Here is a 72,089-nt window from a genome sequence, read left to right as displayed (position 1 = left end):
TTTTTTGTTTTTTGAGTTAAATTTAACTTAACTTCTTAACTAAGATTCAGGCACACAGTGTATTTTTGATAGTCAATTGATGTTAATAATTTATATAGATTAATCTCATTTTAATCTTTTTACCTATACTAATTAAGGTGCATTTTTTACTCACTACACTACCTTCTTTTTTTTTTTCCCTAGTCACCAAATTGTATTATTGATCACATTATACCTGTTTATCCTTCTGCTGCTACCATGAAACATAAATTTCATTTTTCTTTTCATTTATTATGTCAGTGAACTATGATTATCGAAGATATGTTATTTTCATCTTGGATTTCGTTTATTGAAAATGGAACTCCTAACTATGATAATAGTATTAATTATTAAATATATTACTTATCAATAAATTAAAAATTATAATTAACTGTTAGGATGTCATTTTTTCGGCTAAAAATACAATTGTCAAAAACGTAATTATTTGATTCTAACTTTGGTTAACTTTTATCATCTGGTAATTGATATTATATGAAAAAAAAAATAGTTAAAAACTCGATGCAAACATCATTTGACACTTCCACAAAAACATCTTGAAAGTGTATTTGATTGTTTTGGTTATTTCTAAATGAAAATTTTGTTGATAGATGTATACTTCAGAAAGTTGCAACAATACACCGAAACTAAACTTAAGATTAAAGAGAATTATTGACCTTTCAAAAAAAGGAGTTGATTTCAGATATGAACTTTGTGGCAGAGGAGTTAATGATACATGTATGTGGTGGCTTTTATAAATGACATCAAATCACAGAAAAATAATGAAAGAAGATTTATGCAGGATCATTGATGATTTTTCGATTTTTCAATCACATATAATTCATTATCAACAAGACAGACACATTTACGTGTAATTATTTACATTCAAAAAAATGTGTATGTTATATGATTTTTTGAGAACTAATACAATCTTTCATCTTAAACTTGTTAGACAATGAAAACAATCATTTTAAATCTATTATAAAAAATTAATTGCTTATAGAATATATTAATTTTACTTGAATTTTATAAGTCAACTTTTATTTTTCCATTCCGTATTTTAAGACTCTTTTTACATTTTTTTTCATGTTTCTAATGTTATTATGAAGCAATTTTTTGTTTATTTTTCTGTCAAATAGTATCGGTATTATAATAATAATAATAATAATAATAATAATAATAATAATAAAAGCCGAGAATTAATTTATTGATTGTATTTATATTTCACAGATATTATGTTTTTCTAGTGAACTCTCACTCTAGAAACCTATCAATTTTGTATAGAAGTTAGTTTGCCGATAAAATACCAAGTTACAATTTTTTTTTAGCTTTTATAAATGGTTTTAACATTCTAAAGAAACATATAATGAAATATTGGATGTGATATATTTTGAAATAGTTGGTATTAGTGATTTATGATATGTATAGACTTAAAACTTTGAATGTTAAGTTTGAATTGGAAAATTTGAGCATTGTGATAATCATATTTTAGATGACTTCACATAAACGTAATCTGGATCATAACTAATTTTATTGTTTAATTTTTCATTTTAATTGTAATTTGTATATGATAGATAGAAAATTATGCTTTAGTTCGAGAAAATAAAATAAAGTAAATATAGAAGTGTAGTTTATTACATTATTTTTTTTCTATGATGTTGGATAACTAGTCTTTTCATACACTGTTTTTTTTTTAGTTTTGGTGTGTGGAGTAGATTATTTTGAAGTGTTACACTTGTAGTTTTAAATGTTTTTTAGAAGGCTAAATTATTAAAATTGTCTATCATACAGATTATTCAGTTTTTTTTTTCTTTTTAAGTTTAATTTAACAGTTTACGTTTTTAAAAGGAAGCCAAAACAGTCCTTTAGTCTTTAGTTAGTTTAAAATTAATTTATTAAAAGATAAAGTTCATTGATATTCAAAAGTCACTACAATATAATTTTTATTACACGATGACTTTTTAATGACTTTTTAAGTGTATTATATAAAAATGTGAAAATAGTTAATACAAAGTATCCCGATTTCAAATTTGTAAAGTAATATTCTTAAGATTAAAGGAAAAAGTAGTATTAAAATTGTTTTAAACTTCAATTTTTAAGCGAGGTAGAACTATCAGGTACAACTAGCATACACAAAAGCGTTATTATAATGTAATGTTATTAGTTAATATATAAAATAAAATAATATTTATTTAAAATAAAGTGATATATATAAAAAAAGATGAGAGAATAATTGTTAATAAATAAAGAAAAAAAGAAGAGTAAATAAACTATTTTATAAAAAAGTTTGTAAAAATAACAGTTAATTTTTAAAAATTTAATAAATAATTATATTTTAAAGGATAAAATTAATATTTTAAATTGTTAACACAGGAAATAAAATCTTCTTAATATATTGTTAGTGATATTCTTTCCTTTCGCTTGTTCTTTGTCTCAAGATTTCTCTCCCTTTCTTTGTCAATCCAGCATCTTCTTATATACTTTTAATTTAATCCTTGTCAATTTATTTTGAAACATACATAAAAATAACGGTAATAAATTCTACTCATAGTATAGAGACCGAAAAACATGTTTTACACGTAGAGAAGAAAATGGAAATTCACTGCAAACTATATTATATACTTAGGCTTTTATTTACAAACATTGATAGGACTTTTATATACACATGGTTGTGTTATATTCTAGTGTATTTACCAGATGCAATGCTTTACCTAAATTTATATCGAAATTAGGTTATGAAAAAACATTGAGACTTTTGATTTTTTGTCTTGACTCAAGACACACCACCTAACTATTAATACCCTCAGACGTTGTTGTTGCTACTTTATCACTTCATATGATATTCATAGCAAAAGACAGAATATCAAATCCCTTTATCATGCTAAAATGGGTCTTGCGTACGCCAATTGCTCTGTCTCAAATTATGCTTATACATTTGTGATCAAACTCATTAAAAAAAAAAAAAACTAACTTTCTTGAAAGGAACAGGAGGGGCCATAAATATTTTAATTTTATGCTTAGCAAAATATCATGTTTTATGAAATACATTTATATTGCTTCTGAGTGATAATCAACAAAAATTATTCATAAAAATTATTCACAATGAATAAGGTTTTCACTTATTGAACAAGTATCGAGTATGAGAAATTGTTCCAGAGTTTTATAAATATAAATTTATAACATTTAATTTTATTGATATTAACATACTTTGTTTATTGTAAATTGTAATTAACTTTTGGAATTTTTCATAATTACATACGGCGACATATTATATATCTAATATAATTGTAAGGAGAAATGTAAAATGAAACTGATTGCAATATACATGATGCTGGGAATATCATAAGATGGGAAATGATTTCTGAAAATCCTTTGGATGCTTATCACATCATCCAAAACATTTATAATAAAAAAGAAGAAGGGCATTTATGACAGATTAACCCAATCCATTTTATGAATCAATAGTTATAATCTCCTAATTCTAATTCTAAATACATGTTGACAATAGAATATTAATAATAAATACCAGAGCCGTCAATCAATCTCGCTCGATTCATAAGGCTTGTTCCTCGTCTATGTAATGTGAGTTGGAATTAAAAAAATTCACGAGTTAAAAAATTTCCAATTAAAAGTAATTATAAGGTTACAAATGGTAGGTTTTAAGGAGGGTATCACTGAGGAGAACACCACCAATGGAATCTGAGTCTAACCACATAAGACACTACATCACTCTCAACACAAAACTTTAAAGCAATGGGTTTATGGGTCTTTATTCTTATATAATGCTTTACTTTCTCATTTCTGATCAATGTGGGACTTAGACTCACACTTGAATTCATACCAACAAAGTCTACAAAAATTCTGTCGATCAGATCAGCCCATGATTTTTTTTAAAAAAAATAAAAAAAATATTATTTTTTTAAATATACTATTAAACTTTCGATTTAAATCAGTTTGAGCTGACGAATATTAGTTGTCGCTAGAGATGGCAAATAAACCCGTGCCCGTGGGTATCACCCGAACCCGTCCCCGTTTTGACGGGGAATCCCCGCTTTGACTGGGTATGGGTATGGGTAATACCCGAAATTTTCAACTGGGGATGGGGATGTGATGGGGATATATATATACCCGCCCAAATACCCGTCCCCGCTTAAATTACTAAACTATTTATAATTTATTAAATAATCTAAAAAATATATATAAATAAATAATATATTTACACATAAAATATAATATAATATAATATAATATAATATAATATAATATAATATAGTATATATACATATAAATAAAATATACTTTTATTTATATATATATATATATATATATATATATATATATATATATATATATTTACACATATACATGTAATATAATATAATATAATATAATATAATATACATATAATATATATACATAATAATATAATATAATATATATAATATATACGCATAAAATAAATTAATCATTTAACTAGTGAGATCTTTTATAAACAAATTTATAACATTACAAATTTATAAAAATTTAAAAGAAATATATATATATATATATATATATATATATATATATATATATATATATATATATATATATATATAAAAGCATAAAATATCTACGCATATACATATAATATATATACATAATAATATAATATATATTATTATATTTATATTATTATATAATATAATATAATATATACTTAAAATAAATATATATCTATAAAATATATATATATATATATATATATATATATATATATATATATATATATATAAACATAAGATATCCACACATATAATATATATACATAGTAATAATAATATAATATATAATATAATATAATATATATAAATAATTATATATATATAAACATAAGATATCCACACATATAATATATATATATACATAGTAATATAATATATAATATAATATAGTATAATATAATATATATATATATATATATATATATATATATATATAACATATTTCTCATTCTCTTTGTTTTTTGTTATATAACATATTGGCAATTGCTTCAGTTTTAGATCCAAGGTACAAGATGGACATGTTAGAATATTATTTTTATAAATTGTATGGTAATGATTTTGATCTGAAACTTAGTAGGATTCGTCAAATGTGCTATGATTTGGTTTTGGAATATCAATCAAAAAAGAATGAAACTTCTTCTTATAGAGCTACATCATTGGAGTTGGGAAAGGAGGTTGATAATGATGCGAATGAATTTTTAGAGTTTATGGCAAAAAAGAAAAAATCTAGAACTACAGTTATGAAAACAGAGTTGGATTATTACTTGGAAGAAGATAATTTGCCGGTTACACAAGAATTTGATATCCTATCATGGTGGAAAACAAATGGGTTAAAGTTTCCAACCCTTCAAGCAATTGCAAGGGATGTTTTAGCTATTCCAATAACAACTGTAGCTTCTGAATCTGCTTTTAGTACTGGTGGTCAGATATTAACTTCTCACCGTAGTCGACTTCATCATATTACTATAGAGGCTTTGATGTGTACAAGAAGTTGGATATGGAACTCAAACCATCTAGGTAAGTTACTCAAATTTATTAATATTTTTTGTTAGTATTTTTTGTGAATTCTCATCTAATATTCTACATTTGGTGTTTGTAGGTGTTAAAAAATTAAAAGGAAAAGATGTTCTCATGAGTGAAAATGAATCTGATGAAGAAGGTACATTATATTCTAGTAATTAAAATTTTCAATTTCAATTATTATATCATATCTAATTTTTCATTTTTTTCTATGTGTAGGTGGATCGAATGCAAATGAAACCACTGATCATTTGTAGAATTAATAAATATTTTGGTTATTATAAAATTTTAGTAATGTGTAATTTTTTAGCTTTTATATAATTATTTGAATTTTATTTAGTTGTTATTTGATACTTTAATTTGAGATTTATACTATTATAATATTTTTCTTAATATTTGACATCATGAAAATCAAAAAGAGTATGTTATTTTAATATTGAATATTTTGATAGTATCATGATTCCGTTGGTGTGATTTTTAAATTTTTTTTATAAAAAATATTTAATTGATATATGGAACAATAAAAAAATGGGTATGGGTATGGGTATAAGAAAATACCCGTTACCCGGTGGGGATGGGGATGGGTCAAAAGTTGTATACCCGTTGGGTTTGGGGATGGGGATGGGGATGAATTTTTATTATGGGGATGGGGATGGGATCATGATACCCGTACCCGCCCCGCCCCGTTGCCATCCCTAGTTGTCGCTCCATCTGAACGATCTCCGTCGTGGGCACGACTTGTCATGACAGATAGGGATGGCAACGGGGCGGGGCGGGTACGGGTATCATGATCCCATCCCCATCCCCATAATAAAAATTCATCCCCATCCCCATCCCCAAACCCAACGGGTATACAACTTTTGACCCATCCCCATCCCCACCGGGTAACGGGTATTTTCTTATACCCATACCCATACCCATTTTTTTATTGTTCCATATATCAATTAAATATTTTTTATAAAAAAAATTTAAAAATCACACCAACGGAATCATGATACTATCAAAATATTCACTATTAAAATAACATACTCTTTTTGATTTTCATGATGTCAAATATTAAGAAAAATATTATAATAGTATAAATCTCAAATTAAAGTATCAAAAAACAACTAAATAAAATTCAAATAATTATATAAAAGCTAAAAAATTACACATTACTAAAATTTTATAATAACCAAAATATTTATTAATTTTACAAATGATCAGTGGTTTCATTTGCATTCGATCCACCTACACATAGAAAAAAAATAAAAAATTAGATATGATATCCATTTGAACATAACATAACGGAAAAAAAAATGTATAATTAAGATTATGATAAAAGGAAAAGTACCTTGAAGATCTGCTTAAACCTTAAAGAACAAGCCAAACAATTAAAAGAGAGTAAAAAAGTGTATAACTAAAGTAACAAAAAGAAGAACTACAAAATAAGAGTCAAACATTTTCATGAAAATAAATAAATAAATAAAGATAATCAAATGTGTAACCTAAAAATTATTTCATAGAGTGAAATTGAGGAACACCTATTTGAACATAACCATGTACAGAGAGTAAAAATTATGTAATAAGAAGAAGAAAAATTACCTTCAAAATTAAATCTTGAAAAACAAACCAGATAATTGAGAGAGTAAACAAAGTGTATAACAAAAAACAAAGAGAATGAGAAATATGTTATATATATATATATATATATATATATATATATATATATTATATTATATTATATTATATTATATTATATATTATATTACTATGTATATATATATTATATGTGTGGATATCTTATGTTTATATATATATATATATAATTATTTATATATATTATATTATATTATATATTATATTATTATTACTATGTATATATATTATATGTGTGGATATCTTATGTTTATATATATATATATATATATATATATATATATATATATATATATATATATATATATTTATAGATATATATTTATTTTAAGTATATATTATATTATATTATATAATAATATAAATATAATAATATATATTATATTATTATGTATATATATTATATGTATATGCGTAGATATTTTATGCTTTTATATATATATATATATATATATATATATATATATATATATATATATTTTTTTTAAATTTTTATAAATTTATAATGTTATAAATTTGTTTATAAAAGATCTCACTGGTTAAATGATTAATTTGTTTTATACGTATATATTATATATATTATATTATATTATTATGTATATATATTATATGTATATTATATTATATTATATTATATTATATTATATTACATGTATATGTGTAAATATATATATATATATATATATATATATATATATATATATATATATATAAAAGTATATTTTATTTATATGTATATATACTATATTATATTATATTATATTATATTATATTTTATGTGTAAATATATTATTTATTTATATATATTTTTTAGATTATTTAATAAATTATAAATAGTTTAGTAATTTAAGCGGGGACGGGTATTTGGGTGGGTATATATATATCCCCATCCCCATCCCCATCACCAGTTGAAAATTTCGGGTATTACCCATACCCATACCCATACCCAGTCAAAGCGGGGATTCCCCGTCAAAACGGGGACGGGTTCGGGTGATACCCACGGGCACGGGTTTATTTGCCATGACAAAGGACTTGGGCCAACCCCTCTCAAAAAATGAAGGGTCTTTCTTCCTACACCTCCAAGCATTTCTTCTGCACCTCCAATTTTTTTTTAAATTCCCCAAATACCCTTTGACCACTTAAGGAAACTCACGGACATCACACCCCTAAAAATACTTTCGGAAGTCAAAATATATGACTTTCGAAAATTAAAATATATCACCGGAAGTCAACTTCTGAAATTCAAAATATATCACCGGAAGTCGACTTCCAAAAATAAAAAATCATTACCGGAAGTCGACTTCCGAAAATAAAAAAATATTACGAAAGTCGACTTCCATAAGTAAAATTAAAACAACTTTAAACATTTTTTATTTTTTTTTAAATTTATATTTTCTAACTTATTTTATTTCAATTTTTAAAAAACACATATTGAAAATTATAAAACATATAAATTAAAAAAAATTAATTCAAAAAATAATAAATAAATAAATAAAAATAATTGAAAAATAATTCAATTAAAAAAAATGAAAAAAGAAAAAGAAAAAAAAATTATATATAAATATATATATATATATATATATGACTTCCATATATATATATATATATATATATAAACGGATGTCAAAATCCGTTTATATATATACGAAAGTCGACTTCTATATATATATATTTCTTTTTTCATTTTTTTAACTTTAAAGTTTTGTTATTTTAAATATTTTAAAACTTTTTCAATTATGTATTTTTGTTTATTTTTAAATTTAAATTTATTTTTATATAATTTATTTAAAATTTAATAAAAATAAAAAATAATTAAAAAATCATATTTAAAATAATATATATAAATAATGAAATTTAAAATAAAAAAAACGAATATATATATATATATATATATATTATATATATATATATATATATATATATATATTTGTATATATATTTTCTTTTCTATTTTTTTTTAATTTAAAGTTTTATTATTTTAAAATGAATTTAAATATTAAATAAAATTAAATGAAGCAGAATTTTTTTATTTTTTTGTTTTTTTAATTTAAAGTTTAATATTATTTTAATTTTACTTATTTTTATTTTTATATTTATATTTATTTTTTATTATATTAAATAAAAATAAAATTATATATATAGATATTAATATTTTTTATATTTTAAAAAATATGAAAACATAAAAAATAAATATAATAATAAACTAAAAAAATCATTAAAAGTTAAAAAATACAAATTCTAAAATAAATTAAAAATATTGAAAAAAACAATTTTTTTACCTTACGGTTGACTTCCCGGAAGTCAAATATTTTTTTGACTTCCGAAAGTTGACTTCCGGAAATTTTTTTTACTTCCGGAAGTCGACTTCCGGTGATACTTTTTGACTTCCGAAAGTCATTTTTGGCTTCCGAAAATCGACTTCCAGTGATATATTTTTACTTCCGGAAGTCGACATAATTTTGGGGGTGTGGTGTTTGCGGATTTTCTTAAATGGTCAAAGGGTTTTTTGGAAATTTAAAAAAGGTTTGGAGGTGTAGAAGAAATTTTGGAGGTGCAGGAAGAAAGACCCAAAAATGAATTAGAGATGATATGTCTCAGCCGGGAACAGATCGTAAACGCAAACTAAATTGTTTCGACCGTCAATTTGGACCGACCCGTCTTAACCGTCGATCCAGACCGTGTCAACTGTTTCCACGGATTAGACCGTCTCTATCCCTTAATTCTAGGACCGGTTGTATTTACTTCCTGTACCGTGTCACAATGCACACCCCATCTTCCTTATTTTATCTTTGGGCCTGTTTATATCTTCTTCGTTGCACCTCCGTGCTCACTACACACACCATACATATATTGCTCACTACACCACTCATTTACTATCGTTCATAACTTTTATGAATTATTGTTTCTGGACTGATTTATTTCATGCACCCATGCACTTACATGTTGCATCCCCATAATTTGTATTCTATTTTTATCCCTATTTTAAATTAAATTATTTTCACATATACACCATTTTCTCTTAAAAATAATAAAATATTTAAAATAAAAAAATTTAAAAATGGTTTTTCATTATTTTAACTTTTACATGCAGTGATTGCTTGCGGTTTTCATGTATCTGTACTTTTAAATGTATTTTAGACTCTAAAATTTTGGAGGCAAAAAACTAATATAAAATGAAATATGCTTGACCAAAATATTTATTTCTAGGAAAAAGGATTGAAATGTAGAATTTGTGTTCAAATAAAGATTAAATAACTAATAAAATATATTATTTTATAGTTTAAACTTGGCTTAATACTAAATTTGGTCCTCTAATCTTATTTAAATTTCTAAAAAGATTTTTAATTTTTTATTTGTTCAATTTCTTAAATATGTTCAATTTAGTCATTGTTAAATTGATGTTAACGCCGTGTCCGTACAGTGTCACATGTCATGTTATTGTCACATGACGGTGTTTGTTTTCAATTTAGTGTCCTTATTTATAATTTTGATCACTTTTTTTTTTAAATGAAACAATTTGGTCCTTCTCCAATTTAAGATTAAATTACTAATTAAACTTAATTACAACTTATATAAACATGTTAAAATATTTTTTAAATATTTATATATCAAAATTTCCACCTAAATATTCAAATTATTTTTTTTACATTTTTACATAAAAAAAAATCTCTATTTAAACTTATATATTTTTTTAAATATTAAAAATGTAAATGTAAAGTGACAATTGTAATTTTTAAACGTTCAATGTGACAAATATTTTTAAAATATTATAAGTTTAAGTAGGGATTATTTTGATGTAAAAATGTAAAAGTAAAATAATTTGAATATTTAGATGGAGTGATTTGATATATAATTTTTTTTTAAATTTAACATGTATATATAAGTTGTAATTAAGTTTATTACTAATTTTGTGTCAAATTTGAGAGGAACCAAATTACTTTATTATAAGAAAAAAGGATGACCAAATTGGATAAAATTATAAATAAGGAGACAAAATTAAAAACAAACATTGTTAGGTGACAATAATATGACACGTGACACTGTATGGACACGACGTTAATGTTAATTTAATAGAAAGAACTAAATTGAACATTTTTTAAAAACTAGAAAACTAAATTGAAGAAATAAAAAAATTAGAGATCTTTCAAACATTCAAATAAAATTAGTGGAGCAATTAAGCCTTTATACTTTTATTTAATTTCTTGTATTTATTGTATTATAGAAACATTTAGGGTCTGTTCGTTTCCCACGATTTGCGAGCAGAGATAGAATTTATACGGAGATTTGCAGAATTTGTCTTTGTTCGTTTTGAAAGATGTAAAATGATATAGAAATATGTGTTTTGGAATGATCATCTCTCCTAAAAAAGAAGATTTGGGGATGGTGATTTAACTTTAACTTTTACATATAATAATAATTATTATTATATATTAAATAAATAATAATATATGAATAATTATATTATTTAAATAATAATATATGAATAATTATATTATTTAAATAATAATATATAATAATTATATTATTTAAATAATAATATATAATAATTACATTATTTAATTAATAATATATAATAATTATTATAATAAATAATGATAATAATAAATAAATATAATACTATATTAATTTTATCTATTATATTAATTAATTTATTTTTAATTTTTTACAAATTTAACTTTTAAATCCATTTTCTTTACCTCCAAATTTATTAAAAGAAATAACTAAAATTAATCGACTCAGATCCATGGACATTCACTCAAATTCATTAGCTTAGTCTCTCTCAATTCGGTATTTCAAGTGAACAAACCCATAAGCTTTGTTATAACTTGTATGATATAAGAGCGCGTTGGGACGTGGACTAGTTGCAGTTCCATGCGTTCAATCTCTCATAACTGGTCTTCTTCTTCTGTTGGTCTTGGTTCAGGCGCGAGCATCACCACCCTTCTTAAGGCGTGCAAGAGCAGTGAACAGCTGAAGCAAGTGCACGCTTCCATCATCTACCGAGGCCTCGAGCAAGACCACTTCCTCATCTCCCTTTTCATTCCCCTCTCACACACCCTCTCCACTCTCTCCTACACCTCCTCCGTCTTCCTCCGTGTCCTCACCCCTTCCACCTTCCTCTGGAACACTCTCATCAAATCCCATTGCCACAACAGCTGCTTCTCCCAAACCCTCTCCTCCTTCACTCGCATGAAGGCGCACGGGGTCCTTCCCGACACCTTCACCTACCCTTCTGTCATTAAGGCCTGTTCCGCCACGTGCAAGCCGCGGGAAGGAAAATCGCTTCATGGGTCCGCGTTCAGGTGTGGAGTCCATCGGGACCTCTACGTGGCCACCAGTTTGGTCGACATGTATGGCAAATGCGGGCTGATTGCTGATGCTCGCAGGGTGTTTGATGGAATGTCTAAGAGGAGTGTCGTTTCCTGGACTGCTATGCTTGTTGGGTACGTTGCCGTTGGGGATGTTATGGAGGCCGAGAAGCTGTTTGGTGAGATGCCGCAGAGAAATGTGGCTTCTTGGAATGCGATGTTGCGGGGTTTTATCAAGGCGGGGGATTTGAGTGGTGCTAGAGACGTGTTTGACGCTATGCCGGAGAAGAATGTTGTTTCTTTCACCACCATGATTGATGGGTATGCTAAAGTGGGTGACATGGTGGCCGCGAGGTTCTTGTTTGATCGTGCTACGGGAAAGGATGTTGTTGCTTGGTCTGCTTTGATATCGGGTTATGTCCAAAATGGGCAGCCTAATCAGGCGTTGAAAGTGTTTTTTGAGATGGAATCGATGAATGTGAAGCCTGATGAGTTCATACTGGTTAGCTTAATGTCCGCCTCGGCGCAGTTGGGACATTTAGAACTCGCTCAATGGGTTGATTCTTACGTAAGCAAGAGCTGTATTGATGTTCAGCAGGACCATGTAATTGCGGCGCTTCTGGATATGAATGCAAAATGTGGAAACATGGATAGAGCTTCGAAATTGTTTGAGGAAAGACCTAAACGAGATCTAGTCTTGTATTGTTCGATGATACAAGGGTTGTCGATTCATGGGCGTGGGGAACAGGCCGTGAATCTGTTTAACAGGATGCTGATGGAAGGGCTGTATCCGGATGAGGTGGCCTTCACAGTCATTCTCACAGCCTGTAGTCATGCTGGGCTTGTTGATGAGGGCTGGAACTACTTCCAATCCATGAAACAAAAATACTACATTAGTCCTTCGCCTGATCACTACGCGTGTATGGTTGATCTTCTAAGCCGGTCAGGACACATAAGGGATGCTTATGAACTTATAAAATTAATGCCTGAGCCTCATGCCGGTGCCTGGGGTGCACTTCTTGGGGCATGTAAACTATATGGTGATTCAAAGCTGGGAGAGATTGTTGCCAATCGACTTTTGCAGATTGATCATCTGAATGCAGCTAACTACGTGCTGTTGTCTGACATCTATGCGACATCAGAGCGATGGATTGATGTTTCCCTTGTGAGAAGTAAGATGAGGGAAAGGAGAGTGCGTAAGATACCTGGTTGCAGTAAAATTTAGTCCAGGGCCGAGTTGTTCTGGTATATGAATTTCTGAAATGGGAAATTTGGTTGCAGAACATGGAAGCCGATATGAATTCATTTTCAGATGATCTGGAAGCTTTAGCTGTTGCCCCATGGTTGTTAAACTGTCAGTGGAGAAATATGAACTGACCCTTCTTTCTTCATACGCTAAACACCAAACCGTATACTGCTTTCTCTCCTCAGTACACTTCACTGCACTATTATTCTAAAGGTTTTCCTCCTTTCTATGCTGTGCATTTTCCGTTTGATGTTTTGCAGTAAATAACACCATTATTTCGTAGATAAGTTTTGTCCTCACTGTAAATTCTGAATTCCTTTGGTAATCTGTTATTTTCTGAACAGAGGGAAGGGTCTATTTATTCATTTATTTTTTCTGATTTTGTACGTATTGTGTTGTGCTTGTAAATTAGTGAAAGTTGATATGTTGGTTGATTAGTGCAATTTCTAATGCAAGTAACTTATGGTTGTCGTTTGGTGATATATTTTTTATGGAATTATCTATTCCTGAAAAAGTTTGGTAATAAACTTCAAATTTTGAAAAAAAGTTTCATTTCATTTGGCCTCCAGTTAGTGCACATTTTAGTTTTTTAAGGCCTAATCTGCATTTTCAATTGCTTAATTAGAGGTTATTGTGCATGGGTACCCAAAGTCTTAAAGCTCAAGAGATTTATTGGTGGCCTGGGAATGGTTTTATGCTTCTCAAGTATCCAGTAGGCATGTGGCTATGTAGGTGTGCTGAATAATACTCCTATATATGTATTATTCAGCAGGTTAAACATCAAATTAATAGGCTGTGCAACAAAATTAATGTATTTGTGTTTAAATCTATGTAGTTTTGATTTCCTACCACTTGAGAAAGTTGTAAATTTTTTCACTAATATGTTAGTATTCGTTATTATTTTGTTTATCTGTTTCCTAGGTAAGTTATGAGACAACTTGCATATAGTTCCTGTCCTTGGTATTCGTGTAGGAGTAGGGGTAGGTAAAGAATGTAAAAATTTAGTTATGTTGTTTGATATATGGTTATATTAGCTGTTTTGTTACACTTTATTCAATATGATTGACAAACACAATTGCAAACTTACAAATAAATGCACGAAGAATCTATTACAGAAAAAAATCTGATGTTAATCCTTTTCAGTTCCCTGGAGCCTCTCAGAAAATGCAAAATATATTCATACAATTTTCTCCTTTAATATTGACTGCCATGAGACTCTTTATATGATCAATTTTCCAGTATCAAATGCAGTCTACTTATGTGCCTCGTTTTGCAATAATTTCACGTATGTTAATTTTCTCGTGCAGTGAGTTATCCTGGTACTAAATGAAGATAGAATGGGTTGGTGATCGATAAAAAAGGTTAGAGAAGCCGCGAAAAGTTTCAACTACAAGGTAATATATACACAGTACCAATATTCACACATTCTTGCAATATGATTGAAAAAATAAGTGTGGGATTGGTGAGTCTCCTTGGACGTGTTGGTTGGAATGAGGAGCTCCATGGAGTGTTTGAGCAGGAGCAAATGAAGGTTGGAGACTTAGATGGTGGCGAATTGATTGGTGATGAAGAAATTCTAAAAATGTGAGACCAACTTTAGAAGAGGAAGGCTAGAGGAGATTCTAAATGAATGTTCTAGCTAGGTGACTCCGAAAGAATATTCGTAGAGTAATCTCAACAGCATATCATTGCACATTCAAGAGTGTCTTACAAGAGGGGAGACCTTCATTTATAGTAGAAAGCAGACTTTCAAATGCAAACGAAATGCTACTTGAAATGAAATGCAAATGTAGCTATGCAATGTGAAACATGTGCGCTTAGATCTAGATCTAAGATCCATGAATTGCGGATCACAATAAGATCCATGAAACATCGGCCTTGGATTTTGGAATTGGGCTTGAGCGAACCCAATTTCAAAAGCTAGGTGAGTTATGATCCAACTACTCTTAGGAATTTTCCAATTTTTTTGGAAAGCATGACCTAAACACTTAACCCTCTTTAAATCTATACTATTGGACCAGGACAAACCCATCATATCTTGGTATCTTCCTTGACCCATGAAAATAACATTTGAAGCCCATGAAGCCCATTGGGCTCATGAAGATCCAGCTCTTCCTGTATCCTTCTGATTGGGCCTATGGTTGGGCTTAGCCATGCATTGCACATTGAACACATGTTGTAGATGAGGGAGGCGTGACCAAACCAGGTGGCATGTGATCCGAAATCCATGGATCTTAGATCTAGATGTTTCACATTGCATAGCCACATTTGCATTCCATTTCAAGTTGCATTTAGCTTGCATTTGGGAGCTTGCTTTCTACTAAAAACAAAGGTTTTTCCTTCCTTGTAAGACACTCTTGAATGTGCAATAGTATGCTGTTGAGATTACTCCGCAAAGTTCACTTAGTTAGAGCATTCTGGTAGAATCTCCTCTATCCTTCCTCTCTAAGTTGGCCTCACCTCTTTAGAGTTTTTTCACCACCACTCAATCTCCCACCACCTAAGCCTCTAATCTTCAATTGTTTCCGCTCAAACACTTCATGGAGCCTCTAATTCCAGCCAACACGTTTAAGGAGGGAGACTCATCAAGTGGTATCAATATGATTGAAAAATAAGTGGGGATGCTTAGTCAATGGTGTAGTTATACTTTTTCCTTCGTTTAGAAGAGAAAAATACTCATTATTTAGTTAGGTTAGACTGGATCATGTAAGTTGTTTATGAAATTAACATAAGTATAGGCGCCAAATAAATATAAGCACATTCAAGATTGCTTTGGACAAATTTATTGAACACCTAGTTTATTCTTCGTATTAAAAAACGAAAGGCTAGTCTTATTGCCGTGTTTTCATTTGCGTGTTATACTCATACATTATGCTAATTATCGGACTCTGTTGCTAGAGGTGCTGTGAATTTTCAATTTCAGTAAGCCTAGATAAATATGGCCAATAAATATGGCCTAGATAAAATGGGAGGTCCAATATCACCTTTATTGTTTATGCCTTTGTAACCCATCCTAAGGATTTTGGAACCATTATCCATTTCATGTTGCCAAACATATCTAAGACATCTTGCAGCATGACAGACTTACGAGGATGTGCTTCTATGTAAAGAACTTTCCAACAACCATAATTTTATTATGAGTATGTTCTTTTAAGATACATTCCTTCCATATCAAATTCCGGGGAATACTTATGGTAAGATGACATGCTGGGTTCTGCATGAGGATTGTAAGTTTTGAAGTTAAAATTTGGCACGAGGAAGGTCTCTATGATTAGAAGGAAGATAATTCTACTTCAATTTTAGTTGAGAATCTCACAGTTTTTTTTTTTTTTATGTCTAGATTCCACGGAATCAAGTTGTTTATCTTAGCAGCAATAGTTTTATTTATGAATGAAAGTATAATTAGTTCTCTTAGCTGCACAAATAAACTTCAATAGCAGTTTATGTCTTCAACACTTAAATTTGTTAGGAATTATATGATTGATCTAGTGGTAAAAGTTGAAAGGGAGAGTGAAAGAGGTTTTGAGTTCAATTTTCTCACTAACATTTGAAGATATAAGATTGATTTGAAAGATTTGGAAGATTGGAAAGGTTATGGGTTCAATCCCTAACAAAACTAACTAACGGCTAACATTTGTGGATAAAAAAAAAAATGTCTTAGATTTGTTGGTCAAATTTTAGCTGCTGCAGCAAACATTCATCCGACGAGTTACATTTAACTATTGGAATGCACATCTCACTCAAATTTGTAATAAATTTGGAAAGAAAACGCATTTGTCTTCGAATTGTTCAACAGCTTTCTCGTGTAGTATTGCGAGTTTGAGAAAAAATCGAACTGAGAGATCATTCTGAACCAAACCATAAACTGAATCATTTGTCAAAAATCAAAACCTAACTGTTCTGTAACCGTTCGATTGGATTTAAACTATTTTATAAAGTGGTCTGGTTTGATTTTGTTTCGTATATATGAAAATGCCTGAATCATAAATGAGCTGCATTCATAGAAACCAAACATGTTTTTTAATGAGAAGGAACTCTGTTAATTGTATGATTTGAAATGTATAACTTGTATTATAGATTGTACAATTTAAAATATATTTTAAAATTTATATTTTGGATTGTATGATTTGGAATGTACTGTAAAATTTATATTTTGGAACGTGCATTTATACTTTAGATCGTACAATTTGAAATATATAAATATAACATGTCGCGTTTTAAGTGGTGTAATTTGAGAGATCTACGAATTGCATCAAGTGAAAAGCAAAAAATAATTCACCCACAATGCACCAAAACCACCTTACACTGTCACCACCATGACCATCATTGAACACCACATCTACCTACAAACCACCACCAACACACTGGCATCTGGCCACAACGTTCACACTAGAGGTATTAAAGTGAGTCAATTTGGTTAATCACAAATTGAACTAAAAAATATCAACTCAACTCGATTCATAATTTGGAAAGTCAAAAATTTTGTAACTTGACTTAACTATAATGAATTAGTGGATTAATGGATTGATTCACTTACAAATATTTTGTCTTTATAATTTATTTTATATTTTTATTATAGTACATTAAAAATAGATTGACTCAATTTATTTTGTTTATAGTAGTGGAATAAAGGTGTTTACTTAATTCTCCAAATACTATTATAAAAATAGTAATTGAAAATTAAAATATCAACATATATATTTTAACAAACAAAAAAATTAAATATCTAAACTATTTAAATATTATGGAACAATATTCTAGTACTTAAAAAGATCAAAATGTGGACTTATATAATTAGAAATAGTAAAAGTACTTATAAAAAATGGTAAAAAAAAATACTAATATAGTTTTGTTTTTGATAGACTATCGGTCAACCCAACTTGAATCCATTTATGGATGGATTAAGTGAGTTAGATTCATTTCAACCCACATTAAGAAAAAAGAAAATATAAAATTTCTCAACCCAATCTAATTCGAACTTGTGGTGAGCTAAATTAACTTAGGGATTATAATTCATTTTGACATCTCTATTTCACACCAAACCAACAAAATATTCAAGAAACTAAACACACTCCATCTTTTTATTTCCAGAAGGGTATAATTATTATTTCAAAGAATATGGGGTGCAGGAAAAAAGCATGGGGCAGGAAGCATTGCCCAAATCTTGACCGTGTCTAACCAACTGCAGTTTTGGGCTTGAGAAAGTCCAAATTGTAAAATTGCAATTTTACTATTCGTAATGGGTCCGAAATGCCCAAAATGACATTGATGTTATGCAATAAGAGTGTGTAAGTAAATCAATCCAACTTACATGAATTCTATTATTTCAGGTTGAGCTAAAAATAATCGGTTCAATCTAATTTATTTTTTACGAATAAAATTTTTTGTAACATAATTCAATTTATCACATGTTAATGGGTTTCATATTATAAAAAATTATATTTTTATTTTCAATTCAATCTAACTAGAACATGTGATTAACTAGGTTGATTCAGCAATTAAAATCCATTTTACCATCTCTATTACACAATTATAACCACTGATGTCTTCTGTTACCACTTACCATTTTCCATTGTCAGGAAAAAGCTACAAAGTCATATTTGAGCTTGCATTTTCGGACTGTCTTTTAGTAACGAAAGAATTTAAGTTTTATTAGGTTTTATTACTTGGATTATTTAAATTAAAATAAAGAAACCAACGAGTTTAGTTTAATACAGATTCTTCCAATATTTTTTTATGTCTCTTTATTTTAGGAGTGTTAAATTAATTCTCGCTTTATCTTTCTCTATATCATAAAAATAATAAGTAATATTTTGTCTCACTTATCACCATTAATTTTTCGTTAATCTTCTAACTTGGACATTCGAATATTGTTTGAGCTTTCACAAATCAACGTAGCAATTTAATTGGTCAAATTGCCGTGTGGAATGTCTCGTTGTTTTCCGTATATTCCACCTTTCTCCCTTTTTCTTGTTTTTGTTTCCCCTTTTCCTTGTGCACCTTTTTTACGACTTGATATAACACTCAAACCTGATTCATTATAATATTTTTCTATTTACCAGGTTGAAAATACTTTTGTTCAACAAAACAAACGAATATGCATATAAGTATATTATGCATGCATTTCCTGTGCATCCGAAAATTGTTCTTAACAGTGTCAAGTAAATTTTACGTAGAAAGAAATTATAAAGCTGTTTTAGGATCAAATAACAGAAAAATATTGATTCTAAATTTTCTACTGATTTTTTGAATACTCATGTTAGAAATATATTGTACTGGTATTTTAAATATTTTTTAATATATTTTAAACATTAAAATTAATCATAATTAATGTGTTATAGTAACACAGCAGATGAACAACATAAAAAAAAATCCATGAGAGAATCTAAATTTAAATATATTAGAAGTTAATACACACAAAATGCGTAAATGTAAGTTATTCATAAAGGAAGAGAAAGAGTATATGAAACAAATGTAATAGTTAATAGTGTTGAGAATATTACTTAATATCTTTTTTATTTAAATTAGTTTTTAGAAAATATTTCAGTTTAGAGATATGTGTCAGTTTTAGAAATTTGTTATTATTTTAGATTAGGAGTGAGATATTATAAATATTTTATACTTGATATTTGTTATATTTTGCTCTATATATAGAGTATATCAATAAAATACAAAAACATGTTCCTCCGTATAACATATCACATATATCTCTCATATATCTCATATCTCTCATATTTTCAAAAGCCCTAAAAATCCCAACAACTGGTATCAAGAGCCATTGTTCTTACTGCCGATAGAATGGAAGGAAATATGTCGCACGTCGCTATTCCACTCTTTGATGGTGAAAGCTATGATCTATGGGCGGTAAGGATGCAAACATATCTAGAGGGGCTAGATCTATGGGAAGTTGTGGAGGAAGATGATGTTCCCTTGTCTGAAAATCCCACCATGGCTCAAATGAAAGCGCATAAAGAAAAGAAAACGAGAAAGGCAAAGGCAAAATCATGCTTGTTCGCAGGTGTTTCACAAATGATTATGACCAGGATCATGACTTTAAAGTCTCCCAAAGAAATATGGGAATACTTGAAAGCAGAATATGAAGGGAACGAGAAGATTCGAGGCATGAAAGTTTTGAACTTGATAAGGGAGTTTGAGATGCAAAGAATGAAAGAGTCAGAGACGATTAAAGAATACTCAAACAAATTGTTGGGTATTGCCAACAAGATAAAATTGTTGGGAAAGGAGTTTTCAGATTCCAGACTCGTTGAGAAAATTCTGGTGACGGTGCCGGAAAGATATGAGGCATCTATTGCTTCCTTAGAAAACACAAAAGATTTGTCTACAATCACCTTTACAGAGGTGATACATGCCTTGCAAACACAAGAACAACGAAGATTGATGAGAGAAGATCATGAGGCGGTTGAAGGTAATTTAAATTACACGGAAGATAATGCTCTCATAGTCAAGAAAAATAGAAGGAGCAAATACAACAACACACAGGTTTTTCCATCTTGTCCCCATTGCAAGAGAAAAGGTCATCAACCCAATTGGTGTTGGTGGAGGCCAGATGTCAAATGTCACAAATGCGGTCAATTGGGACATGTGGAAAAGGTATGCAAATCTAAAGATTCTGAAGAAGATGTTCAAATTGTGGAGAATAAATCAGATGAGGATAAATCAGAGGAAGATCTACTTTTTACAACATCATATGTCACAACCAACCAATCTTCAAAAGATTGGATTATAGATAGTGGTTGCACAAACCATATGACTCATGATAGAGAAATTTTCAAGGAGCTGAATAAATCAAATATTTCCAAGGTAAGAATTGGGAATGGAGAACAACTTGCTGTGAAAGGTACAGGAACAGTTTCAATTAAAACTCATTCAGGTATCAAATTAATTTTTGATGTCTTATATGTTCCTGAGATTACCCAGAATTTGTTAAGTGTTGCTCAATTGTTAGAGAAAGGTTATAAGGTCTCCTTTGAAAATAAAGTATGTGTGATCAAAAATGCAAACAACATAGAGGTATTTAAAGTCCACATGAAAGACAAAAGATTTGCGCTGGATTTTATGAAGGAGGAATTTGATACAAAGAAAGTGAACATGAAAGAAGGATCAAAATTAGAAGATAAATATCTTTGGAAGAAAGTAGATGTCCAAGTGAAGAAAGTAGATGGAGGTTCACATTTTAATATTCACAAAAGGTCCAATGCCACTCCAATGAAATCCACACCGAACAAAGAAAAAGAAGATGATGCTGATATAAGAAGAAATATGAAGGATGATGCCAAATTGAAGAAAGATGTGATGCCATGGAAGAAGGAGAAAAACAAATATTGCAAACACAAAAAGAGGAGAAAATCAAGCATCAAAAGATGGAGAATCAAATCTGAAGATATAAAATAAACAGATATTAAGCAAGGAGGAATGTTGAGAATATTACTTAATATCTTTTTTATTTAAATTAGTTTTTAGAAAATATTTCAGTTTAGAGATATGTGTCAGTTTTAGAAATTTGTTATTATTTTAGATTAGGAGTGAGATATTATAAATATTTTATACTTGATATTTGTTATATTTTGCTCTATATATAGAGTATATCAATAAAATACAAAAACATGTTCCTCCGTATAACATATCACATATATCTCTCATATATCTCATATCTCTCATATTTTCAAAAGCCCTAAAAATCCCAACAAATAGTTTTACTGAACAAATAAGACAATTAATTGAACTATATTTAAGTTATAAAATATGAGTTTACATCAATGAAAGATGTAAACAAACTTAAATTGTTATAATAAGAAAACCACATACATATGTAAGCTACATTAATTGATTAATTTGTTGTTTTCTTACTTCAAACATTCACTTTAATGTATCAAATATTTTACATGGCGTTATCTTATTTTCTTTGCATATATGTTGACATTTTATTTTTTTTGTTATTAATTGCGAATGTTTTTATTATTAACAACGATGAAACGACAACATTCCGTATATTTCCTTACGATATAGAAAGGAATATGCCTGATAATAGTAAGAAAAATAAATAAATAAAATATTTCCATTTTTTTGACTAATACTTACAAATATCTTTCCATATTTCATGATCTTTTCCATGACTTGCTTGATAAGAAAAATATTTGCAAATCTCAGTGGTATAATAGAATATTATCCATAGACACGTTTTTTTTTTTTTACAAAATTCATAGTGATTTGACATTTATAAAAAAATCAAGTACTTGTTTAATTAACACTTATAATTAATTTTGTATCTTTTCTTTCCGTATAAAAGGTGAAAACGTGTAAACTATTCAAACTTCTATTATTAGGTCCAATTTAGACCATTAAATAAATCTTACAAAACAATTATGGGACAATTCATCAACGCCGTTACTAAATTAATTTTATAGATATATAAGAATAAAAATCTCCATCAATAATATAATTTTTCATACTTGTATTTGTTATTGGATTAAATATATTTTTGTCCTCAAATTTAAGTAAATTTTAGAATTAGTTTCTTTTTAAAATTTTTAATCAATTTATTTATTTATTTATAGATGTGAATTTAATCCTTTTAATCAAACTTTGTTAAATTTATGTGATGTTTCAAACGTATTTTATGATAATATTTAAATTTTTTACACCGTTTGACACATTTTATTTCAATGTTAACTCAAATATTATCATAAAATGCGTTTAAAATATCAAATAAACTTAATAAAATTTAGTAAAAAAAATTAAATTCACGTATTTATAAAAATGAAAAACTAAATTTGTATAAAGTTTCAAAAATAAACTAATTTCAAGATTTACGAGAATCGAAGACAAAAACATATTTAACTATTTATTATTTAATTACAAATTAATGTATAGTTGATTCATTTCTAAAATAATTTTCTCCCTGCAGTTTGAAGAAGAAAAAAAACAAAACAAAAAACTTGGGCTTTAATTGGGGAATATCTTTGCTTTTTTCTTTTTGGCAGAAGAGTGTGACTCTGGATCCAGTTCTTGAATTTCGTGGGAGCAGCTACTACTTTTTCCTGCGCTGCGCTGCGCTGAGACAACACAACACACATAGATAAGAAAGAATCCATCCATCGTTGTTTCTGTTTTGTTGTTTTGTTGTATTGAGATTGTGTAGGCTGTTACATCATTCTCACATATCACATAACCAACCAACTAACAGCATTCTGCCAATTCCTCCAAAATATCTCTCATCTCTCACTCCAATCCAACCCTTTTTTGAGAACGCCACAATCGTTCGTTCAATCACTTCTCACCCTTTTCAACTTTCTTCACTCTCGCTCCACCCCTTCTCCAATTCGCTTCAAGGTATCATTTTGACGACAACCCACGTTTGCTTCTCAGAAGACATGTCCATTTTCCTATTTTTTCGGAACCCTTTTGTTCTGATTCAGCTTTGATTGATATTCTCAGGTTTTTCAATATGGAGATCGATAGAGCAATCAGAGAGTGTGACGATCGAAGACTTCAGACCAAGTACAAGAACGCCACCTATGTTGTTCAGAGAGCTTTGACTCTGTATTCGTAAGTTGTTCTTTGTCTCCTCTGAGAAGGGACATGCAATTTGTGGGGTCGATATCTTAAACCTTTGCATGAGATGGGTTTGGATTTTTGTGAAGGATTGGATTCTTTAGTCCCTTTTCTGTTGGTTAGTATGAATCAGAAGAGGAGAAAGTGTTATGTGCTGTTGACTTGATTTTTGTTACTCGGGGCTCATTGCTGAATTGTTGATTTATGTTTGATCTATTTAACGAGAGCATGGGTGTATTGAATTTCCTTCCTTGATTATTATTGTCTTAGGGGCAAACTTTTATAGGTCTGTTCACCTGAAAATGTTGCTGGAAATGTGTTATCTGGAAAGAATGATGTAAAGAGTGACAGTCTGTGGCGATTTGGTCTAAGTTACCCGTGAATACTGAGGATAGAAAACTAGAAATATTGTTTTTTTCTTTTTTCTTTTTATATATATTTGTATCTGAATGAAAGTTTATGAAGAAAGGACGATATGTGGTCGCTGAAATTCGAAACAACTTACTGACTCTTGTAGCTTTATAGGAAGAACATTGCATTGGATGATGTCGGAATTTGGGATTTGAAATTTGATTTTTAAGGATGAGTCATACATTATAGAGTGATGCCCCCTACATTTTTTCTCTTTTTGCTCATCATTTGCTTTAAGTCATACCTGTTTTAAATTTTGAATTAAAAAATATGATTTTCGGTGACTATCTATCTTTTCAATGCTGATTGTCTGATGTCTGTACTTACAATGTTTTTCTTCCTACAGTATTGAAGAGGTTGCATTCAGCTTCAATGGAGGAAAAGATTCAACAGTATGTTCTAATATTTATTATCTTTTATTACTCATCAGAATCTATGGCCTCATTAATGATGACAGTGAGCTTTGGCATGCAGGTTTTGTTGCACATACTCAGGGCTGGCTATTTCTTGCATAAAAAGGGGCAAAATAGTGTCAATGGGGATTTAAAAGATTTTCCAATTCGAACAATATATTTCGAGAGCCCTTGTGCATTCCCAGAAATAAACTCATTTACCTATGATACTGCCGCTACGTGAGTGAAACTTCTTTCTTCGGACTTTATATATATATATATATATATATATATATATATATATATATATATATATATATATATATATATATATATTAATTCGTCACTGCAGTTTAGATATTATGCTGAAGTGATATTGTCCTATATTAATTTTTATAGTTGTTTGTAATTTTCTACGTGGAGACTTGTCCTTTAAAGGTTGAACAATTAATGGTTTTTTCTTGTGCAGATATGGGTTGCAAATTGACACCATTAGCTTAGATTTCAAATCTGGTTTGGAGGCTTTGCTAAAGGAAAAGCCAATTCGGGCTATCTTCCTTGGAGTTCGAATTGGAGACCCTACTGCGGTATCCTTATTTCTTAACCATGAGACAGTTTTTTGTTTTAAATTACATATTCTCTGATCTCCTGTTTGTCCAAAACTCAATGCTGTTTTCTGAATGTGCTTGAGGCTATGTTAAAATCCACTTTTAAAAGCAATACACAATATATGAACATCTTTCTTAAAACTGCACATGTATATAATTATTGATATGTAGATTTTATAAAGTAAAAAGCTAAGCTACATACTCATTACTCAGTAAGTTGCAATCTAGTAAAGATAAAATGGCTTAAACCATCACAAGAATGATGCTTATTATACCATTAAGTTGCACTTGCATTAGCTCATAACTTCCAGTGTTCCTAGAATACCTCAGCATTGTTATTAGTCTCATTATAAATGACCGTTATACATATTATGTATACTTTATGATGTGCCAATACTACAATCATTGAACATTTTTAGCATGCATTAAATATCTAAATGTTAAACCTTCAATTTTCCATGCTATAGCGAGCTCAAAATCACTGGAATTTGCGCATAGAGCAAATTCAACCTAGATTTTGGTTCCTCAATTTCTGTATAATCTTGCTTTTAGTTTGAAAATCACCAGAATTCTACCTACTAGTAATCAGAATATTTATAAAAAGATCACCTCTAAGCTTTTGAGGAAAGGATAATTAGGGCACTTGTGCAAAATCATTTTTTGTTTTGAAGATCTTCTAATGCATGTGAATATTGAAATTAATCAAGAAGTTCGGCAGTGTGCATTGTTTTTTTTATTTTTATTGAGGTTCTCTTAATTATTAGTTCTTACAAAATATATCTTTCATATATTGGGCCAAACCTGAAGATGTTTTCAAAAGCCTAACACTAACACATTCCTTAAAAAATGATTCAAATTTCTATTCAATTCAATATGTAAATATGCGTCAAAGTCAAATTACTTACCAGAATCTTGATTTACCACTTTTAGTTCCTCAAGGCTATTCTCAAACATGTCCATTCAGAGTCAATTTTTAACAAAACGTCAAGTGTATGGCCTAAGTAAAAAGTAAAAGCTTAACATGTATGCTTGATTTCAACGAATTTTTTATTACAATATTTTTACAAAAACTGGAATATTAACGTATTATATTCTTACATGTGTGCTCCTACCTTACAGGTTGGTCAAGAACAATTCTCCCCAAGTTCACCTGGGTGGCCACCTTTCATGAGGGTGAATCCCATTTTAGATTGGTCATACAGGTTTGATTCTTTTTTCTCTGCAGTTTCTTCATGCTTTTAATTAAGTATTAAAACCAGTGCTTATATTTAGTGCTTTTCTTTTAAATTCTTACCTGAATGACCAAGCAATATAAAGATCTGAAGGAATAATATTCTCTTGTAAGCTCATTTTGGTTGGAGTCAACTTTGTTATAAATTATTTCTTTTTGTTGTAAATTCCACACTTACAAGGTGACTGGATCTAGGGTCAAGATCATCCCCATCGTATCCATGCTTTTGTCACACTCTTCATGCTCGGCTCACATTGACCTTGCCTTGTCTTTCATATGGGCAAAGGGCTTTTGTTGGGCATGAATTTTACATCACGCTCCTTGCTTCATTGCAACTATTTGGTTGCATCTCCTCGTTCCATTTTGGCTGGATAGGCCCAAGTACAACCTAGGTTAAAATTACTATTTGCATTTGTTCCATAAAGAAAAATAAAGGAAAAGTCATACAATTAATGAGGCCAAGGAATACAAAATAAAGAAACTAACAAACTATTTTGGTGAGCAAGAATATCTTCTCTTGTTATGCTCCTAGTTATCTTCCTCGAAATGATGTGTTATTGTTCTTTTTCTTTTCTTTATCTCCATTTGTGTACTCATCACAAGGCTGCCATCACATATTTGGTAGGGTTGGATGTTTATGTTTATTTTCCCTTAAACATTAGTGAGAAAAAAAAAATGTGTTTATTAGTTGTGTGAGCAGTTGCACCAAGAGATAGACTACCTCATTACCAAATTGATTTATTCTTTTCCTCAGTTATATATCTAAGCTCTCCCCTTTTGTATACAGTCATATCAGTATTGTCCTTAGTACACCATATCTTAGATTTATAGTCTTTTGGAAATACACAGACTTTCGTATTTGGTTAGCCATGTGGATGAATAGTTAGAGAAAACTAGAAAGCCTCTTGTAAACCCTGAGGGTAGCTTGTTAAAACCAGAAAAAGACTTTACTCTAAATGGATTTTCTTGAAAATTAGTACCCATTTTCTTTGTTTTCATTCTCCGTCTTCACTTTCTAATGAATAAATTGAAAACAATGTGACAATTTTGTACTGAAAAGGTCAAACAGAAGAAAAAAACATGAAACCAACACCCAAGTGAAGAGACCCTTATTTTCTTGATATAACTCAATGACATTGCTTGATCCTTGTAGTCAGTCCCATCTAATGGGACAATAATGGTTGTTGTTATAGTTTATAACTTGAAATATAATTTTATTTTAGTAATCTGAATTTTTTGAAAGCGCAATTTTCTTAGCCAAACAACTTGGATATTATTTGGTTTCCTTCCATCTATTGACATATTAATTTAGGAGCACTATCACTTGGAAAATGTACTGTTCGTTTTTTTCCATGATTATTTATGTTGGCGCTTTTGGAATGTGATAATATTAATTGCTTCATTTACTTATGGTGGCTATATTTCTATACAGAGATGTGTGGGCCTTCCTTTTAACTTGCAAGGTGAACTATTGCAGCCTTTACGATCAAGGGTAATACTCAATAAATATGATGAACCTTATTGTTGGATTTTATTATGTCTGCTTGCCATATTTTTCTTTCTTTTTGTTTAATATTTCCCTCCCAAATAGGGGACAATAGGAATATAATTTGATGAATATCTGATAATTTTTCTTTTACATCATTTGTGAACAATTTAAAAGGCTTCAGTAAACATGGTTGACATTTATTGCTGAACGTAATAATTGGTCCGTGATGGTTGACATTAAGTTGTAGTTGTTTGTGATTATTCAGGGAATTTAGGTGTGCAATTTTTCTTTATTATTTGTGCAGTTATACTTCAATTGGGAGTATACACGATACAGTTCCCAACTCATTATTGTCCGTCAGCAATTCTTCCTACAAATTCAAGCCTGCATATTTACTTGCTGATGGAAGATTAGAGAGAGCTGGGAGGGCTAAAAGGCCATCTTCTACTGGTGGACAACTTCCTGTCGATAGCAATGGTTTGACTAGCCTGGATTCACATAAAAATAGCATGCTCACAGCATCGATCATTGCTGTGGGAGATGAGATTTTGTAAGTACCTCGATGTCACATGGATAATTGGATTTTGTGGAATATATTGGAAACTCTATCCTGTAGGAACTGGTATGACCTGCTTTATAATTTTCCATTGGGAGATTTCTTTATTCTATCAGACTATTTAGCCTGTTTTCAAGCTTTGGTGAAAGGATTTGCAAGCGGTTAACCTACTGTTGAATCTCTTGATTGTGTGCCTGATAGGTTCACGAAAACAGAGACAATAATAACACTCAGAGATAAATTAAAGTAGGGAAGGATTTTATTAGGAGCTGAATTTCTAAAGAAAACGAAAGAAAAACACTAAGGGTGTAGTGAATTTTATTAAATTTTTAAAATATATCATGCTGTGTAGTGAATTTTTTTATGATCCTTTTTGCTGTATTGGTGATGTTCTCTTTCTTTACTCTGTTCCATAGCTCAGGTTTGGCATTGTTGAAGATCAGTTGGGCCCTTATTTGTGTAGGAAGCTGCATTCGATTGGTTGGTCTGTGTTTAAACTTTCTGTTGTGCACAACAATGTGAGTTCATTTCTGCAGAAGTCCTACACGATTTTGTATGAATTTTTCTTTGCAGACATCATCACTTAAAGGTGTTATTATGGGTCTGTTGTTAATGACCCATATGCAAACTCTAAGTCAGGCATTCTTCATCTAATATTATAATTTCATGGTTTGTGACTTGTGTCTTCTGTACCAGATAGATTCTGTAGCTGAAGAAGTTGAGCGACAAAAATCTAAGAGTGATATGGTACTATACGCTCACTTGGGAAGTTATATACGTGAATTTCTTGATGATAAATGATGATGCAGCATATTTACCTGTCCTACTTATTGTAGGTATTTATATATGGAGGTGTAGGTCCACTGCATTCAGATGTTACCATAGCAGGCATTGCAAAAGCTTTTGGTGTTCGTTTGGTGCGTTATTTCCTGCAATTGCTGTATTTTTAAATTTGAGGCTACTATAATCATTCCCTAAATATGCCATGTCCATCAATATCTATTAGAGTTATTAATACTTCTTTTGCTAGAAGTTGTAGAAATTGCCTATCATATTGCTGTAAACAGGATTCGGTTATGGGTACTGTTATATTGTAATTGTCATTATATCAGAAAATGAGCAAATAATAACACAATCAGTTCAGATGGCATCTCAATTTCTTTGTTATCTCATCTTCCAAGAATCTCTATATCATTGTCAATTGATTATTTGCGTTTCATGTAGGCTCCTGATGAAGAATTTGAAGAGTATCTCAGGCATATAATCGGTGACCAGTGTACTGGTGACCGGAATGAGGTATGGGACTAATCCTCATTTTCGAAACTGAGACAATCACTCCCCACAATTTCTCTTTATTGGCTCAAGTGCTACATTGTCAGTTCCCTCAACCACTGGTTAATTATTACTTACCAAAATAAGCTAATTATCTATCACAGGTTTAAGTTTCTAATTCTAATTTATGTTGGTCTGGTTGAATTAAGCGCTTGTTTGATTTCAGTTGTCTGGTAAATGGGAGGCGAGGGTGAGACAAAGTGTTTTTTTTAGTAGTTGTACCGTAAGTTAGCAATGTACCCAACAATTACTTCTTTGGTAGGAACATTTGAACCGTGACTTCGTTAGTATGATTTGCATGCTCATGCGTATACAAATGCCAAGATCGTTAACTTTTTAAGGTCTAATCCGTAACAATGCCTCAGCCTAGATCAAGTCTCTCAGGGCTGTTCATTGTTTCCGGCATGTTTTCTGGAAACTCCTTTATTGTGCTTTGCTTTATATGAGTTGGGTGGGAGGAAACAATGAGAATACACTAAAAGAATCTAAAGGTATAGCCATATATATTTCGATTGCTATATTTCCAACAAGACGTCAATATGCTTTTCATAATGCCCCGCACATTATACTGTCATGATGTTTTTAGTATGTAATTCATTCGTATTGATTTTTCCTTGCCTTTCACCTTTCAGATGGCTCAATTGCCTGAGGGCATAACTGAATTATGGCATCATGACAAATTGTCTGTGCCCTTGGTATGTTTTCAGAACATCGTTAATGAAAATTGTGTCCTTATGTCATTCACCAGAAATTTACTTTCACATTAAGGAAGAACTGAAGGAAAACTTTTGTACTTCTTCTCTTACTTTTGACCACCTCCTATATTGTATATGATGAAAATTTTGAAGTATTACTGGTTTTAATTGTGAGAGATAATTAATGTTTTTTGCAGATCAAGTGCCAAAATGTAATAATTCTTAGTGCAACAAATGTTTCGGAGCTGGAAAAGCAGTGGGACTGTTGGATTGAATTAGCAAAATCTAGTGACCTACTAGCATTGCTGGAACCATATGTATCAAAGAACGCGGCAACCAATTTGTCAGATGTATGTACTCGTACTAACTTTCCTATATAATGATGCATCCGCATGATTTCATTCCCTTGTGCTTTGAAGATTATTTGGAATTTTGTTTTTATTTTCCGTGTGTTGGACACAATTACTACCTTCATTTATATTTCAGTTATAACGTGTTCTGCAGTCTTTGTCTATGCTGCGAGACTCATCATTATGTATAACATCCTTTTTTTTACTTTTTGTGCTGATTGGCCCATGTAAATGCAAGTACGCAACATTCGATTTTGCTTCCTTGCAATAAAAAGATCAGAGATGCATTTGACGTGTACTCATATATCATTGATGAAATTCTTAAAGCATGAGACAATTTATTCTGATGAGTCTTGTTTCTCTGCTACTTTTCTTTCCCGAGCTCATCTGATTTTACGAAACTGCAGGTTGAAATTGCTCAACCTCTGTCAAAGCTTTGCCTTGAATTTCCTGACCTTTATATTGGTATGAAGTTTGTAAGTTGTTGTTGACGTTTACCAGTTATGACTTATTATCTATCTATATTTTTTTATTTTCTTCTTTGTAACATTTAGGTTGTTACCGCAAAGCCAGATATGGATCTCTTATTGTTAGCTTCAAAGGAAAGGTAGAACAAAACTTCCCTATTCTAGTATCTGTTTTAAGAAAACAAGTTTGCCTGCATATTTACCAGTTCTAATTTTATGACAGGACCTAGCTCGCATTGATTCAGCTATAAAAGCATTGCACAAGAAGTTTCAGCCTGGTGCATTCATTGAGATGAACTAAGATGATATTGTAAATGCTATGGTTCATATCTTTTGGATGCCAACAGAATGAAAACCTTTCATGGGATTGAATCTTATCATTCTGATATACTAAGATGCATTGGGATACAGATGGAGCGGGAAGAAAATCAAGGGTGCTGCTGTGTTGGTAGAAGAAAGAACAATGGTACAAGCAGGTGGCTGGAGATTCAATTCTATTGCCATTCACAGCACTTTTAACTTCTTCATGGGGGCATGGACAACCTATTGATTATTGTAGAATTATTATTAAATTATCTCAACTTACAGCACCACCTTTTACAAATATAAAGTTTTCTTCATTGAAAATCCAGCGATTAAACCTTTAAACTAGCAGCTCGAATTGCATGTTAGCTTTGGCTGCTATATACCTGATTTTTATGCTGATTTAAACTACACTTTCTCTATCTGGTGTATGAACCATTTTGATTATTTTAACCATTCAACAGAGGCATAATTTGCCCAATGCTCCAAGGTATATTTAGTGGGAAAGTCAACGTACACTTTTCGTTTTTTGGACATTTTGTTGTGTGCAAGTATACACCTCTCACCAATTCTAGTGTTGTTCAACAGTTAAAATCCCAAGGAGTCGATTTAGATCCTCTCACTGTGGAGGAACATAATATCATTATATTTGATAAACAAAATTGTTGTTTGGTTCATGGGTAATGAGTAATTTAATCCTAATATTTGTAGAGTTTATTTAACCTGGTCACTTAATTTATTTTGTCCTGAATTTAGTTCTAATTTTATTTAAGGATTCGATGTGGTAGTTAAATTGACATTGTTTGCAAATTACAAAAATCAAAACCGAGGAAGATTATAATTTACTATCTTTTGCAAACCATCCGTCACTAATGATTAAAATTTTTTTGGTTTGTCATAAATATTCATATAAATATTTATAATAAGGCAATGTTTTAGCAAGATCTTGATTATTCACCATATACCAAATAATTTAACTAAGAATGATATGGCATTTTTATGTAAATTTTTTGAACATAACCAAGTTAATTTATTCCAACTGACGTGTTTGAGAAAACATTATCCAATAATTGAGAATATTATTTTTTGAAACTAGAAAAAAAAATCCATATTTCAAATTTCTAGAAATTGGTTACTTCGACTTTTTCGTACGCCTCCTCCTAGTTACCAAAATTAACATATTGTTAAATTTCTTGACCATTAACTTCCATCTTTAAAATATGAGTTTGCGTGATTGTGAAACACATATTTCGTTGGATTGGAAAAGAACCAACAATGGAGGGAAGCTCAAGCATGGTGAGCAACCAGCATGATAAGGCAAAGAAAGGGTTGGAAGGCACTGCCTTAGATATACCCATCAACCGTTATGCCAATTTGAAAAGCGCTACCAGCGACGACGACTTCACCAATGTTCTCGCACACATCAAATCCTCCAAAACCCCCGTAAGCAACAGAATCCCTTTTGTTTCCAACTTTTCAACTTCACTGCATAAATCTGATTCTTCTGTTCTGTCACAAAATTCATTGCAGGCTGTTATCAATTATGGCGCTTCTTGGTATGTTACTGCTTCTCCCTAATAATATGTGGATTCTAATTGTTTTGAGCACCAGGTGTTTGATGTTGGAACTCTCGAAATCATTGGAAAGTCCAAACCTTGTGGTTAAAATTTTGTTTGCATGATATTTGGAAGTTTGTTTTGTTTGGGTTTGGAATAATGAAATTGAACATGATACATAGCACAGGGGATGCGGTTATGACCCAGGTGGCATGCGTTAGTTGTTGCAAATGCTAAAAACTCTGCTTAAAAAGTATAAAATGGAATTTTTTTTATTTGATCGTGTAAAAATGCGTTGTCCAATGTTTTTTTAATCCACTTCCGATGAAACTTTCTCCTTGGGGAGCGGTTACAATCCAGGTGGCTAAGAAATTAAAAAAGAACAGTTATTTATTTGAACGTGTAAGAATGCATGCTTCTATGTTTTTTTATGCACTCCAAATGAAAAACTCTTTCAAGGACAGTGGTTTGGAAGATCAGCCGTTAATGACTATTGTTTCCTGGCTTTTCAGGTGTCGCGTTTGTAGCCAAATTCTGCCTGCATTCTGCAGACTGAGCAATAATTTTCCGAAGCTTACCTTTGTGTACGCAGACATTGATGAATGCCCGGAAACAACTCAACACATTCGCTACACCCCAACCTTCCAATTTTACCGGAATGGGGAAAAGGTGGATGAGATGTATGGTACTGGAGAAGAGAGGCTCCATGATCGCCTGTGGTTGCACTCTTAACTACTCCGCGTAAGAGAAACATTATGTTTGCAATTTCTCTATCCATGTAAGTAGCACTATCATCCATGAATAATTTTTGTGAATTGTAGAACAAAATCTAGTTATTCTATGTCTCCATAAGAAATTTTCTTGGCTTTAATTTCTATTTTAGTTCTTGCAAAATTAACTAGTTTTAACTTTAGTCTCTAGAAAAAAAAAGACTATATGTATCCCTCTTTAAGTTGAAATTTTGCTTCTATCTCAATTATCAAGGGATGCTTATTGTTATGTAATGGGCAAAAGTTCAATTGACTATTCCAAATAACATTTACGAGTGTTATTTTTTTTATTGACAAATGTCAGTATTTTGTTAGTTGAGAAAGTTGAAGGCACAACTTTCTCCTACCTCCCCTCTCAATCTCTTCGAACTAACCTATAACTCTCAAAAGTTAGTGGGAGGAGTTCAACCCACAACTTTTTCCACCCTCCCTTCCCTTCCAACTTTTACTACTAAGTCAACCTTAACTACACGAGTGTTAATGGTATAACATCAATATGTGATACATTCAAAAGAGTTTCAGATTCTTAAAATAAATATTATTTATTACTTTAAAATGAAATTTAGAGATCAAAATCAGTAATTTTGAACTTTAGAAGGATTAAAACCAAAGGAAATTACAATGACTAAAACTAAAATTTGTTCATCATATATAAAAAATTGTTCTATAAGAACAGACTAAAAACATATTAAAGGAAATCTTGGTTTTCACGAAGTAAACAATTAACTAACACCCTCAAAATTCAAATGAACATTATAAGTTTACACCAACTACCCAAAAATGAAGAAAGATATCTCCCTCCTCCCTTTTCTAGTCCAAACTGTGAAACGTATCTTCATTAAGAGATGTACGCAGAGAAGCTTCTTTATTTTCCTTTTACCCAAAATCTGAAAGATGGCTACGATGATAGCCACAAGTAGCAACGAATTCGATCGTGGGTGGCTGACTTAAGCATTAGGCTTGAGGATCTTCACGGTCTCCCAAGTGAAATCAGGATCATCACGTCCAAAATGCCCATAAGCAGCAGTTTTCAGGTACCTGCACTTGCCTCCTCTCATGAGATCAAGATTGATGGCAATCATTCCTGGCCTGAAGTCAAACTTCTCCTTGATCAGAGCCAAGATGTCCTTGTCTGGAATCTTTCCCGTTTGGTATGTGTCTACAAACACTGAAAGGGGCTCTGGGACTCCAATGGCATAAGAAACCTGCACAAGACAACGTCGAGCAAGTCCTGAAGCTACCACACTCTTGGCTGCTTGCCTCACAATGTATGCGCCACTCCTATCAACCTTGGTTGGGTCCTTACCGGAGAAGGCACCGCCGCCATGAGCACCCCAACCGCCATAGGTGTCTATAATGATCTTCCTTCCGGTGAGTCCTGCATCTCCATGTGGTCCACCAATGACAAACCTACCAGAGGGGTTGAGGTGGAAGATAGTTTTGTCATCAATATATTTGGCTGGGATGACGGGTTTGATCACTTTCTCTTTCAAATCTTCAGCAATTTTCTCATTTGTGACAGTTTCATCATGCTGAGTTGAGATGAGAACTGTGTGGACCCTGATAGGGATCATGGCTCCATTATCGTTCTTGTACTCAACTGTCACTTGGGTTTTACCATCCGGCCTCAGCCAGGGACATGTTTTGTTCTTTCTCACTTCAGTGAGCTTGGCACCAAGTTTAGTAGAAAGCACATGAGTGAGTGGCATTAACTCCGGTGTTTCATCTGTGGCATAGCCAAACATGTGGCCTTGGTCACCAGCACCAATTTCCTCTGGCTTTTTGGTCATGTGACCATGAACTCCTTGAGCAATATCTGGACTCTGCTGCTCAATGTTGACCAGAACTTTGCAATTGTCAGCATCAAGACCAACATCTGCCGACACGAACCCAATGCCTCTGCAAGTATCTCGAACTATTTTCTCGTAGTTCACATTGGCCTTGGTTGTTATCTCACCAAACACCATAACCATGTTAGTTTTTGTACAGGTTTCACACGCCACCTTGCTGTCTGGGTCTTGCTCCAAGCATGCATCCAGGATGGCATCTGAAACCTGGTCACACAACTTGTCGGGATGCCCTTCGTTAACAGATTCTGAGGTGAAGAGGAAAGTTTCCATCTCTGGTGTTAAGAAAACAAAAGGGGTTAAATTGTGCTTTAGAGAGAAACTGTGGAAGCAATTAACTTGACAATTAGTGCATATTCTATTCCATGGACCTAAAATACTGATTTTATTACAAGAATCAAGAACTTAAATCAAATGATCAATATTTAATTTTTGCTGCACCTATTCTAATGGACATATTTACTCTTGGTATATATTTGATAGACATGGACTATTAATGTAAATTTTTTGTATTGTCAGCCAATTAAAAAAAAATCTTATATACAACTTTTCATTAATTATAAAAGTCATTAAATGTATGATGTATGATGATTTTTATTTTCGAGTGGAGGTCAAAATGTATATTATTTATTTATTTATTATGAGATGCTTTTTAAAAGATAAAAAAAAAATCTATCATTTTTCCTTTTTGTATAAAGTTCAGGTGCAAAGAAAATGAAATAAAAGAATATTCAATAACTTTTATTTGAAATCTGAGGATTTTATGCAGGTCCGTGAAAAGAAACAAATTGCAATAACTGTTCTGATGTCCGTGGTTAAATATCCAAGAAGTAAAACTAATGGCGAGAAAGAGAATTAAATATATTTTCGGTTCTTTATTTTTAAGTAAAAAATAGAATTAGTTAAGAAACTTTGGATTGATATAATTTTTTTTACAGAAATACATATATTTAATTATTTTAAATAAATTTTTAAGTTTATTTAAAATTTGAAACGTTTTTCTTTATATTAAATTTTGGATCTACAAGAAACTAAATTGAATTAAAGTTTAAAAAAAAATATTAATTATAATTTTTATTCAAAACTAAGATATCTAAAACAAATTTAACCCAAAAGAAATAAGCTAGTTGCAGTTCTTTTCTTTTTCTAAAAAAAAATAACACATTTCTAAAGCTACACCTGGTTGCATTATAGACATAAATCCCAAATCACACAACCATTGTTTAATTACTTCATCGTTCAAACCCAAACAGAGAATCATAAAGACAACATCAAGCATGGAATACATGAGCAAACATAGATCTGCGATGCTGCACAAACAACAGCAGTATATCATCGCAGGAATAAACAAATCCAATCAAGTCGACAACGTTAAAAAACTTGCACGCCTTAGCTCTCCATATAAACACATATTTTTAAGAAAACAAATTGATGAAAATTGAACAATCACGTATAAAACTTGAATTATCATAACAGCTAGATCTATAGCAGGATGCCAAATAAACAAATTGTAAGACGCAGACATTGTTTCAAGATCTGAATACTGGTAATGCTGAAAGAATCAATGGATGAAAAGTAAATTGTACGAGGTGAAAGTAGAAGAGATACATACCAATAATGCTCGGTGGTTTAAGAGAAGAAGAAGAAGAAGAAAGGGGAATGAGAAATCAGAAAGGTGAATAAATCAATGCTGAAGGGAAAGCAAAGATTTCAGAAGTTATATGTATTTATACATGGAGACACACGTACTACACTTTCAGAAAATTAAACGACGAATGACTCGCTCACATTTCTCTCCTACTTTTAACTCTCATTCTTTGTATGTCTTTATAATATCACCTTTTTTTTAGGTTGTTACTACTTCTTTCCTAATGTTTATTAACTTCTCATTTTGTATAATATACATGTTAATATCATATTTTTAAACACTTAATAAACATCTATTTTTCCCTATCTCTTTGTATAACAGCATAATTAAAGTTATAATATTTAGTATATTTTTTTAATCAATGGAATCTCAAAGACATTAACTGTCTAACTCTACAAATATTGATTTTATTCCCCTGTTTGTGCTGAGAAGTGGAAATGAAATTACTTGTAAACCAGCCTATGGCTTTTGCTCATTAATTTTGAAATAAAATGTAAGAGAACGTAACACTTGATTAAGTTCCAGTTGTATGTGGTAATTGATTCCTAATTGAAGTCCAAATGAAGCATGAATAATGTCTCTGCATTTCTTTTTGTAATAAAATAGTTAATTATAATGTACTGTATGAGAATTGAACAATTATATTCTCTTTAGAGTTAGCTTACTTGAGTCGAGTAAGATTTGATTAGTTCCTGTTGGAAAAAAAACATACATTTTTAAAATTTGTTATACTTTAAATTAATGTATTAGATTTTTTTTTTTATCGTTTGTCCTCCATAACATTTTGGTCCGAGGACTTGAGTAAAGGCTGCATAAGAAATTATTTTTTGTAATCTTTCCCTTCAATTATAGCAAAATACTAAGGTTCGAATTTTTAATAACTTTGTTTTTATTTAATTAAATTAGTAAAAATAATAAATTTTTGAAATTTATTTTTTAAAATAAGTAGGTTAAAATTTTATAATTTATAATTTTTATGTATAAGTTTCGTAGAAATTATAACTAAAACAATATCAAAAATTAAATTTTAATTAGCTGAAGTTAGAAAATGATGAAATTCCCATGAAAACAAACTTAATTAATAACAAATTCGGTAATACTTATTAGTAAATACATCATAAGCAAGAAACACATTTTGAAGTAAATACGTATAGAATATTTCTTTCTGTACCTCCATAGTTTCTTTTTGCACCTACATGACTAAATTACCCTTAATTAAAAGAATAATAAAAAACCTAACATTGGGAGAGATATTTGGTGCAAATTCTTCGTCTCATATTAGGGTTTGTTATGACTTATTAACTTCCTCTTGTTTTATGATTTTTTGGAGTTTAGATTCATCATCTCCTAATTCTTCGTCTCAAGCGATCTAATTTATGGATTTATCAAATTCTACTTCAAATGAATAATTATCATTGTCAATTTTATTATTTGAATTCCTGAATGTTTAACATGTAGATCTTTGAATTCCACTTTTTTTGTTTAATATTTTTAAAATAGAGAGAAGAGACATCACTGTTTGAAACAAGATAAAGGAGGAAAGAGTTAAAGGCAAGGTGACACATGACATGAGTCGCATCATATTGAAATGTCACCACATCTAGAAAGTACGTAAAAATATAAATTTAGAAGAAAAAAAAAACATTTCATTGTTCCTTGTTAATTTTCAAAAATCAGAGGTTTTTTCCTATACTTGAAAATGAAAACGATGTTTCAAACACTTTTTTTTTTCATTTTTAATCATGCATAAATGAAAAATATGAAATATTCGAATCAAACAATCATAACATTTTGTACATCGATCTGTTATTCTCTAATTTTTTATACAAATTCAGAAAATATAAAAATGATGTTATTTTGAGCTTTAAAAATGAAAAATAAACAAAAAACAAATATTTGCTTCCAAATGTTAATAAAAAAAAATTATAAAACGAATAAGATCTTAGAGGGGGAAAAACAACTTCCTATTGACTTAACAACGACGGCGTCAAAATCTAGCTTATGAATTCAAACGTTTAATTAGCTTAATCATATATAGTATAATTAATTTGCTTATATGTTGGAAAGTTAATAAAGGTTTTAATTCTTTGTAAGTGAGTGATGTAAAATTTGGTATCTTCATAAATAGAATATACGAGGTGTTGTGTAAGTTACACATTTAACAACCATTTACAATTACATAGGTTTCGGTTACACCAAAAGATAAAATTTCCAGACTTCATCCATGATTATTTCAAAAGTTAAATACGATTTTAGTTCATAAATTTTATTGTGAAATTAAAATTGTCATTATCTTAAATTTTTAAACATTTTAGTTTTAAACTTCAAATAAATGGATAAGTTATTTTAATTCAATGAAGTCAAGTTTTTTTTGTGTGTTAAATGATGTTCTAGGCTAATATTTGAGCTAAAATGTGTAATGCTGTAAATAACTCAAATGTTAACTTAAAATGTCATTTAATACGTCAAAATAAATTTACATAATTGGGTTATAAGGAATATATTTATTCATTTTTTAAATTTTATAACCAAATTATATTGAAGTTTAGAATAAGAACGAATTTTAATTTTGTGTTCAAGTTTAGGGACTAAAAACATATTTAATTTATATTTTAAAAGTGTTAACCTAAATAGTTAAACTAAGGTTAACAATTTACTTTCCACCAAAAGATCAAGAGAATGGTTAGAAATTCGACTAAAAAAACGGTTCAGAAATGTATAAGAAAAAAATGATAAGTTAAATTATTGATGAAATTTCATTGACAAAAAAAAAATATTATCAACAAATATTTCTATTAGTAATGAATATGTCGGTACAATTTGTTAGTAATATCCATTGATAAATTAAATTTTTTATCATCGACAAAAATATTTGTTGGTAGTGAATTTGTCGATAACATCAATTGGTGAAATCCATTTGTAACTATAATGTTTATTATCAATGAATTTTGCTAGTAAAATGGTACCAAAGTTTCCATTATAGGGTCTGACCATGTCATGGTAAAATTCACCGGTAAAATAGGCGTTAAACGTTGCGATTGCGATGACGAACACGATAATAGTGGTAAAGGAGGAAGAAAATGAAGAAGTGTACAACAAGAAAATACCATATTGTTAACAAAGTTTTACTTATAGAAAAAAATCGTCAGTAAATACCGTTTTACCGACGAATTTTACTAATAAAACAAAATTATGGGTAAAACGGAAATATCCATGGATAATTATCGATGAATTTTAGAATTTTAATTATTGACAAATATTTATCAATTATGACAAATTTCGTTAGTAATTCAAAATTTGTATTCATGACAAATGTTTGTTACTAAATTCCATTTGTAAAGTGGGCGTCAAAGATATTTTTTAACGAATAATTATAGATGGTTTAGGTTGTCGGTAATTATTGATGAATTTTTTGTTATCAGTAATTACTGACAATTTTTCTTATATGGTTGTAAAATTTATCAATGAGTATTTTACCAACAGTTTTTTGACCGTTGGTAATATTAGCAATTATGTTTTATCAACAATTTTTTGTAATTTTTGACAAATTTTTGTTGTTATCGATGAATTTTATTCATCAATAAATCTGTGTTTTATTGTAGTGAAGGAAGAATAAATATAAAAAAAGAGAAAAAAAGAAAAAGAACACCAAATCTTAATATTTATCAATAACCAAAATTCATCGGTAATTACTAATAAAAAATTATCAAAAATTTTTTGTTATTGATAAGCAAATTTTACTAATGAACATTATATTGATGATTATCGATATTATTTTCTTGTAGCATATATAAATTGAATGAGAAGACATTAATTTAAGAAAAAAACTACTAATCACACTTCACATGGAGACATAAGAATTTTGGAAGGAAGTAGGCAGAAGACTTTTGAATCCTCCTTACATTGAATATTGAAATGAAGAAGATGAATGGATGAAGAAACATAACGGTGATGAATTTGAAGGTCCCGTAGTTCCGTCACATCATTCTCTACCAGAAAGTAGAACGTGAATTTTATTATATTTTGGTGACTCAAGATTTAATTTGGTTGCCTAACACACCTAAGACTCATTCTAAGGACACCAACCCCAAAACCAATCTCACAACCACAACAAGACACAACCTATTTAGTTTTTCTTTTCCAATTATTTGTTTTCATTGCTTTATTAACTATTTAAAAAGAGTATACATTTTTTATCATTATCATGTTTAAATTTATATTAAGGAATTTTGGTTTCGTTACGAGCGTCCTACATGTCGGATAATTTGCTTAAACTAAATTAAATCAGTCATTGAATTAAATTATAAAAATTAAAATAGATTAGTTTATGCGTTGTAAAATGTATATCATATGTACATGAAGGAAACATTTAAATATACACTATCTTATCATTTAAGTTTATATTTGAGTAGTTATGGATCTTAAAATAGCTTCTAAGCTATGAGTCAACCCAGCTTACTACAGGTATAAGACGAGTTGGGTTAAAGAAAATTTAATTTTTTTAAAAGTGGGTTGAACTGAGTTCATCTCATTTAGCTCACAGGTTAAACAGGTTCGAATCAAGTTGAAGGTGAATTGATCCACTTAATCCACTAACATTTTTTTACATTTTTTAATTTTTTTTTTGTTATAATTATTTAGCTAACTATATGGATTCACATTTTCATATTTTTAATTACAAGGATGTTGCTCAATAATATTTTAATAGTTTGATGTATAATTAATTTGTTTGACACGTTATATATGTTGATACTTTAATTTTTAACTATTATCTTTATAACAATATTTCAAGAATTAGATGAACACTTTGATTCCACTATTATAAAAAAATAAATTAAGTCAATTCACTTTCATTGTAATGTAATAAATAAATATAATAAATTGTAAAAAAAAGACATTTTTAAGTGAGTCAAGATTGGATTGCAAAATTTTTGGTTCACCAAGAGAGTGTGTCGGGTTGAACATACTCCTTTTTAGCTCAATATGGATGAGTCGGGTTGACTCACTTTGATATTTTTAGTTGTAGCTGGATATTAAATTTTTATTTGTATTATAAATAATTTTGTTAAAAGTTGAAAAAATAAATCAAACCAATAAATACGGGTTTCATACCTGTTTAATTGATTCTTTTTATTTTTATGGTTAAATTTCTATATCCATTCTAAATTTCATTACAAGAGATCCACTATGATGGATCAAGGTAGACTATATATTTAAACTTGACATCGGTCAAAGTAATGCTATTTCATTCATTAGGCTTTAACATTGGCTTGACCAAAGCTAAAACGTAATTAATGAACTGAATTACTTTAAATCTTCTTTCAATTAATTTAAGCGTTAATTTTAGTTGTTATTAAGACTATAATGTCATCACTAATATTAGGTTGGACCAACACAATAATGTCAATTTAAAATTAATAATGCTTTAATGTTGCGCTAAAGAGTTGTAGGATAAAAAATTGAACCTTTGCGGAGGAGTAACATAGATGACAAGCCTAGCAATATTATTTGCATGTTAATTTTGTAGAGAAGTTAAAAGTGATTTTGTAGTATGAAAAAAATCTAATAAATAAACACAGATTTGCAATAGTATTTGCAGATGTGATTAATTATATTTATATTTAGAGATTAAGAAGATACAAATATTTATAATAAATTTATCGTCATTCTCCTATGGGATTCAAAATTACTATTTATTTAAATTCAATTTAAAATTTAAATTGAAAGTCCCACGTCAATTAAAAAGAAAATAATTTTATAATAAATAAGTGATGTATTACAAGCTTGAAAATTTCATATCAATTAAAGATAAGATAATTTAATAATAGATAAGTGAAGGATAAACTCACCTTCCGTATATATTATTGATTTTACATAACCTAGCATATAAAAAATTAGAGGTTAAGCATAGTTTTATTGTTGGTGTTCTAGAACTATTGCAGAAAGGATCGTGGCTTTTTTCCGACCTCTAACGAGTGGTCCCCATGCAGAAGAATATTTGTAGAACACAGAAGATGACAAGCAACTTTTGATTTTGTCGTTCCTTGATGGATTATTAGAAGCGAAGAATCCAAGAAGAAGAAGAAAAACACCCAGAGTTTGTTCCGTGGTGGAACCTACCCATCATAGACTTCTGAACCAACCTTTTCATCTTTTGCCATCTACTCATTTGTTCTTCTCCATTACAATACTTTACTATAATATCTTCCAAACACCAAATATGCTTTTTTGGATCCTTAGCTACCTATTCATGCATCATTAGTCTTCATGTGTACTCAGATAAACTTCACGTCTATAACAGTACCGTTCCATCATTTTAATATAACAAATTTTGTAGTTTATATACACTCACACTCGTCTCGCGTCTCTGTAATTATCAATACATCCCAAAATTAAAAGGCTTTGTACTTGTTTTTCTTTTCATTTTATTCACCAAACACTATCCGTTACCACCACCACTACCTATACAGCAATTAAGATTAATCATCTGGTCTTTTCTATGTCCCTTTTAATATTCATCACTTTGTCAATTCAATACTATTTTTAAACAGCATCTTATGGCGTAAAATATTTATAGTTCTTTGCTATATAGTTTATGTACAATTACATAAGTATGTATGTAAGATACTATATGTTGTACAACATGCCAAATTACTTGGATATTGTTAGCAAAAAACATTAATGGCACCGGTCGCACGTAGTAAATAATAAATATCATTTTCTTCGCAATGATTTGTGCAACACATGACAATTCTCGTAATTCACAATTCAATTAGACAACAAAGTTCACAAAAACACTAAGAAACTATTTTTGGTATTTTATCAAATAATTGATGTGCAATATAAATTTAACATATAGTGCATACAATTGTCAAAACTATATTTCATTCACTTCATTCTCATGTGTTTACAAACATCTCAATTTCATATTCAAGTTAAAATCAACTCACTAATTTAGTCAAATCCTATTCCTAGTGACTTTGAGCCTATGATAACTCATCAAAGTCCAATCCCTTAGATCATTAACAAGCAATCATGCATTAAGTTCAAGAGTTTTAAGATTACTAATGAAATCATGTTCTATCCCTAAATACAAGCTTCATTAGGTAGTCAATTTCATTTTTAGGTTCAAACCATGGGAGATCAAGGGCACACAACATTCTAACTTGAATTGGAATATATATATATATATATATATATATATATATATATATATATATATATATATTAATAATACAAATTACACAAAAATTTATTCCATTACATTTAATCTCAACAAATAAGATCAACTCTCTATGGTGGAGGACCTAGGGTTTACAAATAGAAGAGAAAGGGAAGAAATGGAAACCAAAGAGAAGATGTAAGACCTCTCCCAAGGGTTTTTGCTTTCACTTCATGTTTTAATTGTGCCTCTCATTCACGTTTTCATACTCCAAATCGCAACTCATCTTCCTCTCCAACTCGAAAAGAGAGAAAGCCATCATGAAGAGAGAAGTGGGAGAACTTCTCAACACTCTTAACAACCTCCACAATGTACTATATATTGAACAAAGTTTTAATAAATCAGTAAGCAAACTCTCTTTGAATTGTTTCCACCAAACACCTTTTGTGTACACATTCTTCCTTCTCATGATTTATACATATCCAACAAATTTTGGCACATCAACATCATCACTGTTCAGTCCTGTGGCGCTCAACTCCAGACAATTTAACAACATGCTATATTTGAAGTACTGGAAGTGATCCCGGTGACGTCTGACATGAATATTTACTTCAAATTTATCCTTTAAGAACGTTATCAAAAATGATAAATAAAAACTAACAAGGTCAAACCACTTAGAATATTTTCTGATGAAGAGAAAATATGAATTTTAAACCAATTAATATTTAAAACTATATATTTCTCATTATCATAAAGGTATTCTATCATAAAAAAAAAATAGCATTTACTTGTTTTATAAGATTGGTGTTTTTTTTAATATGATATTATTCCATCATAAAAAATAGCATTTACTTGTTTAAGCTCATACATATAATCTTATTTAAAAGCCAATAAACTGGCTTAGTATGACACATAAATAAAGTTCACTAATAATAAATATTTTTTTATAATATTAGTTCATAAACAATACATTATCTTTATCCGTTTTTATACAAATTTATGGTATAGTTTACCCCGAAAGATTAGTCATGCACTCAACCATTTATTAGAAACTTGTAAGTTTTGATAGTAAGGGAAAGAGAAAAATTCTTTGATGAAAAAAAATAAATCATTTGACAATCTATTGTAAAGGTAAAAATGTCAACTTTTGTACTTGTAAAAAAAAAAAAAAAGAGAGCGTCAAATAAGTATAAAATAAAAATTTGTGACAAAAATTGTCCAGAAAAAACAGCCCTATTATAGCGGCTACAGATGGAAATGGGTTGCATGAAAAACCACTGACATATCATATCATGCAAAGTCACACATACAACTGTTAGAGTAGATGAAGTTTTATAAAGTTTGTGGATTCAAATTTTGCATTAAGTTTAATTTGTTTATCCACAATAAAAGTATATAATAACTTTTACGTTTAATTACTTTATTGGATTCATGGTTTATTTATTTTTATCAAATTTTATACCACTATTAATGTAATGTTAAATTTTTATTTGTTATTTTTCAAAAAAAAAAAAATCTTTTTTTGTTAATAACAAAGAAAATAAAATAAGCAATGAGAAAATAAAGATAGTTAAACCTAATTTATGACGAAGAAGCCCAATTGTGGACAATATTGTTTTGTTTTCTCTTCCTTGTACCAGACTATAACTTTATCTAATATCAACAGTTAGTAGTAGACACTGTTTATGTTATCTTTTGTTTTTTTAATCTAGTATTAACTCTTTTTCTTTGATTTAACAAAAAACCAACACTAGCAATTAATTTTAATTGTTTTAAAGTGTGTGACAAATTAATCAACTTGAATACTAAATGACAATTTCCTTATGGTGAAAGTTGTGTCTATTAGGCAAGCCAGTATTGACTAGGCCATTATAAAGTTTCAATTTTCAACAATTTTGTTCTAGCTTTTTTCCCTTCAATATATTCTGAATAATGTTTAGGTCACAAATAATTATTACCTATAAAATGTATGAACCTTAATCCAGTCAAACTGAAATTAATGTGGGTTGAAAGTCCAGAAAATTTTGGTTTGTCGAAATGAAAAAATTGAAATTGTGAAGAGACTTGTGCAACACCCCAAGCTAGGGCATTAATAACATGATGTGGATGCTAAACATTGACAAGTTTATCGTTTTGGAACGGTCCATTGTGAAATTTTCCCTTTCCGATCATGCCACTGTCAAGAGATTAAAATTGAAAGGATAAACTTTTGCAACATTCCGATCACTGATATTTAATCCATTTTCATATGAGAAAAAAAAATAGTACTCACTGTTTTTCTAAATGTTGTTAAAGTTTTTTTTTTTTGGAGGAAAAATATAATGATTTTTTTTACTTTAATAAATGAATATATATATATATATATATATATATATATATATATATATATATATATATTTATTATGGTTGTTGAAACTTAGGTAAATAAAGACTATCTTTGAACAATGAAAAAAGTATGAAAAAACCAATATTTTTAAGTTAACATTAGTGTATATAAAAGTTAAAAAATTGATTAAATAATATGGGAAAAAATCAACAAACTAATTTATATTTAAAGTGAATTTTAGTTTCTGGTGAAACTAATTTCATCCGTTCTTTTCTTTTTCCTCTTAAAGTCGACTGGAAAATGTGCAGAAGAAGCAAATCCAAAATCTTTACCATTAGCGGTCAAGAAATATTTGGACTCATTATTAATATTTTTTATGAAAAAGTTAATGATTATCAAATAAAAAATATTAACTTTGTTAAGTTTCATTAAATATTTTTCTCGTAAAAGTTTCTTATATTATTATGTTAGTATTTAATTACTTTATATTTTTTTGAAGAGAAAAACATTTTAAAAACTATTTTGGTTCTTTCACTAATCTCCTTTTGAATCTTTGTTCCAATTTAATTCTCAATAAATTCATTTCTTTTAATCAATTGTGATTTGATATTTAAAATAAAAAAGTAGTTTATTTAAAATGTATTGTTTTATTCAAGTAAATAAAATCTATTCTATATAACTTGTAGAGTTTAGATTTAACAGGGTTAAATATGTTTTTAATCTATTAACTCTCAATCAAAATTGAAATTAATTCCTCTTTGAAACTCTAGTCCAATTTAGTCACCAAACCTAAAAAATGCGTAAATTTAGTTATTTCAACCAAATTTTGTTAAGTTTATGTAACATTTGATATGTATTTCACGATAGTATTTAAGTTGTTTATACCTTTTGACATATTTTCACTTTGATGCTAACTAAAAAGATAGTATTTGAGTTGTTTACACCGTTATATAATTTCTTAAATATCCCAATCTAAAAAAATTATCATGCATAGGTATCGAATTTTTGTATGAAAAATGTCATTCTATCATATTTAAAAATATATTATTTTATATTTATAAGTATGTTTTCAAGAAGTTTTATTTTTTATTTTCACAAAAAATTACGATAATGTTTTACATTGATTTTCAATAACACGACATAGAAGTGATGAGATTAAATTCATCATAATCAAGTGTGTATCAAAAGAACAAAATACATTTATATAAATTGAAAAAAGAAGTTTTTTTTTTAACATGAACAATTTATGTAATTTTTGATATTAAGTGGATGGTATGGAATATTAGAGATAATTTGAATCCACTCTTCATGAAAACAAAATTTTTACAGCATCTAGTGAAGAAACGGTGGAGTACTTTTTAGTTATACCTCTCCTCAACTCTATCATTCTTTACATCTTATTTTATCTCTAAACATGGGACAAACTATGTGCGTTTGCGGGAATCATCACAACTTTGTCTTCTATATAGGACTATATTTTTATTAAAATTCAATTCTCACCCGTAATTTTTGGATACGGTCGTAATATATTATATCTTTAATGCCAACTTTTTGGAAATAATATTTAATTATCAAATCTTGAACATAAATAAAAAAGTGAATAGTACAAATACATAATATATATATATATATATATATATATATATATATATATATATATTAAAAGTATTATTTTTGTCCATCTATTTTTTAATATTATCTATTGAAAAATGTAGAAAAACACTTTTTTTTTATTATAGACTTATATTTAATAAGAAAGCTTATTATGTTTTTAACTATTTTGTAAATTTAAGTATTTTCTATTTTTTATTTTAAGGAGTTCTTACCATTATCATATATATATATATATATATATATATATATATATATATATATAGATATATATATATTTGTTAAAAAATCCTGTTGTTTGATTTTGTAATAATGAGATTAAATAATTGTTTGTCTCGTCTTTTCATTTATTTCTAACTTGTTGATCAACAAGCGTAGTGTCTTTTTTGTTTATTTTTATCTCATTGGTTAACTCGCTATTAAAAAGGAAAAGGATGAACTGATCGACAGATTCAAAATAATCAAAGAAAAAATGCATGAGTTTGAGAAGTGATTTGAAAATGAAAACAAGAAAGAAGTATTTATATAAAATAAAAAATATTTTAAACATAGAAAAAAACTTTTTAATAAAAACTTAATTCAATACAAATATTTTTTTTTTCAGAAACAGTCCTTTGCGAGATGTATAATTTTCAATAGATTTTAACTGACAATATAAAAGTATATATTACAGAGTAATGAATTAATGTCTCTCACTCGCTCTCGTGGTCCCTTATTATTTCCAAACTTTTCTCTTTTAATGTGTTAAACACATTTGGGTGTCTAACAAACTTTTCCCAAAATTCTGATAGGAAAGAACGATATTGTTTTTAATTGGTTGGTGAGACCATGTGATCCTATAATAATAAATGAAAATAATAAAAGAGAAATATTAAAAATTATGCCAGTTTTTCGATTTGAAGAAATTACAGCATGAATTGATAATGATCCGAAGTTACATGATTGAAGAATTATTAAAAAAAAAGATGGAGTCTAAAGAGGTAGGAGCAGTGGAAGGAAGCAGCATATAATTGAAGCTTCAACTTGACAATAGTTTACTCATGACTTGGCCCATTGCTTGAAATTGTGTATCACTAGACCATCGTTTTCAAGGGAAAAAATCATACACGTTATAACTTAGAGCAGACTTTGGATACTTTAAATTGTGACCAAGTTAAACTCCTTCTTACAAAAGGGTCCTTGTAAAAGGCTGATAGAACCTTCTATAGGCTAATCAATGATATATAATTTTGGAAACTGACAAGACAATTGAAGTTACAGAGGCTGTTCCCTTTGACTTGTGCCATTTCTTATCTGAATAAACTTCTATTCATGCCCCTCTCCCACGTTCCATTCTTCACTATCCTTCTACTTCATACCTTTCTCACAATCCCAGAGAAACATCCATGGGTAGAGCTCCTTGCTGTGACAAGGCAAATGTAAAGAAAGGGCCATGGTCACCAGAAGAAGATGCAAAGCTAAAGGACTACATAGACCAACATGGCACCGGAGGGAATTGGATTGCGCTCCCCCAAAAAGTTGGTAAGTGCATACATACTACAAACATCATCACTCATCTCATCATGATACCCCTTTGTGTTTCTGTTCCTGTTCCTGATTTTGTTTCTTTATCGCAGGTTTGAAAAGATGTGGCAAGAGCTGTCGATTAAGGTGGCTTAATTATCTTAGACCCAACATTAAGCACGGTCAATTTTCTGATGCAGAAGATAAAATAATCTGTAGCCTCTTCGCTAGCATTGGAAGCAGGTACACTCAATTTCTCACTTGTCAGAGGCTTTATCTTTACCAAACCGTACAAATAATTTCCTTACCAAGAAACAGTGGGAAGCATTTTTTAAGGTTGTTTATGTTTTTGGTTTTCAGTTTTGGGAAATAGAACATGTTAAGTACGATAGAGAGAGATACGATGTGTACTTTGATTTTAGATGTTGTGCATCGGTTGATGCATTCGAATTTAGATCTGGTGTGAGTAAGATTCTTATGGTGGGAAGACATTTTGACTGAGTGCAGGTGGTCCATAATAGCATCTCAGCTGCCAGGGAGGACTGACAATGATATCAAGAACTACTGGAACACGAAGCTTAAGAAGAAAATGATGGCCATGAATGCTTCTCCCCAGAAGAAGCCTCTTCAAATCACCCTTTTATCCATCCTTGAAAGCTCAACACCATCTTCATCACCATTGTCATTCAGAGACACCACCAACTCATACTACCATCCCCACGCTTCTTTCACAGGCGTTGCCTCCTTTTCCTACTCTTCTGCTTCTGCTGATTCCTTCTTTCAAGCACAAGAGAGTTTCATGGACCCAACCCAGAAGTGCCAATTCAAAGATAGCACCAACAACACCATGTTTGTGTTCGGTGGTGAAGCCACGGCCACTAGTTGCAGCTCTTCTGATGCGAGCTGCAACAACCAGATCAGCCAAATCATGGAGCCAGAATTTGGCGAGGCTAGCTTTGTGGAGCAGATAGGTGTTGCTGCTGATAATCCCCTCTACAGTGGTGGCAGTGCTAGTGTTAGTGGGTGGACAGACAAACAAAATGGATTGTGGGAACAAAATCCGTTGGATTATTATGGTCTAGAGGAAATTAAACAGCTAATTAGCACTAATAACAGTTTTAACAACTTTTTGTTTGATGATAAGAAGACACAAGAAAGGGTCACGTATTACTGATGCTGACTCTGGTTACAACAACATCTCAGACTTGTGCCTTTGTGGGGTGGGTTTTTAGTTTTTACTATCTAGTATTCATCAATATAACCACTTTCTTTGTTTCATACTACATTGTAAAAGCTTCCTTTTTTTTCTTTCTGCAGTTCCCTTTGCCAAGGCAACCTTATAATTAACGATGTCCTAAAACACCAACCATGTTATCCCTTTATCTTCGAAACATCATAGTTCAGTAATATATTTATCGTGTATCGATCGCATGCATTATCTATTATTATAAAGTCAATCAAGCACCTAAAAGCACAAACACCGATGTGCTTAATGCTCAATTATTGAAGTGTTGATTATTATGAGATTACGATCGCAACATAAAGTTGGCTAGAGTTTGTAAAATTGAGCATGTTACAGTGACCTACGTTCCTTTTATTTGTCACTAGTACTGTTTGTATAATTGAGTGAGGGTCCTAGGTAGCTGATTAGGACAAGAGAGGGAAGGAGTACAGGTGGGACAAGAAGTATACAAATGAAATACGAAAAGTGCTTAATGAAGAGTGTCGTATGAATTCAATTTGACATGTAGTGTACGTTGATGGAGGATTGTGATGTGTTGGACACGACAATGATCATGCCAAAACCATATATATGATGAGAAGAAAATCACTTCACTGGTGTTATTATAAACATGTGAAACTTGCTTCAGTATAATCACCATGATTGTGATACAGAAGAGATCCCATAATTGAGGTAATTAAACATGGCCAATCTAGGGATAACATTAATTAGTTAATTACGTTTCTTAGCACTTTTGCATATGGATTAACCATCATCAATATAAGAAAACACAGGATTAGGATTAGTTTTGGAATGAAAGTGAGTTATGTATAAAGAAATCCAACTGGGAGAACAGAGATATTAAAGATTAATTAAAGTATATATATATATGCATTATTCAAGTGATAAAAGAATGGGTGTGGGATAGTGATACTTTGGGTGTGGCATTTGGTAAATATTTATAAGATGATAGATTAGTTTAATTTTTGCAATGGAAATGTAGAAGACAATAAGCATTGACCTCTTCCACCATTTTTGTTTGGTTCCATCTCTGAGATAATAAAGAGGGATTAAAAAAATGATATAAGTGGGATAAATAAAGTAATAAAAGAAAGAGGGTTTGTTAGAAGGATATTTTGTAGTGGAGTGTGCAAAAATGTCAAATTATATAGCCAATATCTTTGTCACAAAAAGTTCCACTCTCAATACTATATTCTTACTTTCATGTGAACTGGTTTTCCCAGTTGCTTTAAATTTTTCTATTTCTTAATACACGAGGATACACAACTTTTCAAAGACTTGGACTTTCAGATGTTTCCTTAAAACGAGTGTTACCCAATCAACAAGTGGCAATATCATTATCCACAAATTTATTAATTCTACCTAGTGATTTTAAATTATTACACTTCTCACTAATCCTTAAATTATTATTCATTTTCAACTTCTTCTTTTTGTTTGGATTACAACTTTTAGTTGAATCCTTCTCTTTTTTTGCATTGAAGTCCGTAAAATTAGTATTTTTCTACAGTTTTTTTTGTCAGAGTCTTTTCTTACATATATAAATTTTAAAATATAATTAATTGAATAATAAACTTTGAACTATTAATAATTGTTCTCTCTCTTGCAATAACTCTCCAAAGGAAAATGATTCATACTTAATAGTATGGTTATTGACCGCAACCAATGATTTGATCGTCCTAATATATATATAGTTGGTGGTGCATGTCAAATATTGCATTTTTCATCGTTAATTTACAGTAATGAATCTTGGAAGATCTTAGAAGAAAATTATACTTGTTGGTGTGAACGATAAATTATTGACCTTGGGAAGGCATAATAAACGTATACCAAAATTCAAAGGATAGCATATATAAATAATAATTAAGAGAACATTTATTGCAAAGCATCATATCATTTTTAAAATCTTTTGACAAATTTTATTCTTATATAAGAGTAAACTTACACTTTGATTAACATTTCATTTGGTTGTTTTTAAAATCGAAAACAATATTTTTTATTCATATAAGCTAGAAATTTGTTTAAGACTCCCAATCTTGTCAACGTATTTTAATAGAAAGAATTTATAAAACCTTATGACCTAATACACGATTCATGCTATAAACCCTAAAACATTGAATTATAAGCTTATGAAAATAGAAGAGAAGCTTTTCTTATGGTTGAACAATTCCAAATCATTAGAGTTTACAAGCCAAGCCACATTTTTTCTTTTGTTTTGGCGAAGACGTTAAATAAAATGAAATTGTGCTTGATGGAGTAGCAAATAGTAATACCAAAGTTTTCTCTTTGTCGGGGACTGTGTCTAAACTAAAGATTTTACTTAATATTTTTTTTTGGATTGTTAAATTATTTATCAATATTTTATAGTAAGTTAGTTATAATAATTCATTAAATAGACAAGAATATTAACTTGTTTAGTTTATTATGTAACATGATATTAGACAAGTTTTTAAGTTATTAAAATTTTAAAGTATTCATTTATAAATTGTAATCGCTACAATATTATTAATTATATTTTAGAAATGATATATTACTTAAATGTAATCAATTAATATAGTTTAGTATTTCTATTGTAATCTTAATTTCTTTTAGCAGTAATCTTCTCAATACTTTAATTTATTGATTTAATAATAAATGAATAATTTTATATTTTGAATTCAAATAAAAAGAAAATAATTTCATGTTATAATATTTATCTAATCAATACTCAATAAAGTTAAAAATGTAATTAAATCACCTTAAAAACAATATGTTCAATTATTATTTTTTTCAACAAAGAATCAATAAATTAAGGTAGAGCATCTCTTGGGGTGCTCTAACTCTTCTACAAAAGGATCAATAATTTGTATAAAAAGATGGAAAAACTTGACATCGAAATCTTTCAAGACATGATAGTCAATAACTAGATATTCATCAAAGATTAAAAAGACCCTAAAGAATATGCACATGGGACTAAAACAGTAGCCACAAACTTGTTCTGCTACTCCAAAATACACAACCAAAAACAGAGACAGAAAAATCTTACACATGAATAGGTATAGACAAATGCAATGATAATATATAACTAAGTACACAAATTAGTTCTAGCATTTTGGTTTAGCCTTGTGCAATAAAACATGCCTACATTATAGTTCTCATAATGTTTCTATCTTTTTAGTAGAAATATATATATATATATATATATATATATATATATATATATATATATAATAAAAATAAATAATATAACATTCGTATTATATATTACTTGTTTATGTTGATTGTTATATAATATTTTGGTTTTTAAATGTTACTGTTTTTATTTAATTATTATTTTCAAAGTTTAAGATAATGTTAGTTATTCTTTGATACTCTTACATTGGCTTAATTTTTAATTAGTTTACGGTGTAGATGAAAAGAGTAAACTAAAAAAATCTTATAGACAATATTTTGTTAAAATTAAGGAAGTGTATTATATTTTTTACCTTTATTTTTAAAGTTTAAACTAAATGTTTAGAAGGAACTCAAAAAGTTATTAATTAATGACTAAGGATGATTATATGCCTATAATAATATACAAAAACCTATATCAAAACAATAAAAAATGTTTGAATCAAAGTCTTTCTATAAACAGGTTTTATTAAACATAAGCATTATAACAGTGAATTGTGTTCTAGAAATTGGGTTTCCGAACATCGTAGTCTTCAATAATTTTAATGGGTAGCTAAGAAATTAAATTTGGAATGACCAATTCATTCATATTTTGAGTATTGATTCTTGTGACGGTGGCGACGTGGTCCAAAAATGCTAAAACTTACATTCACACCAATTTCTCTACATAAAAAATATATTAAGGGAAAAAGAATGGAGAAAAAAAGTTAGTGAGATTGCTCTTTGGGATTAAGAAAAGATAATTATTCCATATTATTTAATACGTATAAAAGAGAAACACAAATTTGTCTATACTACCTTGTTATTTATGAAAAATGCACAATAGTAACTTGTACGGAAATTATATATTAAAATATATTATTTCAACCATAAAATTATTAGTTAATATCCACAACATATTTACATATACAGAGTATAATAAACACTACCTATTTTAATACTTATTAACGATTTTAATCGATTTTAACTTTTTCCTAAATTTTCAAATAAAATAGTGAGAAAATGAGTATGACTAGCACGAGTTTACAGGGAGAAGATTTCAAATTTCTCAAATTTTATGTTTTGAAAAAGAAAAAAAAGGTTAACATTTATCTCTCTTTTTAAAAAAAAAAATCCATATTTTGACCCCTATAAAACTAATACATCTGTAGTTATCTATAATATATATATATATATATATATATATATATATATATATATATATATATATATATATATATATATATATATATATATAAACAGATAAATATTCTAAAAGTACGAATATAAACCAAAATTATTAAAATAACTGAAAGACTACAAATAGCAATAAGTTAACCCATTTTTTGTATTATTATGTTTTTTATGAGAATAAATTTCAATTTACAACGGAAAAAAAGTTATATTTTTTCTTTTAAGTTCAGATTAGGTTTCCATATTTGGCCATCTATTTGTTTTTTTTTTCAAAATTTTCCTCTAACCTTTTAATCCAGTTCAATATTCTGACTTTTCATGTTTATAATTTTCTCTAAATTTTACTTTTGTCTAAAGTTAACTTAGAGACTTCTTACAAATCACCACTAACAACAGTTTTAATAGGTTGTCACAAACTACGATGTCAACACACCATCATCCTCCTTTTCCTTTTTTCTCTTCAAAAACCTAACAATTGTAGGAAAGTCACTAGTATTGACCAAATCTTATATCTGTCATTAATAACAATCTTTATCATCAAATGTGAAAACGTTTTTGGAGTCAATAGCAAAAGGTAAATGGAGTAAACTTAAAGTAATGAAGAATAAATAAGTTAAATCCTTTAACAATGAGCCTTCGCCACCATGCATATATAGCATATGTGTTATAGTTTATAACAAAAGCAACGTGGGTAATGTCAACATAGAAATAAGGTTATATGTGAGAGGATAGAGGATAGTAGGGAAGAAGTAATTAAAATATCTAACGAGGTTAAAAAATATATTTTTTAAATTATTTAAATAGGGCGTGAAATGAAATTTGAATAATAATTTTAAAAAATAAAAAAATGTTTTATTTTATATTATAGTAATTTTAAACAAATAAAAAATACTTAAAAAAAACATTAAACACTTTCTGAAGCGAAGTTCTCCTGCAATTTGTGGATTTGGTGTTTTTTGTTTGGTTGTAAACAATGGAAGTTTTCTAAATGGGCTCACATAATTTTTGAATCGGGCTTTTTTGTTTGATTGGTGTATCTGCATTGGACTTTATTTTGGCACGATCTTGTACCAGACTCAACAACAGACTTTTAGCGTTTAGCTGTTTATAACTGTATATAGTTTCTACACTTCTTTTTTTAAACTCCTACAATTCAGAACTTTTAATTTAAATGTAAAATTAAGCGTGTATAAATACAATTTACTTTTATTTTTCTTATTCTTTTTGTGGGATTTTGTACTTTGCTCGGTTAAATCTTGCTTTATTGGGCTTTCTTTGTTATTTTGCATTCAAGAACATTGTCAATCATACTGGCCACTTACAAAATCGCCTCATGTTTCTTTAAATTTTGGAACCATGTTGGAACATCTTCAGCCAACTTTGTTTCCACTAACGTTTTTATTTCATTAAGGAAAATGTAGATAAGTTTACACAGATTGAATATTATTATTTAAAAAAAAATGATGTTGTTTCCCGACAAAAAGGTAAAAAGAGCAGAAATTGTTGGGAATATATAGTGAGTGTTGATGATGTAAAAGGAAACAACATTCCTTGATTGACGACCTAAGAAAGGTTGAGAGGGAAAGAAAAAGAAGGAGTGGGAGGAAAGTAAAAAGAGTGTTCTTTACCACCCACCATTCTCTGACAACTTCTTGCTTCAACTCACACACTCTCCATTATGGAACATTCTCCCTGTCCTTACCAATCCTCCATGTAACACTGAGAAATGGGCTTCACCCAAATTGCACCTTGTTGTCCAAGCCCAGATCCTTCACTTAATTCATTCTTTCAAGAACCGGGCTGCAATACCTTACTTATCACTTGTATTCAAACAAGAAAAAGAAAAAGCTTTAGGTCGGAAATGACTTTGTTTTGTCGAGAAGTGTAGGGACCAGTGAAGGTGATACCTACGTTGACGTGAAAAAAAGATATGATAGATCTTTTCATCGAGAATTCTTGCAATAGACATATTGAATCGTGAGTGTGAGACTAAATATTAATGAGTAGTCTGATAGTGGTATAATAGGTACAATAAATAACAGATCTCTATAATATATATTTTAATTTAGGGTTTTAGTGGTATATTAAGAACTGGATTTTAAGTTTTATTTAATTTCATAAAATAGATAAAGTGTTAGAAATTCAAGTGTGAGTCTAAGTCACACATGTGTTAGAAATGAGAAAATAGTACATTATATAAGAATAAAGATCTATAAACCTATGATCTTAAGATTTTTGATTAAGAGTGGCGTAAATGTTTTATATGGTTGAACTTAGATCTCATTAAATGTTCTATCTCTTCCATGAAACCTCTTCCGGATATAGGGAGTTAGATGATGTAGTTGATTTGTGAAGGTAGCATTGAGGTGAGAAGTGGTGTAAAATGATTGTGGCACTTTTCCCCACCCACCTTCAAGATTTAGACATGAGATGCTATTAGGCCACGACCCTGTGCTTCAATAATTCAGTTCAGCACATGGCACCTTCTTTTCATTCTGCTTTTTTTTCTTTCTTTACCCAATTGGCTTACATAGTCCACGCCATGACCCTAAACTTTTCAGCTTTTCAAGTCTTGGCCCCGCCAATTTATTGTCAATCCCATCCCACTTTATAACTAACTTCTTCCGATTCACATCTCTGCCTCACGGTATATCCTTCCCCACACCACCAAATTTCAGACACATTTCTCAATAAATACGTTTTATGCTCTCATTTTTATGGCTAATTACAACGATATCTCTGCTTTCCTTTTTCTGTTTTCAGCCATATCATACACAAAATACCCAAAAGCTACTACTTTCATCATTTTCTTATTTCAGAACAACAAACAAAGATATCACTTACGATGTATTGTTTCTGCAGTTACTGACAAACACAGATCAAAAACAAAACTTTCTTATCTTATCCCTTCATGCAGTAACTCCTTAACCACTCTACCAGAAAAACGCCTAACTCCTTTCGTCTCTGACCAACCAAACATGCTATATTTTATGATTGCGATGTAAAAAGAATAGAAAAAACAAAAACAAAAAATGACCAGGATTTGCCTAATCTGAGTTGTTGGTGAAACCTAACATATAAGAATTTGGTAAATAGGCCATTCCTTTTGGGTCAAAGCATGGTTTGGTGTAACAGAGTTTTCCATTTTCCACTTAATGAAGCTTCCCCCATGGTGGAGTTTTCACATGGTTTGAATCTGTTATGGTGGATTTGAGTTGCCATCAGAAAGTGACTCCGAAACGCAAGTGTGGAGACAAGGGTCTGTGCATCATAAGGATCCATTTGTGCTAATAAACACAAAGTACCAGAGTTGTCGATTTGCGCATGAATTATGTTGTGTGTTTTAAAACATCATTTTCAAATGAAAAATGTATATGATCCTGAGAGATGTGAATCTTAACGAAATCATGGGTTGTTTGTGGGTGGCACATGTCTAGTAGCATAGCACATTGAAGGGCCACACTTTGTTTTGTTCATTGAATGATGTAGATAGGTGGCTGGGTAGCTAGTAATGTTACATCTTCCAACCTTTATGTGACCATCTACACTCTTGCTTAAATGCAAGAAAGGAAATGCCACAAACCAACCAAAATTATCAATCTCATCGTCATTTTCAAGCTACTATGCTACTCTTTATTATGAATCATGCATAAAGTGATTCGATTCAAGTGTGTGATCACGACATCACTTCTAAAAGAGATCGGGAATAAATTATATATAGGCAACACATTCAAAAGGAACTTCAAACAAAATCATATGCTTCCGAGAACCGATTCTTCCGAATTGGTTTGATTAGATGGATTTAAAAGAAAGGATAAGAGAGGTTCTGAATTCAATTTTCCACTAATAAATACTAACGATTAGCATTATCATTAAATAAAAAAAAAGTCATTTTTTTTTTTGCCTTTTATTTTATGCAACACTTTTCAAATTTATGACCTTTACATATTAAGGATTGTGTATCTAAATATCTTCATTGTATTATCCCATTATATAATATATTGGTATAATTATTCTTTTGGTCCATATTTTTATAAAAAAAATGTCAAATTGGTTCTCAAATTCTTTCCAGTTTCAATTTGATCATAATTTTTAAAAGTTGTGCAATTTGATCACTTTTATTAAATTTCTTGAAACAGGTTAATAATTTATTATCAAAATCGAAACGGTTATAATAAGGATGGTTTGCTTTGTTAAAAAATTTTTTGTCTGTCTAAAAAAATTTAACAAAAATTATCAAAATACATTAATTTTTCAAAATTCGATATCAAATTGAAACTAAAAAAATTGGATAACGAATTTGAAATTTTTGAATGCAATTAAGTAATTAAACCTACAATATTTCGATTGTGTATAATAACTATATTTAAATTATAAAAATATACATTAAATAATGTTTAGGACACATATTTAGTGAAATAAAGTATTAATTAAAAAATAAAAAATATAATAAATTTAAAAATCATAACAGAACATTATTTTATGGCGTGCACACTCACTCACAGAGTATATTATATATGCATAGATATTTGTTGTAATGTGCAAATCTAATAATCAATTATTATTTAAACTGATATTATTTGTGATTTTCAATTTTTTTATGATGAACGAATAACATGGGTATTATTTTATATGGTACTTAACTTTATTATTCTTATTTAATGTGAAATTTAGAATTGCATTTGAACTATTTCCAACAAATCTCCCCTAAAAAGGGTACAACGGTCTAAATCATTCACCAAGATGAACTTGAACTTGATTATGATATCACTTATGATATTGATATCACTTTTAATCCAAAATCTTGAGACATTGAGTTTATGATACTTTTTTCTTATATGATATTTAACTTTCTCATTTATACACAATATGAGATTTAGACTCAATCTTAAATTATTATAAACAAATAGATTACAAGAAAAAAAATGCCTAGATTTTGAAAAATAATTTAAACAAAATTAGCATCGTTGTGAGGATAATTATCATCTATTTAAAATATGATGATAATTGCACTTATTATTAAAAGCATTTGATTTTCAATAAATGATTATGCCAAATGTTGAATTATCTTTAATAAGAGTTTTAGTAAGGTAGTTAAAATAGAAATTATACTTAATATAAAATCGAGCTTGTACTTAAGATAATGAAGAGTAATATAATCATTCGTAGGATCGTAATACAGATAATATATTTTACTTTTAATATAAATATAATATATATATATATATATATATATATATATATATATATATATATATATATATATATATAAATGTTTTGAGATGAAAATTCTAGCATTATAACTAACCTTTATATTAATTGTCGTAGCATAGGAGGACACATGTTGTACGGAACTCAAGTTTGTGCTTGTTGTATGGTTTGATGAGGTAATTAATAGACACAACCAAAGTATTAAAGAGCACTATGTCACAGTTCTTTATTGAAGAACAAATAGTAACTGATGCCATGTTATTCAAAACTGTGATTTGTTCATTATTCACGCACACCTTTGTTAGTAAAACCACTACTACATCTACATTCATGATGCACAAGAAATAAAATATTTTTTTTATTAATGGTTAATTTGAGTTAATATTTATGATATTTTTCAAGCATGTAATTAAAAAAATTACAATTTTTTATTTGAAGTGCATACAACGAAATGGGACACATGAACACCAATGAAACAAATAGTTTTTGATGATTAAAACGAACAACAGCACCCCATTCACACCTCCACTATGCCATCTTGGATCACACCCAACCCTTTTGCCTACCTTTTCTCATCTTCAAAAATCATTTTGTCCCTTTGCCCTCACTTCACCGATCAATGCCACCAATTATATATATACCTTTTTAACCTTCTTCACCACATTTCAATAACTCTCTTTTTCATCTCAACTATCTTACCTCATTTTGTTTTTTTTTATTTCATTCAAAACTTTCCAAGAGAAGATTCTCCTTCCCTCAACCTTTTTTCCACCAAACATATATAAAGTATGGGATTTCAAAACCAACTCTTTAATTAATTATTTTCCCATGCATATAAACTACTATATTATTCGTCACTTAATCCGGGTTTTATTTGAGTCAACATCTTAAACATCAAAACTTTATTCTCGTGTTCAACTATTCAAATTAATTAATGAAACTTGCATCTAGAAAAATAGAACTTGTACATTACCACCTACAAAGTCCAAATTAATTATCATATTTGAAATTAGACAACCTTAAATTAGAAGGACAGACATGTGCAGCAATAAAGCAATTTAAATTTTAAACATCCGTTAAAATCAAACACCTGTACTTGCAGGAATTAAATAAGATACCTGATGAGCCATGTGGCTACGCCCTTCTTCTGTCCCAACTCACCTTATGAGAGAAAAATATGTACATGTATATATCGTGGACACATAGGAAGAATCAAATATCTTATGTAGGATTTTTCTCTATTACACAAAAAGGAAGACCTTTGTTTGATTCTTAACTATAGGAATCCACAAAAGGTTTCTGAATTATTTCAAAATGGATGAAAAAGCCTAGTGGCGAGAGAGTGGAGATTTTTTTTTTTCTTGATTGGAAGCAAATGATGGAGTGAGGTATCATACAAGCTGGAAAAATATGTTGTTACAGACACTAAAGAGAAGGTTGAGGTACTTTAAGATGAAGCATTTGTATATGCTGACAAATGGAGGGAATGAGTTGGTAATAATGTGTTGTGTTTTTTTGTTAATCAAATTTCTTTGATCATTGTATCTGCTTTATTGTGTTTTTGGCATGGAAGTTTGAATATTTTAGTGAGATGAAGATCTTCGATTTGTATCGTAGTCTGAATCACTTTTTTTTTCAGTGTTTATAACTTTTGATGCAGCTCAGAACAAGCTGGAATATTCTTCTGCTTCCTTCATTAATTAATTAATTATTAATTAATTAATGGTTTTTTGCTTGTGATAGTGAAACCAACTTACATTGCATTACTTTCAAGTTTTTAATACCAGGATTCAATTATATATTCTCATTATTGGTAAAAAGTAGCTCATTCACCAATGAGTTTACTACCCTTTCTCTTTTTCATCGATATTTTTACCTTATCCAATTGGACTAGTTTATGATTTCTCACAGTTCTACTTTTTGTATTGTTTCGTATTTTACAAGAATATCTTTACGTTATTTTCAAAGATTTCTTTTTTAATTTAACTATAAATATTTATTTAACTGTAATCTTTGAAAGTCAACGGAATATTAATTATTCTTTTGCATCTATACACTTATTTTTTACCTAATTTATAATTAATATTGGTATAGTTAATTACTGTGATATAGAAATAAAAAAAAAGTAAAATAGAAAATCTTATACATATTTCATTAAAGAAAAAAATTACTATATTTCTTGCTTTCTAAAATGAACTTTAAACGACAGAAAAAAAAAAGAGAATCCATAATTTATTTGATTTGGATGAAAAAACCTATAATAAAAAAGAGTATGTATAGTATTTAAATGATGAGTTATTTCACTTTCAAGTAAAAATGAAAATAAAATATTTATTTCCATATTGATTAAAAATTCTGTTTAAATTTCTCTATCTTATATGAAAAAACTATATTTTGTAACAATACTTGATCGTGTTCATTGGAAATAATGCTCAAATTTGGATTAACCTAACCTCGTTTTTTTAGAAGGTATTTTGATTTGTTAAGAAAATAAAAAATCTCAAATATATATGTTTATATTAATTAAAAATTACTTATATTCTAATTCATTAGACTTGGATACATAGAAACTTTAAGTTAGTTTGAGTGAAAAACAAATAAAAATTATATTATAAATATTATTAATCAATAAAGGCAATATATATTTCAAATCAATAGCATTTAGTAAACAAAGAAAATGATAAGATGCTTCCAATCTTAGAGAAAACAAACAAACATTTTAAAGTTTTTCTTGATATTCACCTTTAAAATGACTACTCAACCACTAAGTAAGTGCCCAGAGATTTCTTCAGATAAAGATGTGGACTACCTAGAAGCACTCGTTTAAAGAGAAACTCAAATGCATGCATATACAAATGTGACCCTATCTCGATTATTTCACCTTCTTAAACACACCAACGTTATATTCTAAGAACATGCTATTCTTTAGAAAAGTGTAATCATTCATGCACGGATCATTTATATCCATACAACTTTAGAGACTTAAAAATTATGAACACAATATTCTTAATTAGTTGTAACATGAGCTCAGTTTCCTACTTGTGTAGCTAGGGAATATATGTACTCAAAGTTTTCATCTATTTTACAATAAGATATTATAGTAGTGTATATTTATTAGTATCATTATTTTATATAATAAAATTAAGAAGAACTAAGATATCACCTTGTCACAAGGTTGTCCATGCATATCTGTTGGTAGAAATTTGGCTACAAAATCCAAGTGTTGATGACAAGATTTGGCACTGATAATTGCAGGGATTTTGACATTATTTGCCATTATTAGGTAGAACTTTAATCAAAGAAAAGGTTGAAAAGAAATTCTAAAACCAAAAGTGGGTTCTGATCTGAGAGAAGTTACAAAAATGAGGGGTTTGGAAAGTCATGCATGGTTGTTGAGGTTTGGGACTTGGGATTTTCAAACACCTCTCTGCTTGTCAACTCTTGAGAAAATCTTTGCCAATAATTTCAATTGGAACAACAACATGAGAGGACAGCACAAAATATATTACACCACAAACGAGGTTATTGTCTGGTCTCACTTCAAAATCATAAACAAACTATTTAAATGGTCTATGTTATGGTGGGAACACCTTCTTGTTAAACACAAATCAACCAAATTCGCATTCCTAGGCAGAAAAAAATATCACAATTTGGACGAAAAACAAAACCAAATATCAGAATTTTGACTTGGTTGCGTACGTCTAGATTCAAGTGGTATTAAAATATGTTATGCAGCATTGAATGAGAAAGGGTAAATATTGTGAACCAAGAAAATTGTAGACTCGAATTACATAATAATATAATGAATAATAATATTTTGACTACTAAATTTTAACAACTTTCTCTCACAATATGAGATGATATTTTTTTTAAATAATTTTGAAATATTAAAAATAATAAAATAAAAAATTATTTAAAAAATGACACCTAAAATTATAAGAAAAATATTGTCAAAATTGAGTAATAAAAAATTATTTTCTTAATGACACTTGTAGCGGAAGCCACGTTGGCATCCATATGATTGATACTTTGTTATAAGGAATTGTCAAATTTTATCAACAAACTTTATTGAAAGAAATGGAACCTCCTAAACAATGGTTGATAAATATGTTTTAATAATACTGTGCAAAAGTTTCGTTTTAACTGTGAATATCGATTTTAAATTTGTAATTTTAAGAGACTCTTTTCGTAAGGAAAGCCATAGTTCTTAAACAGTAAACTTTTTATGTTTATATTTTATTTTCCTTTTTGTTGCAATTTAATGGAGCTGTTACTCAGGAAAAATATATAACATCAACTGGAATTTCAACTGAGTAGCTACGAAAAAAAAGAATAGAGTTCTTACCATTTTCCAATTATATTATATATATATATATATATATATATATATATATATATATATATATACTTTTTTTCTTTTAAGTATATATAGGCTGCTTGTTTCATAATCTTAAAATATAAAAAAAATCTGTTTAATAAAACATTTTAATAATTATTGAAAATAGTCTAAGTGTGAGTCAAAAAATCTCATATTGAATAGAATAGAAAAAATTAAACACTATATAAGAATAAAGACTCATACTAAATAAAAAATAATTAAAACCGAAAAAAAAACTATTCCCAAAAAAAGGAATGAAAAACACTCAAAGACAATAATTCTCTAATTTTAGTGGTAAGTATAAGCATTAAATTTATAAATTATATTTTTTTTGTTAAGTATGTTTTTGTACTTGCATACAATATTATAATTTGTTATTCTCACACACACTTCCATACATTTTAATTCTCAAACTTTAAATTATTTTTTGAGACTTTTTAAATATTGTCCCAATATGACATTTGTGCCGAAACGTGTCAAAATGGTACAAACAACTCAAACGTCATATCTTAACAAAATTTAATATAATTGAGTGAGGAGGACTATATCCATTCATTTATAAAGTTTGACAACCAAAATAAATCAAAACTTGAGATAAAGAAGGATTCTAATTTTGCATCCAAAGACTATATTTAAGCCATTTTAAAGTACATTTCACTCTTTTTAGAGAGATAAAGATGAATTTTTAAGTATTTTCCACTCATATTTATTCCTAATCCCATACTTAAATCTTTTTAAATCTCTCTCTTAAATGTAACTCTTTATGTTGAAAAATCAATCTAAATCTTATGTCAAGTAAAATTAAAAAAATTAAATTTTATAAAAAAAAATACACATAATTTAATTATCTTGAAATTTCTAATTAAAAACATCAATATTATATATAAATTAGAAAGGTTAAAGTTAATATCAATTTCATCTGCAAATTAGACTTATGTTGTATTTAGTGTAGCTCCTATAATTTTTTCAAGATACCTATTATCTTTACCTTTGAAATTTAATGTGAAATATATTGAAGCATTCCAGAGAGTGCATGGAGATGTTGATTACTCATCCCTAAACATATAATTGCGAACACATATTATCCCTTTTCAGACATTATGTTTAATTTGAACATTAATGAGATTCAACCTGAATCAAGCCTTCCACTCTGCTTTGCACTGCTCAAGAAATGGAAAAAGTTCTGCAAAAGTTGTTGCCTTCTGCTATACTCCTCTTCTTTCTCAACTTCGCATACTATTCATGAAATAAATAATACACATATCCCTTACAATCATGATTCCTTCAATTCATAAACCTTAAGAATTTCTTAATCAAAATTGTTTTTATTTGCCAAAACAAAAACATTTCAGGAGATTATTACAAATTACAAGAGATAAAAAGTTGTCCAGAAAGGTTAAGAAAATGGTAGAATTGGGTGTGGGGCCAGGAACTGTTGTGACAAGTTCAGTATGCATCTTGTGAGAGAAGTTGTGTATGGAAGGGTTGGAATGAAGAAAACTTAATAATTAAGATCACATGATCTCTTTTTGATGGTTTAAATATACACAATTTGTGCACAACTAGTCACAAGAAAGACAATGGAATGACATAATTAGTGTCACAAAACACCACTTTTGAGAGAAGTATTTGAGTGGATACTTGAGTATTTGTTGTATTTGAAAAACTTTAATGGTCTAAGCTATGGCACAAGTATGCAAAAACCCATTATGGACATCACCCTTAGGTTTTCATGCCATCATAGTTTACCTCTCTCTCTCTCTCTCTCTTCAAACTTGGCTCATTATGAGAGAATAAAATATGATTGTGGTGTGTTAATTAGTTTACTTTTTTTATGGAAGTTTGATCACCGACCCCTTTTTCTTTTCACCTAATCTTTTAACAAACAATGGGGAAATTTATTTGACTTTTCCCTCTTTATTTTATTACATTCTCATTGGATGTTGGACTTGTTGTGTGAATGGGAGGGCCATACCTCTATCATCAAACCCTATTTTATTTCTTATGTAACGCTCAAGACAAGGAATTGATTGATCAAATTGTTCTCAAAGTGGAATTCTTCACCATACATTATTAATATGTGTTTCCCTCTCTTTTCTGTGTCCTACAAATCCTACCTCTTAACAATCTTCATCCTCTCTATTAGTGGGGCCATATCACATAATCCTCAATTCAAAGTTCGAACACCTTATATATAATATCTTGCATTTTCTGATTTCCCATTAGCCTCTGATTTGGGGCAATCAAATCATATATTTTATGAAGCCTATGCCATTTGAGATTTAGGGCGATCATTGAAAATGTAACCCAATTTTGGTTTGCATTGCTAAACCGAAGTATTTTATCGAAAGGCAATGGTAAGAGAAAAGTTATTAGAAAGAGTAATTTTAAAACATACATCCAATTGTGGATCGTAACGGTAAGAGCTGTGTTGAGTACAAATAATAAAGATAACTAATACAAAAGTAAAAATATTTATAAATTTATTTTCTTTGAGGTTTTGGATTGGAAGTAATATCTAGAGGTGTTAAAACGGATTATTCGATCCAGTTTGACTTAACCCACGACGGGTTGGCTACTTAGTGAGTCAATCCAACCCGGCTTACTTATTAGGTAGCCAAAAAAATTCAAACCTGGCCTAATCCATCACAGGTTGGTGGGTTAAACGAGTTGGCTCCCTGACTCAATTAAAAAAAAAGACAATTTTTTATTTTTATTTTCAATCAAAACTAAATTATATTTTTTATTAAAATCTAAAAAAACTTTAATGCAATCCAAAAATACATTCCAAAAGAATGTTAAACTCCAAATACAAACTAACATCACAAAAATACAAATTATTAAGTTGTTAGCAAAAAAAAAAACTAACCTTATCCAAATGTAAAGCACAACTTAATAAAAAAATATTTGTTTAATCATTTATTTGCGAGTCGGTGAGTCAACCCGAATGAACCAGGTCAAAAATCAACCCATATAGAAATTTGTAAAAAAATTTCAATCCAGCCCAGTCTACCACAGGTTCGGGTCGGGTTGACTCACAGGTTCCAACACATTTTAATCGCTCTAGTAATATCTTAATACCTTATGTAGACTTGTTTATAACTCATTGGTGACCAATATTTTAGTATATTCTCTCATAAAAAACCTCACAATGATATCAACAAATTCTAATAATTTTTGCAAGAAGGTTAGACATTAAAATTATATTTAATTTAAATAATTATTTTAATTTCTCAAAATTTATTTATCAATATCACTTCCTACATATGCATCCACATAAAAGAAAATCAATGTATCGAAAAATTTCAAAATAAAATATTGAACTAACTAACTTTCATTCTTCTTTATGATTACCATAATTCATAGTCAAAACAGATAACCACCTAAAATCTCCCAAGTCATAAAAATGTAGGAGAAAATGGCAGGTGAATCGTATAAATATTATTTAAAACATTGAAAGTGTCCTTTTGAAAAATTTCTATCTCATGATTGAGTAAAATATGGAATTGATTATTTGTTATGATCTAAAGTTATTAAAATTTATTTTGGGACAAGAGGTTACCAACTCAGTGCATAGTACTCTTTCATTCATGAAAGTGAGTATACTACCATCCAACATCATCCAATTATTAAAGTCATTACTTAATAAGTAATAAAAAAGATGGTGGCTATATTTTTCTTATGGAGAATAAAAATATGGAAGATATAAGAGGGAAAAGGAGAAGTGTAAAGGATCCAATATATAATTAACATGATTAAAGAAAGATTAAAAAAAATCTAATTATGTTATGGTTTCACGGGTCCGGTCAATCCAACAGACTGAATTAAATTAAAAGAGGAAATTCAAGCTACTTTGAACTATTATTAGTTTAATTTACTTTCTAAAGTTGTAAATTTGATGATGACAACAATTCAAGCATCAAATTTGAACTTGACTTGAAAATATATCAACATATATCATTTTAAATAATTTTAAGTGTTTATATAATACACTCTCGTAATTATAACATTTGAAACTTTAGAACAAAATTTTATGGTTTTTATGATTTCATTAATATACGTGATAACCACACTTAAACTAATTTAATTAGAGATAACAACGAGTCGGGTCATACATGGATAGTGTCTACCTTCTACCTGATCTAAAAAAAAAAAATTACATGTTACCCACCCATTTATCTGTTGGGTATTTGTTTAAAAGATGTTTGTGAACTTTTTTAAAATTCACGGGTATTCGTGGATATTTGTGCTCGCAAATATTTAAAAATTATATATTTTTTAAAAATTTTAAATAAAATAATAAAAAATACAAAATATAATATTAACTAAATTTTAATTTTAATTAAATTTAATCTAATAAAATATAAATTAAATTTCAATTTTAATTAAATTCAACTCAATAAAATAAAATAAATTTTTAATTTTTTTTTTGTAGGTAATAGATACCCGTAAGTACGGATAGTATGATATCGCATCTGATCTGTTTATGAACGATTAATATAATAGTCGTTACCCACTATCCACGGATAATAAATACTCGCAGATACTAACTATATGTACGGATTTTATCCGCACACCATACCTTCGGACACAAGTATTTTTATCATTCTAAATTTAATCATTATATTTAGATTAAATTTGTTATCCAAAATATGTTTTGTATAATTAATGTACGTAGATATGCAATTTGAGGAAACGAAAAAGTTGTGGAGTGTAATTAATTTTTAGTGAATAATAAATTATGATGAGGAAGTAAATAAGTTGGAGCAGATAGAGGGTTTATGCATGCAGTGCATGGCGTTGGGAAGAAGTTAAAAAAAAAAGAAAAGCAAAGCAGAAACTCACTTTTTCTACTTGCATTTTACGACTTTCCGATTTCAGTTGCAGCCTTCCATATTCCATTTATACACACATAGCTGTTACATCTCTGTGTACGTAATATTACTACTCACATTCATACATTTTTTCAACTCACACTCTATCACTCTGCTCATTGCCATATCCATCTTATCGAAACCTTTCACACTTTTTCTTTTCTCATCATAACTCTTTATTAAACACATTTAATATCAAACAAATATGAGAGCTCAATTCATATAAAAAATCGATATTGAAAATAGTAAATTTATTATTTTTTTATGGGTTAAATATATTTTTGGTCCTTCAAGTTTAAGTGAATTTTGGAATTAGTTTCTCTTAGAAACTTTATACCAATCCAGTTCTTTATCTTTAGAAATACATGAATTTAGTCCTTCTTATCAAATTTGTTAAATTTATTTGACATTATGTCAAATGGTGTAAACAATTCAAATATTATCATAAAATGTGCTTGAATTTTCAGATAAACTTAACAAAATTTAATTAAAAGATTAAATTCATGCATTTTTAAAGATGAATGACTAAATTGGTCAAAAAATTTGAAGAGAAACTAATTCCAAATTTCACTGAAATTTGAGGTACCAAGAACATATTTAACCTTTTTTATTTTGTAAAATACTCAACTTTTTTATTATATCTAATGCAGAAGTTACACTGACACTTAAATTTTCTCAAGTCTAGTAACCTTACATATGCATGTCACTACTGATACGTGAATAGATTTTCTTTCAAGTTTACTAAACAAATTTTATAACCCTTAACCTTAGGGAAAGAGTTAAACTCATAAACTTTTATATCTTCTCTTTCAACTTTATCGCTAAACTATCTTATAACTTTTAATTTAGTATATTTCAGATCGAATTATAACGTAAAACTTACGATTTAAGTGGAACTAATTTTCTCACTACCTTTTGAACTTTTTTCTTGTAATTCCGTTTATATTATGACGATTTTATATTTTAATCTTTGATTATAAGGTTTTTCTCGTACATTAATTAACATAACGTTTAAGTTTGTGAACTTAATTTTATGAATATTTTACTATCAAATAATAGTGTATAATTTTCAGTGTTATTGATAGTCCTATCTTATGCTTTGGTTTAGTGGGTGATGTGAAAAAAAGAATTATGAAAATATATATATTATATTAACAATATATAAACTAAAGGCTTACCTTTTTTTTCCTTATTGTTTATTATATTAAATTGTCACGATATTAAGATCAAAGTAATTTAATCTATATTTTTTAAATCAATTTAATTTTATATTTTCTGTGTAAATTGATTGCTAATTAACTTCACAAACTTACATCAATTTTAACACAAAAAATAAATTACATATATTTAAAAATGTGAGACAAAATTGAACCATTTATTAATAATTTGTACGAAATCGAATAAAATAAACAGTGAAAAAGGCAATAAAGTGTGAAATAAATGTTATTGTTTTATTTCATTC

At 29.1% G+C, this 72,089-nt stretch overlaps 5 protein-coding genes across 5 annotated transcripts; 4 read left to right on the top strand and 1 right to left on the bottom strand.

Moving 5' to 3' along the window:
- Positions 1-12,043: 12,043 nt before the first annotated feature.
- LOC114182684 (Pentatricopeptide repeat (PPR-like) superfamily protein) lies at positions 12,044-16,606 on the top strand. Its single transcript, XM_028069639.2, has 2 exons — positions 12,044-13,985; positions 15,080-16,606. Exon 1 carries the CDS (start codon positions 12,090-12,092, stop codon positions 13,749-13,751), a length of 1,662 nt encoding a protein of 553 aa, XP_027925440.1. The 5' UTR covers positions 12,044-12,089; the 3' UTR covers positions 13,752-13,985; positions 15,080-16,606.
- Positions 16,607-23,811: 7,205 nt separating this feature from the next.
- LOC114163706 (phosphoadenosine phosphosulfate (PAPS) reductase family protein) lies at positions 23,812-32,671 on the top strand. Its single transcript, XM_028048003.2, has 17 exons — positions 23,812-24,122; positions 24,228-24,338; positions 25,102-25,147; positions 25,230-25,387; positions 25,617-25,734; positions 26,875-26,957; positions 28,419-28,478; positions 28,780-29,025; positions 29,453-29,549; positions 29,728-29,778; positions 29,868-29,948; positions 30,256-30,327; positions 30,996-31,058; positions 31,256-31,408; positions 31,816-31,873; positions 31,963-32,015; positions 32,099-32,671. Exons 2-17 carry the CDS (start codon positions 24,238-24,240, stop codon positions 32,174-32,176), a joined length of 1,518 nt encoding a protein of 505 aa, XP_027903804.1. The 5' UTR covers positions 23,812-24,122; positions 24,228-24,237; the 3' UTR covers positions 32,177-32,671.
- Positions 32,672-33,391: 720 nt separating this feature from the next.
- LOC114163723 (Thioredoxin superfamily protein) lies at positions 33,392-34,611 on the top strand. The gene is made up of 3 exons (XM_028048021.2): positions 33,392-33,621; positions 33,709-33,734; positions 34,247-34,611. Exons 1-3 carry the CDS (start codon positions 33,454-33,456, stop codon positions 34,464-34,466), a joined length of 414 nt encoding a protein of 137 aa, XP_027903822.1. The 5' UTR covers positions 33,392-33,453; the 3' UTR covers positions 34,467-34,611.
- A 545-nt stretch (positions 34,612-35,156) lies between these two features.
- On the bottom strand, positions 35,157-36,630 carry LOC114163714 (S-adenosylmethionine synthase 3). The gene has a single exon (XM_028048011.2). The coding sequence runs from the start codon at positions 36,622-36,624 to the stop codon at positions 35,452-35,454; it is 1,173 nt and encodes a 390-aa protein (XP_027903812.1). The 5' UTR covers positions 36,625-36,630; the 3' UTR covers positions 35,157-35,451.
- Positions 36,631-50,261: 13,631 nt separating this feature from the next.
- On the top strand, positions 50,262-52,032 carry LOC114173857 (uncharacterized). Its single transcript, XM_028058512.2, has 3 exons — positions 50,262-50,619; positions 50,715-50,844; positions 51,109-52,032. Exons 1-3 carry the CDS (start codon positions 50,484-50,486, stop codon positions 51,773-51,775), a joined length of 933 nt encoding a protein of 310 aa, XP_027914313.1. The 5' UTR covers positions 50,262-50,483; the 3' UTR covers positions 51,776-52,032.
- The last annotated feature ends 20,057 nt before the right edge of the window (positions 52,033-72,089 follow it).

Source organism: Vigna unguiculata, chromosome 1, assembly GCF_037176805.1.
Source record: "Vigna unguiculata cultivar grain cowpea cultivar isolate G323 ecotype 2 chromosome 1, ASM3717680v1, whole genome shotgun sequence".
Lineage (NCBI taxonomy): Eukaryota > Viridiplantae > Streptophyta > Magnoliopsida > Fabales > Fabaceae > Vigna > Vigna unguiculata.
This window is presented reverse-complemented; position numbering and strand designations above follow the sequence as displayed.

Bases quoted from the DNA above. Each gene is read 5' to 3' on its own strand.
- LOC114173857 (XM_028058512.2), top strand. From the start codon at position 50,484: ATGGGTAGAGCTCCTTGCTGTGACAAGGCAAATGTAAAGAAAGGGCCA. The intron at 50,620-50,714 runs GTAAGTGCATAC...TCTTTATCGCAG, and splicing joins TGCGCTCCCCCAAAAAGTTG to GTTTGAAAAGATGTGGCAAG. The intron at 50,845-51,108 runs GTACACTCAATT...GACTGAGTGCAG, and splicing joins TTCGCTAGCATTGGAAGCAG to GTGGTCCATAATAGCATCTC.
- LOC114182684 (XM_028069639.2), top strand. From the start codon at position 12,090: ATGCGTTCAATCTCTCATAACTGGTCTTCTTCTTCTGTTGGTCTTGGT.
- LOC114163723 (XM_028048021.2), top strand. From the start codon at position 33,454: ATGGAGGGAAGCTCAAGCATGGTGAGCAACCAGCATGATAAGGCAAAG. The intron at 33,622-33,708 runs GTAAGCAACAGA...AATTCATTGCAG, and splicing joins TCAAATCCTCCAAAACCCCC to GCTGTTATCAATTATGGCGC. The intron at 33,735-34,246 runs GTATGTTACTGC...CTGGCTTTTCAG, and splicing joins ATCAATTATGGCGCTTCTTG to GTGTCGCGTTTGTAGCCAAA.
- LOC114163714 (XM_028048011.2), bottom strand. From the start codon at position 36,624: ATGGAAACTTTCCTCTTCACCTCAGAATCTGTTAACGAAGGGCATCCC.
- LOC114163706 (XM_028048003.2), top strand. From the start codon at position 24,238: ATGGAGATCGATAGAGCAATCAGAGAGTGTGACGATCGAAGACTTCAG. The intron at 31,874-31,962 runs GTATGAAGTTTG...TGTAACATTTAG, and splicing joins ATTTCCTGACCTTTATATTG to GTTGTTACCGCAAAGCCAGA. The intron at 32,016-32,098 runs GTAGAACAAAAC...ATTTTATGACAG, and splicing joins TTGTTAGCTTCAAAGGAAAG to GACCTAGCTCGCATTGATTC.